The sequence below is a fragment of the Giraffa tippelskirchi genome, chromosome 4, assembly GCF_054371585.1.
Source record: "Giraffa tippelskirchi isolate mGirTip1 chromosome 4, T2T-mGirTip1v1.2.pri, whole genome shotgun sequence".
NCBI lineage: Eukaryota > Metazoa > Chordata > Mammalia > Artiodactyla > Giraffidae > Giraffa > Giraffa tippelskirchi.
This window is the reverse complement of record NC_137278.1, coordinates 70,777,384-70,849,472: the sequence shown is the minus strand read 5'-3', so window position 1 is coordinate 70,849,472 and position 72,089 is coordinate 70,777,384. Positions and strand designations below refer to the sequence as shown.

The window sequence follows — 72,089 nt, the reverse complement described above, 5'->3', positions numbered from 1 at the left end:
ATTACAAAACAGGCAGCAAAATTGCTTTCCGCAAGAAACATACAATGTAAATATTGATACATTGGTCGCCTTCGCATGGGGTAGGATAATTATAATAGTTATCGTGAAAATGTCCTGTTTGTTCTAACCAGTGAAAGTACTGTTGGTCAGAGTTCACTGCACGGCATTTCTGGTTCTAGTGTCCCTGTGATATGTTGGCAAGAGGATAGACAAATCTGCCAGTGGAATAGAACAGAGAGTCCAAAGATATACCCACATATCTATAGTTATCTGATTTAAAGCAAAGTTGTGCCTACATTCAAAGGAGAAAAGGACGATATTTTCAATAAATAATGCTGTTACATGGATATTCATATGAGAAATAAATGTAATGCGATGCCTTCCTCACACCATACAAAAAATTATTTGAGATGAACCATTGACCTAAGTGTGAAAGGCAAAGCAATAGAATATCTAGATGATACAAGAGAATATCTTCATGTTTTTGGAGTAGGCAACTATTTTAAAAATATAACTCAAAAACATTAAACATAAAAAAGATTGCTAAAAAGGTCTTTATTATTATGTAGTTATAAAAAGCACTAAATAAACATATCCTAGTATAAACCACAGAGAGCAGATGAGTTAAAATGGATGTCATTTAATTCAATACAGAAGATAGTAACTTGGCATTCAACTTAGATATTTCAAATATTCACTCCACATGTACAAAAATGTCAAGTCTAATAAAAAAACAAATTATAAAATTAAAAACAATGAATAAATAAATACATATTTGTTAAAATTTGGAACTTTTATTCACCAAAAGGATCATTAAAAGAGTAAAATAGTGGTGAGAAATACATTGCAATGAATATATCTGACAAATACCTATTTTCACAACATCTACAAATTATTAAAGGACATCTTATACAGGACATATATAATGGACATCTACAAATTTTATTTTTAAAAAGCCATATGACTGAACTAACATAAAATGGACAAAAGACTTGAAGACAATATACAAATATTCAATTAGCATGAGAAAAGGTGCTCCACATCATTAGTCCTCAAGAAATTACACATTAAATCACAGTGAGACACCACTGTAACCCTACCTGAAGCCCCCAAATCAAGAGGTCTGATGATGATATTTGTCACTGAGGATACAGAGCAACTGAAATTCTTATTACTGCTGGTAGGAGTGTAAATTGTTAAAACCACTTTGAAAATTCTTCAGCTATATTTACTAAAGCTGAACAATATATGTATATACAAACCAACAGACTTGCAAAAGAAAGTTCATCATATCTTTATCCACAATAGCCCTAAACTATAAATGCCTAACAGTGGGAGAATGAATAAACATGGTTTATGCACACAATAGGATAGTACCCAGAAAAACAAAAGATAAATTATTGTTATAGTTGTATGAACACAAATTAATCTCATAAAATATTGAGAAAAAGAAACCCAACACAAAAGTAGTACATATTGCTTGATTCTATTTACATGAACTTTCAAAACAGGCAAAAGTAATCAATGGTGATATAGGTCAAAGAGTGTTTGTCTTTGGATGACAGGGAGGGGTCACCAAGAATTTCTAGGAAATGATAGGGTTTAAAATGTGCTATATCTTTTCCTAGTGATGGTTATAAGGGTATAGAAACATAAAAATTCTTCAAGTTGTATATTTAAGATTTGTTCAACTTACTGTAAGTTTTACATTGTGTAGTAAAGAGAACAATAATCCTCCAAAATGTCCACAACTTAATCCCTCATATTTGTGAGTTTTTTCCTTATTGGGCAAAAGAGATTTTGCACGTATATTTAAGAGTAGGCTTCCCAGGTGGCGCTAGTGGTAAAGACACTTGGCGCTTGCACATTAGCAAGACACCTGCTTGCCAATGCCCAAGACATAAGAGATGCAGATTCAATTCCTGGGTTGGGAAGATCCCCTGGAAAAGGGCATGGCAACCCACTTCCAGTATTCTTGCCTGGAGAATCCCATGGACAGAGGAGCCTGGTGGGCTACAGTTCACAGGGTCCAAAGAGTTGGACACAACTGAAGTGACTCGGCATGCAGTTAAGATTAAGGAAGCTGAGGTGGGGAGATTATCCAGGACTACTTGAGTGGACTTGATCAGTCTTTAAAAATGAAAAAGGATAACAGTGGGTTAGAATGCTGAAGCATAAGAAGAACTCAGTCCACCACTCTGAATTTGAAAATGGAAAAAAGGGGCCATGAGCCAAAAAATGGGCAGCTTAGAATCTGGAGAAGACAAGGAAACAGATTTGCCCCTTGAACTTCCAGAAAGGAACATAGCCCTGGTGGTGGCTTTAGTTTAATCCAGTGAGACCCATGTTACCTTCCTGACTTACAGAACTATACAGTGATACATTTGTTTGTGGTAATTAGTTACAATAGCCATAGAAAACTAACATAACAGAGAAGTTAAAGGATGTTGAAAACAAAAACTCCCATTTCTCCTTTTTTGAAGGGTCTTAAAAATGACGTCCTCTCCACTTGCTAAACCTGGTTACTCTATCCCTGGAATGCTCACAGATTGCCTTCTACCATTCACTCTATTTTATCTTTCATCCCCACGGGATTATGAATTCTATGAGGGCATCTTCATATCATCCACAACACCAGGGATTGTGCATACATGCATTGTATAGAATCAATGCTCCGTAAGTATTTGGTAAATTAAATTATATGAACCACTTATCTGTATGAGAGGCAGAGACCAAGACAGATAGAATCACACTAATGTGGTCTTGGAGTCAACTTAGCAAGCTCTCCAGTATAAAGACACATTAAAGCTAGGAGTCCTAAATAATGAGGCTGAGGTTGTTTAAAACAGCAGGCTGGCATCAGATGAAACATTTCCGAATCATTCTAGATTAAATAAAACATTCACCATTTCATGCTTTCTTTCCTAGTAATTTTTTCTTGTCTTTCACGTTAGTGATTTGTTCCACATGGCCACTCATTTAGGATGATAGCAAGCCAATAGGCGTGACGAAAAGAGACAGGTCCATACCTGATCACCAATATTCCATTACGCTTCCTTGAGCTGCAGGCCTGGTGAAACTGACAGTGCCTTAAAGGAACTGGGCTTGAGTCTACATATTAGGAATTCAGTGGCTACAGTAGCAGTAATCAAATTATATAATAAGTGGAGTGACATGGCTATATTGGGAGGCTGCTGTTGCAAGGAGCTGTTTTCCTTGTGTCCAAACAACAAATATTTTTTAGAATGCATTATATGTGTGGCCCTGTGATAAATACTGTGGGGGATATGAGAGAGAGAATCTATATTCTTTATACTCAGAGTGTATAATACAGTTGGGGAAATAAAACATTTAAGAAAAATAACACAGGAATGGGGCCAATTGTTTGTTGTTTAGTCACTCAGTCATGTCTACCTCTTTGCGACTCCATGGACTGTAGCCCACCAGGCCCCTCTGTCCATGGGATTTCCCAGGCAAGAACACTAGTGGGTTGCCATTTCCAACTCCAGGGGATCTTCCCAACCCAGGGATTGAATCTGTATCTCCTACATTGTATTGTATTGCATTGTATTGGGGCTAAAATATAGTATGAAACTGCAGAAAAGAGAGGGAGGATTTGGAAAAGCCTCAGGGAGTTGGAGCAGTCAAGGGAGGAATTATACTTTGGAATTAAAGGTGGAAAACTGAGGTTGAATGGTAGGCAGTAGTGCACAGAATATATCAGGAACAGATTCCAGTCCTGTTTATCTAGAGCAGGGTTTCCCAATCTCAGCGCTATTGATGTTTGAAACTGTAATTTTTTAAGGGGGATTGTCTTGGGTATTACAGGATGTTTAGCAGCATCCCTAATCTCTACCAACTAAATGCCAATAACTTCCTCCCCTTCAAAGCCATGAGAACTGAATATGCATTCTGAGGGCAAAATGACCCCCACTGAGAATCACTATGCTGAAGTAAACATTCCCAGAGGGAACTCATAGGAGTTACATGGCACGGCAAGGAGTTTGATAGGGAACCACTGAAAACATTTGTGAGGGCTGACAGGCTGCAAATTGTAGTTTGAAGATAATTTATCAGATTGAGATCCTCACTCAAAATTGCAGCGAGGTACTGGGGGGGAAAGGAAGAACAACCCAAATCCTACCACAATAGTCCAAGCACAAACAGAGGAAGATTGGCTGGCCACAGGATTAAAGAGCTCTCCATGCCTGCAGGTGTTCTTAATACTCTACAGTTTTAAAGTTTTTTATATTTAGATCATCATTTCAACATCGCATTGCACATTTCATCTGAATACCAAGTACTCAGAGATACATCTCTTTTTAGAAGCCCCTACTCATGGGCTTCCCTGGAGAGGGGAACAGCCATCAGAAGCAATGTGTAGCTTGAGGAGCTTGGCTGGGAATGTTCCACCACCTGATGGCTAGGGATAGCAGTGTAGGCAGCACAGGACCAAATATGTGGTGCCAATCCTCTGGGACAATCCTCCACGCCTGTGGAGAGAAGAGAGCAGTAACGTAGAAGCCTCTATAAGCCTCTAAGGTAATAACTTTCTTGAATTCCACTCTCTCTGTAAATTTCAAGTTTATTCCTAATTATGGTTTAAAAAATACTTTAACAAGTGTTGTGTTTTTCTTTCTTTTTCTCCCCTAGTGAAAGGCAAAAGAGAAATAAGTGTATCTTGGGCTCTTCATTCTGGTGGCTGTTTGCTAAGCTCATGGAATCAGGCTGAGATATTGGTACACCCATCAGCATGGCTGAGTCACGTGGGGGGCCACTTTTTTCATGATCTAAAAATAACACTGTGATGGGGTTCAGTTCAGTTCAGTCGCTCAGTCGAGTCCGACTCTTTGTGACCCCATGAACCGCAGCACACCAGGCCTTCCTTTCCATCACCAACTCCCCGAGTCCACCCAAACCCATGTCCATTGAGTCGGTGATGCCATCCAACCATCTCATCTTCTGTTATCCCCTTCTCCTCCTACCCTCAATCTTTCCCAGCATCAGGGTCTTTTCCAATGAGTCAGCTCTTAGCATCAGGTGGCCAAAGTATTGGAGTTTCAGCTTCAACATCAGTCCTTCCAATGAACACCCAGGACTGATCTCCTTTGGGATGGACTGGTTGGATCTCCTTGCTCTCCAAGGGACTCTCAAGAGTCTCCTCCAACACCACAGTTCCAAAGCATCAATTCTTTGGCGCTCAGCTTTCTTTATAGTCCAACTCTCACATCCATACATGACCACTGGAAAAACCATAGCCTTGACTATATTTAAAAACATATGTAATAAAGATGTTTATGGGAAAAAAAACACAAAGTCGTAAAATGAAAGATTACTAAAAATTTAGAAAATTTTGTGAAATATAGCATAATAGTATAAAATGAGTAATTTCAAAAACATAAATACTTTAATAACTATTTCAGTTTTCATGCTTGAAAAAATTTATCTCAGTAATATTTTAATGAGAAATTTCATAGAAGAAAACTTCAAGTGTTATTGATGATTTAAAAAATAAATGAATGGACATAAGAACATATACCTAAGTGGGAAGGTTAAACAAACATGGAAGGTGTAATTTCTTCTCCATTCAGTTTATGTAATTTTAAATATTTAGGGGGACACAGCAACATGCTTTCAAAGTTGATTTAGAATCCTGTACAACTGAGATTACCCCTCCTCAGAAGTTCTAGAAAGGTGTGAAATAAAACAGGAATATTGTACATTTCCCAAATGTTAAAACTTGAAAGAAAAAGACAAAAGAAGCTAAACTAGTTAAAATAGAAGTTTTGACTGCAAAAAACAGAATTCTGGCATATATGCTGGTGGTTGGTCATGGTTTAGTTGCTAAGTCATGTCTGACTCTTGTGATCCCATGGATTGTAACCTGCCAGGCTTCTCTGTCCATGGGATTTCACAGGCAAGAATACTGGAATGGGTTGCCATTTTCTTCTCTCGAGGATCTTTCTGACCCAGGTATCAAACTCGGATCTCCTGCATTGCCAGCTGATTCTTTATCGCTGAGCTACCAGGAAAGGCTGAAAAATATATGAACCATTGCAAAGTGGTATTTCAAATGAAACATTTTCTCAGTAATGGGGGAAAAACACTGAAATTCGATAGATAGGTGTCCAGATTTGACACACTGATAGAATTGAAAAGATCTACACAAATAGATTAAAATTTCCACAAGGACACAGACTACATATATTCTGCTATTCTCTACATCTGAACCTAGTAAAGTGATGGGCAGATGACAACTCTCAATCAACACCTGTCTGAAATTAAATTCACCATGACCCATCAGTAAAATGATTTGTTAAAAGAATGAAGTTCATGCTATCATATCATAGATTGAGGAAATGTTCTGCCCAATAGAGATATAGTGTATTGCCTTGGAGCATGAGCTCAGGACTCAGACAACTGGCGTTTAAATCCTACCTTCACATCTTCAAGGTATATGACATTATAAGATTTATGTATTTTCTGTGATTGTAAAATGGGACTAAAACAGAATCCACATTACAAGGAAATTATGCAGAATTAATGCATCATATATAAATATATTTAAATACTTCATATATTTATATATACTTGATAAATAAAAATATTATTGGAATAGTGAATTCAAATTCAATATAAATAGTTTAACATTTTAATATTAATATTTAAAATATTAGAATTTTCAATGTGCTCACTATCTAAAGGGACCTCTTAGGAAATCCTTTGGCACTAGGAAGACACCTAATTTACTTAGCGACCAGGGGTTTTAATATATTGATTTACTGACAGCAGGGAGTTTCCCTCAGTCATGGATAACTTAGGAGTCAGCAATAGTAGGAAAAGCAAGGTCTGGGATCAGACCTCACCTGTGACACTGATTCTCTCTGGGATCTTGCTTTTCTGAGCCTCATGCCTTTGACCATAACAAAAAGATGATATCTACCTCCCTTATTAAGAAAATTAACACATGTCATCTACTGCAGAGTCTGGGCCACAAAGAAGTTTAATGTCCCATTTATCTATCTCAAGAAAAGAGACATTGTGTTACCACGTGAGATCCTTCCTCATCCTAGAAAATATCAAAAATCTAAGAACTTCTGATAGAAAAGTTTTCATTCTTCATCTAAATGCAAAAATATTTCCATATCAATGACAGTCAATCCCAAATGCATGTCTCTCAATCACCTTTACTTTTCCCATCATATTCATCAAGTAAATGGGCTTGATTCAAGTGGGCTACAAAGCTAGCTAGGGAAGGAGCAGCCAAAACATTACAGAACAAGGTCCTGTGTGATGATTTTTAAGGATAAGGCACATCTACTTCATAGCAATCACTTCCTTGTCCCATGAAGCTCTTTTTTTTTTTTAATTGACTACAGAATGTAGACATATTGTCAAAGGATTTAAATCAATTTTATGCAATAGCTTTCTTGAACTACCATTACTCCAACAAGATTCATATCTGCAGCTGATTTGGAGACAATTGTGACTAAAATATCAGAGCTGCAGCTCTTATTGAAAAATTCCTCTCTGTAGATTGTTATTTTTCTGGCACTTAAAAGCCTAATACCAGAAAGGAATGAAATCCCATTTTGCATCTGCCTTTTTAAATGTAGGCTTTTAACTATCATAATTCCTAAGCTGCGGTTCTCACATATCACCTTACTCCAAACAGAACATTGGGATAAATGGTCTGGTATTAAAAGCAGAAACAAAAATACAATTGCTTTGGGAGGCACTTAAGTACGATGATACCTAGCAGAAGAAAAGGGTTTGATGCCCAGCGGAAGAGCTAGGTTTGCATTAGTTATCAATGCAATAATGTTGGAAAGTAATAGATCATTCTTCCGTTTACTGGCATTCTGAAACTATGGATGTAATTCATGTGTTTAACCCTTGATAAATTGGGTTTATTTATTGCACCACTAAGAATCAATAAAAAAGACTCATATAAATTTCTCTTGCTCTTCACCTCTGCTAAACACTAAGCTTCCTAACAGCAGGGATTCCAGGTCATTAGCCTTCATAAATTCCTTGGAGAAGGAAATGGCTACCCACTCCAGTATTCTTGCCTGGAGAATCCCATGGACAGAGGAGCCTGGCAGGCTATAGTCCATGGGGTCACAAAGAGTTGGACACGACTAAGCATACACACACACACAGTGCCTTAATAAAAGCCATAACATTCATTCCATTTCAGGTCCTCAGTGTCTGTCCAATACTGTCCAGGCCCTGGGGACACACAAAAGAAATGACTCTTTCTCTCAAATACTAGAAGGAAAAGGAGATGTAACCAATTAATAGGAAACAAAGATGTCTTAAAATACAAGTAATAGAAATTTGACATCCTCTTCTAGACCAGTTGGAAAACAAGTAGAGACTTCCTTCCCTCCCTAGAAATTTCCATAAAAGGGAAAAGAAGGTTAGTGTGCTTCAAAGCAAGTTTACCAAATAAAATCAAAACATCATGAAACACTTTCAGAAAGGATGACTTGGCCTCTGGACATATGTCTGTGGAAGGAGGGATGCTGAAGACCAAGAGAAGGATTTGAGAATAAAAAGTAGACTACAATTCGAGAGGACTAACGGGACATTGGAAATTGCTAGAAATAGTTTTCTAGTCATGACCTTTTCTCTCTAGTAGGTAATCTGCATAATAGCTGTCATGGAAGAGAGAAATAACAATCCCAGCCCAATCCCCGCCATGGGCAACAAGCTCATATCAGCATGCAAACTGAATGGCAGTGGATAGATGCTCACATCATGAACTGCAGACACGCTGATCTGTCCCAGAGCATTCTTCTCCCTAATTCCTATTCCTTCCATCTACTAGCAGAGGACCAATTAAATATAAAAGAGAGTGGAAGACCCCAGAAAAGTCAAATTCTAGTCAAACAGGTCAAATTTCTATTACTTGTATTTTAAGACATCTTTGTTTCCTATTAATTGATTACATCTCCTTTTCCTTCTAGTATTTGAGAGAAAGAGTCATTTCTTTTTTGTGTCCCCACGGCCTGGACAGTGTTGGACAGATACTGAGGACCTGAAAAAGTACTTTTTGAGACTGAGCTGTTAGGAGATTCCCTGGGGTCAGGAGATGCTTATGAGCAAGGTAAGGGAGATATAAAAAGGAAAAGCTAAGCTATAATATGAACTAATATACTGAAAGATTAAATTGAGAAACTATCTCAGAAGACATCAAGACAAGGTAGGTCAGGAATTTCACTACTAGAATGGATGTTCTAGGATCTCTGAGAATATGCTCCACAGAGAAATAAGCATAACTGGCAAGTATTGTGTATCTATCTATTATGTATCTATGTATCTATGTATGTATGTATCTATCTATCTATATCTAAAAGATATATGTGAAGCATATAGAATAGAATAGGCCTTCCCTGGTGGCTCAGTCAGTAAAGAGTCTGCCTGCAATGTGGGAGACCCAGATTCAATCCCTGGGTTTTGCCTGGAGAGTTCCATGGACAGAGGAGCTTGATGGGCTATAGTCCACGGGGTCACAAAAGAGTCAGACTTGACTGAGTGACTAACACGTTCACTTCAGTTTCATAGAATATAAATATATTATGATATAATATGGGGCTTCCCAGGTGGCGCTAGTGGTAAAGAACCCACCTGCCCATGCAAGAGACATAAGAGACACAGGTTTGATCCCTGGGTAGGGAAGATCCCCTGGAGAAGGGCATGACAACCCACACCAGTATTATTGCCCAGAGAATCCCATGGACAGAGGAACCTGGTGGCCTACAGTCCATAGGATCACAAAGAGTTGAACACGACTGAAGTGACTTGGAACAGCACACCACATGATGTACTCTGCATATAAGTTTAATAAGCAGGGCGACAATATACAGCCTTGACATACTTCTTTCCTGATATGGAACCAATCTGTGGTTCCAAGTCCAGTTCTAACTGTTGCTTCTTGACCTGCATACAGATTTCTCAGGAGGCAGGGCAGGTGGTCTGCTATTCCCATCTCTTTTTTTTTTTTTTTTTTTAATAAATTTATTTATTTTAGTTGGGGGCTAATTACTTTACAATATTGTAATAGTTTTTGCCATACATTGACATGAATCAGCCATGGGTTTACAGGTGTTCCCCTTCCTGGACTTTAAGAATTTTCCACAGATTGTTGTGACCCACACAGAAAAAGGCTTTGGCATAGTTAATTAAGCAAAAGTAGATATTTTTCTGAAACTCTCTTGCTTTTTTGATGATCCAACAAATGTTGGTAATTTGATCTCTGGCTCCTCTGCCTTTTCTAAATCCAGCTTGAATATCTGGAAGTTCACGGTTCTCATACTGTTGAAGCCTGGCTTGGAGGATCTTGAGCACTACTTTGCTAGCGTGTGAGATGAGTGCAATTGTGCAGTAGTTTAAACATTCTTTGGCATTCCCTTTCTTTGGGTTTGGAATGAAAACTGACTTTTTCCAGTCCTGTGGCCACTGCTGAGTTTTTCAAATTTGCTGACATATTCAGTGCAGCACTTTCACAACATCATCTTTTAGGATTTGAAATAGCTCAACTGGAATTCCATCACCTCCACTAGCTTTGTTCATAGTGATGCTTCCTAAGGTCCACTTGACTTCACATTCCAGGATGTCTGGTTCTAGGTGAGTGATCACACCATCATGATTATCTGGGTCATGAAGATATTTTTTGTATAGTTCTCCTGTGTATTCTTGCCACCTCTTAATATCTTCTGTTTCTCTTAGGTCCATACCATTTCTGTCCTTTATCGAGCCCATCTTTGCATGAAACGTTCCTTTGGTATCTCTCATTTTCTTGTTTCTTTTTTTTTAAATAAATTTATTTATTTTAGTTGGGGGCCAATTACTTTACAATATTGTAGTAGTTTTTGCCATACAAGAGATCTCTAGTCTTTCCCATTCTATTGTTTTCCTCTATGTCTTTGCATTGATCACTGAGGAAGGCTTTCTTATCTCTCCTTGCTATTCTTTGGAACTCTGCATTCAATTGGGCATATCTTTCCTTTTCTCCCTTGCCTTTCACTTCTCTTCTTTGCTCAGCTATGTGTAAGACCTCCTCAGACAAACATTTTGCCTTTTTTTACATTTCTTTTTCTTGGGGAGGGTCTTGATCTCTGCCTCCTGTACAATGTCACAAACCTCTGTCCATAGTTCTTCAGGCACTCTATCAGATGTAATCCCTTGAATTGTCATTTTCACTGTATAACCATAAGGGATTTGATTTTGGTCATACCTGAATGATCTAGTGGTTTTCCCTACTTTCTTCAATTTAAGTCTGAATTTGACAATAAGGAGTTCATGATCTGAGCCACAGTCAGCTCCCAGTCTTTTTTTTGCTGACTATGTAGAGCCTCTCCATCTTTGGCTGCAAAGAATCTATTCAATCTGATTTCGGTATTGACCATCTGGTGACGTCCATGTGTAGTCTTCTCTTGTGTTTTTGGAAGAGTGTGTTTGCTATGACCAGGGTGTTCTCTTGGCAAAACTCTGTTAGCCTTTGCTTCATTCTGTACTCCAAGGCCAAATTTGTCTGTTACTCCATGCATCTCTTGGGTTCCTACTTTTGCATTTACAGTCCCCTGTAATGAAAAGGACATCTTTTTTGGGTGTTAGTTCTAGAGCTCATTAACCAATGCTTCAGTGCTCTGTTAGTCAGTAAAAATGGTAGCAAGCATTCTTGTCATATTCTTGCCCTTAAAGGGAATATGTCCAGACTATATGAATAGACACAAGTAAAGCAACTGAAAGTTCAACACTTATTATTGTTAAAAAATTAAAGTAAAAAAAGTCTTAGAAACCCAGAAATAGAAGGTAAAGCTTGATAAAGGTTATCCAACAAAGGTCTCAGGAAATAAATGAAGAAACTCTGAACATATTCCCTTTAAGGGCAGGAATATGACAAGAATGCTTGCTACCATTTTTACTGATAAACAGAGCACTGAATTAATGAGCTCTTTCTCTCTCTCTCTCTCCTCCTGCATCGCTGTATATGTACATATGATGCATATATGTGACTTACAAGGTGTGGTAAACATAGAGATGGGCTGCTCAGATTCCCCTTTATGAAAGGACCTGCACCCAGCTGCATGGGCTGCAGTTGGCTTATGGTCCCCTGTCCTCTGCTCTTCAGAGTCCAGTTCTTTGGCAGAGAAATTTCTCCCCCAATGTCATATCCTTCTGAGAGCTCCTGTTATCTGGTCATTCAACAAAGCAGTGTATAAAGGCCTGGCTATTTTGACCCAATATAACAGGACATGGGGACAGTTCTGGTCAGCATTCATTTCAGAACTCCCACTGAGATGGCTGAGGCTCTGTTTGGTGTGCAGTTCAACTTCTCTCTCCTCTCTCTGCTGATCCCTTTTCTTTCCATTCATTGTTATTGATTCTCCAGTAAACATCTTGAACACTCACCCTTATCTCCCACAGGAGAACCCAGTAGGGGACAGAAGGGAGTAAAGATGACCATTGACATGAAGACATAATGGAATGAATAAGAGAATTCAGAAATATTGCTGATGAAAGGATCTATAATTTTTTTAAATCAATTTTTTGGGGTATGCTAGATGAGCAACTACAGGTCAAATTTCTCACAGTAACAACTAAGAAGACTAGTTCTTCTAGACTAATTCCTCTTCTAATTCTTCAAACAATGGGAAACATGTTTGAAAGAACTGAAGAGCTGAGATGATAGTCAGGACTTGAGGAAATAGGAAAGCCAACTTTCCCTTTGGTGCATTTGCTAATTTTTATTGATAACAGGGAGGCTAAGAAGCAAAGCATAAGGTAACCATTAAGACTTAAAAAATCTCAACAGAAAGTTTAGCGTTCTCACTTTTAGGAAGAAAGAAAAGAGCAGCTTTGAAGAAAGCAGATATGAAAATCTAGTACAAAGGCATAGTTAAACTGTGTTGCTAACCCAAGAACCAACTAATATGGAATAAAATAGAAAACCTAGGATTAGACCCACAAATGAATAAGAGGCATCAGACATTATCAGGGCAAAGAATGGATGTTTGAAGAAATGATATTGGAAAAATAGGCCCACTATTTTGAAAACCATAAAAACAAAATTCTACCTCCATCTTGATCCTGAATTCCAATTGGATTAGAGGCCCAAATGATTAATTATAAAGCCAATAAGAAAAACATAGAAAATATTTGTCATCTTGGGATAATGAGAGAATTCTTTAGTAACACTTAAAATGAAAAATACTTGCAAGAAGAAAAATTGATGAACTTGCCTGCATTCAAATTACACAAATTACACAATTCTGAGCTACTCCATAGGCAAAGTAACCAGCTTTGTGACAAGTTTTAAAAGTGATATTTTGAACATTTAAACAGGCAAAGGATAGATATCTATAATATAAAAGAATATTTGGAGTAAGTAAACAACAGGAAAGTAATAAAATTTTAGGGAAAATGTACAAACAGTTCACAGAAAGAGATTAAATAGCTAATATATAATAATCATGAAAACATTGATTATAAGAGTGATAGCTAATACTATACTACCAAAAATTATGTTTTATATATATTGATTTTTAAAATACTAATGACAATTCCCTAAAGTAGGTATTATCTTAAATATATAAATGAGTATACACCTTGATAAATGCCCTCAGAATTACAAATTAAACTAATCAGATATCATGTTACAAGGATCATGTTACAAAAATTAAGAAAGATAAAACGTAGCAAGTGTTATTGAGGATACAATTAAATAGAAATACTCATGAACTGCTGTGGAAATTATGATGGAGGGGTCAACTCTGGAGGAAAAAATAGGTCAGTGCTCACTTAAAGTAAGTATGTAAATATCCTATGAGTTAGTGTCACAACCTCTCCATGTATATCACAGGTTGATAGTGAGACATAAACAATGGTGCCCATTTAAGAATTAAGGTAAAAATTAGGGTAAGGAAAACGTAAGTGGTCTTCACTATAAAATGGAATAAGAAAATCTAATATGCTCATGTGGTAGGATGTCATATAAGGAAATATATATATGTGTATATACATAAGCATATATATATACACACACACACACATACATATATACACACACATACATGTACCATCATGGAACAAAGTTGAAAAAGAAGGAAATCAGCACACACATATCACCAATTTTAAGTTTACTTGTATATCTAAGTAAATCTGTAAAGATGGATTTGGTGATTATATATTTAAAACACTGGAGTGAGTGCCTAAGTAGAAGGAGAATGAGAAAAATGGTAGGAAATGAAGGGGTGCTTCATTTAAGGGAGTGAAAATATTGCCAACATTTTGAGAGTGTAACCCAGTTTTATAAACTAAGTGGAAGGAGGGAGGGAGGGAGGGAGAGGGGAAGGAAGGGAGGGAGAAATGGAAGGGAAGAAATCCCATTATAAACTAATTTAAGCTGTTAGCAAATTCCTTCTCTCATATACCCAGAAGACTTAATCCAGTGGCTCTGTCTGCTTTTCTGCAGGAGACTACTGGGAAACTCTGCTGTTCTACCATATGTATTTTTAAAATTATAATGCACTATAGTTGATTTACAATGTTTTGTTAGTTTCAGGTGTACAGCAAAGTGATTACTATATACATGTACATATGCTCTTTTTTTTTTCAGATTCTTTTCTCATATAGGATATCACAGAATATTGAGTAGAGTTCCCTGTGCTATACAGTAGGTTCTTATTGGTTATCTATCTTATATACAGTGGTGTGCATATTTCAATCCCAGGCTCCTACTTATCCCCCTCCCTCATGTTTCTTCTTTGGTAACCATAAGTTTGTTTTTGATATCTGTAGGTAGGTTTCTGTTTTGCAAATAAATTCATTTGTATCACTTTTTAAAATTAGATTCCAAATATGAGTGATGTTAAATGATATTTGTCTTTGTTTTTGACTTCACTTGGTATAGTAATCTCTGGGTTCATCCATGTTGCTGTAAATAGCATTATTTTATTCTTTTTATGACTGAAGAATATTCCATGGTATATATATATATGCATACCGCATCTTCTTTATCCATTTCTCTGTCATGGACATTTAGGTTGCTTTCATGTTCTGGCTACTGGAAGTAGTGCCGCAATGAATGTTGGGGTGCTTGTATCTTTTCTAATTATGGTTTTCTCTGGATATCTGCCCTAGAGTGAGATTGCTAGATCATATGGTAGTTCTATTATATATTATATATTATTATATGTTAATTTTTTAAAGACCCTCCATACTGTTCTTCATAGTGGTTGTACCAATTTACATTCCCAGCAACAGTGTAGGAGGGTTTCCCTTTTTCCACACTCTCTCTGGCATTTACTATTCATAGACATATTGATGATGGCCATTCTGATCAGTCTGATGTAATACGCCATTATATTGGGTTGGTCAAAAAGTTCTTTTGGGTTTTTCCATAGCATCTTACAAAAAACCCAACAAACTTTTTGGCCAACTCAATAGTTTTAATTTTAATTTCTCTGATAATTAGTGATGTTGAGCATATTTTCATATGCCTATTGGCTATCTGTATGTCTTCTTTGGAGGAATGTCTGTTGAGATTTTCTGCTCATTTTTTGGATTGAATTGTTTACTTTTTTTGAGGTTGAGTTATATGAGCTGTTCATATATATTGGCGATTAATCTCTTTTTCTCCAGGCAAGAACACTGAAGTGGGTTGCCATTTCCGTCTCAAAGGTATTGGCTCCATTGTAAATGTTTTCTCGGTGGGTTGTTTTTTCAATGTGTTTGTAGTTTTCTTTGCTGTATAGGAGCTTTTAAGTTTATTTAGGTCCCATTTACTTATTTTTTTTTTATTTTCATTACTCTAGGAAGTAAATCATAAAAGATATTGCTGTGATTTGTGTCAAAGAGTGTTCTGCCCATTTTTCCTTCTGTTTTATAGTGTCCAGCCTTACTTTTATGTTTGTGATTCATCTTGAGTTTATTTTTGTGTATAGTGTTGGCAAGCATTCTAATTTTATTCTTTTTACATGTAGCTGTCCATTTTCCCCAGCACCACTTATTGAAGAGACTATCTTTTCTCTACTGTATATTCTTGCCTCCTTCATCATATCGTAATTGACCATAGGTGCATAAGTTTACTTCTGGGCTTTCTATTCTGTTCCATTGATGTATATTTTTGTTTTGGTACCAGTACCATATTATTTTGATGACTGTAACTTTGTAGTATAGTCTGAAGTCAGGGAGTCTGATTTTTCCAGCTCAGTTTTTCTTTCTCAGGATTGCTTTGGCTACTTGAGGGTCTTTGTGTTTTCATGTAAATTATAATTTTTTTGTTCTAATTTTGTAAAAAATGCCATTGGTAATTTGACAGAGATTGCATTGGCTTTGTAGATTGCTTTGGGTAGTATAGTCATTTTGACAATATTGATTCTTCCAATCCAAGAACACGGTATATCTTTCCGTCTGTTTGTGTCATCTTCAATTTCTTTCATCAGTGTCTTATAGTTTGAAGAGTACATGTCTTTTGTCTCCTCACATAGCTTTATTCCTAGGTATTTTATTATTTTGGATGTAGTGCTGAGGAACATTCCAAAGCTCATTTTATGAGGTCACCATCACCCTGATATCAAAATCAGACAATGAACACAAAAGAAGAAAATTACAGGATACTATCATTGATGAACATAAACACAAAAATACTCAACAAAATACTGGCAAACTGAATCCAACAATACATGAAAAGGATCATACACCATGATTTATTCTATGGACACAAGGATTCTTTAATATCCACAAATCAATCAGTGTGGTATACCACATTAACAAACTGAAAAATAAAAACCTTATGATCACCTCAATAGACGCAGAAAAAGCCTTTGACAAGATTCAACACCCATTTATGATAAAAGCTTTCTAGAAAGTGGGCATAGAAGGAACTTACCTCAACATAATAAAGGCCATATGTGACCAACTTACAGCCAACATCATTCTTGATAGTGAAAAGCTAAAAGTATTCCCTCTAAGATTGGGAGTAAGGCAAGGATGTCCATTGTAGCCACTTTTATACCATGTAGTTTTGGAAGTCCTAGCCATAGCAATCAGAGAAAAAAAAAGAAATAAAAGGAATCCAAATTGGAAAAGAAGAATTAAAGCTGTCACTGTAGATGACTTGTTACTATACATAGAAAATCCTAAAAATGCCAGCAGAAAACTACTAGAGCTCATCAATGAATTTGATAAAGTTGCAGGATAAAAAATTAATACATAGACTCTCTCACATTACTATACATTAACCCCCAAAGGTCAGGAATAGAAATTAATGAAACAACTCATTTACCATCACATCAAAAAGAATAAAATACCCTGTGTACTATATGTATCCTCAGGCTGGTATACAAGATGGCTGTAGCAGCTCCAGACCCACCTGTATCTAAGAAGCTCAGAGGAGAGAGAGAGAGAGATGATAGTCTTTGAACTCTTTAAAAAAAAAAAAAAAAAAAAACTTTCCCAGAAAAACCACAGTAGACCTCAACTCTGGTCTCATTAGCCCAAATTTGGTCACATGTTCTTTCCTGAAATAATCACTGGCAAGGTGGTAGGATTATCTTAGAAATACTCCCACCAATGGATTTAGAAGGAAGATTGGATTCCCTTCTGACAGTGGTTCTGAACAAGGACAGTTTTGTTCCCTGGGGAACACTTGCCAAGGTCTGGTGACTTCTTTTTTTTTTTTTTTTTTTTACCTGTCACAACAATGGGTCAGTTGCTACGTCTACATCTAGTGAGATGCTGTAAAACATGCTATGTCCACATGAGAGGCCATGAGTTTTCCAGCCATGAGTTTTCCAGCTCAAACATGAATATTCTTGCTCTATGGCATATGAAATCTCTCTGGAAGTGGTGAATTTCTGAAGAATATAGATAGGACCTCTAGATAGTGAGAAGGAAGAGGGAAACATATAAATCATTGTTACCAAGTAGAATGTTATGGAATGCCAAACAGAAAGGGAAAGAATTTGTGGGACAGTAAGGTATTACTCTATCTGGTAGAGGATTTGAATAGATGAATGTTTTCATGAATGGCTTGGGAAAGCTATTTGGGGCAATAGACATTGGTTTGATCCCAACCTTGCAATTTACTCACTATGTAAACTTGGTGAATTATTTAATCCCTCTGTAAGTTTGGTAAATACAGTATCAATGTATAGAGATTTATTGCATTTCTCTCTATACAAATAAACATCTCAAGTATTAAATTTAATAAAAATATAATTTATAATAGCATTCAAAAAACACATATAATCAAATCTAGAGAAGTATTTTACGATTTTCATCTAGAAAGTTAAAAATTACTGAGAGGAAATTTTAAAAACCTACATACTAGAAGAATATACTAATTTCATGTTATACTTTTCCCTCTTAGGTCTATAGTTTTGTTTTTTTTTTTTAGGTCTATAGTGTTAATTCTTGATTTCTTCTGGGATTGGTCATCTGAAAGTAGGAATAACAATATCTATTAATATCTCATGGTAGTGATATTAACTTTAAATGAGGTAATCATATAAATAGTTCACCATAACATTAATATTCAACACATGCTAGACATTATCATTACCAGCTCCATGAGACACTGGTGCTTACAATGATTCTTGAAGGCAGGAGAAATTTTCCAAGAATAAAATGCAGAGTTAGGCAGCATAAAAACATTCCAGATCATAGGCAATCCTGAGCAAAATCTTGAGCCATGAAGCAATATTCATTAAGGGAATTTTGTTGGGTTGGGGCCAAGGTTACACACAGGGTAAAGGTGTCAAAAGGGACTCAAGGGATTATTAGAGGCCAGATTGGCTGTTTTCTCATACTCTTACTATAACTTTATATTTGCTTTATTCCAGTTGTAAATCAAATGGCCTTCTTTCTTTTCAAAATGTAATTCTAAGTCATCGCCAGTATCATTGAATGTTTAGGACTGACAGAAGATGCATTTAGTTTAATTTGAGGCTGACATGATGTTTGTAAGGAAAACCACAGATTTCTTTAAAAACATCATGCCTCATCCTTCACAATCAGTGATAGAAGATGTTCCTTGTTGTATCAGAAGTCCTTTTCAAGAGATCCCACAGGGAAGTCAAATCTTGGGATGATTTATGGCTTCCAAGCCCATTGCCTCCTTCCCACACAAAGATTCTCCAAGGCATGAAGAGGTGCTGTCTGGTACAGCTGGAAAGAAGGATGAGAAATAATCCTATGAGACTGAATTCAGCTCAGTGACCTGTTTAGTTTGAAAAGGCCTGAGAAGGATGTAGATTTTTGAAAGAAATGCAGGGTCACTTATACTAATATGCTTTTTAAAGGATTTAAACAGGGGAGAAATAAATTGCTAGATAAAGATTAATGCATTTCATCTTTCTTCAAAATTCTACCTTGCCAGGATAAACAAAATGAGGGAAAAGGCAGCAGAATGGACATTAGCCTGCATTTTGTTCTCAGATAGTAGAGAATACAAATTTCAGAGCTGAAGGCAAAGACATTCATCCTGCCAGCTCTGTGGGGGAGGACAGAAAAAAAAAGCAATATGCTCTATACTTCATTTCTATTCTAACCATCAGATCTCCCACGGTTTCCCCTTAAAATATAAAAATGAAAACAAATTGCATTCAAATGCTCAAGGAAAGATAAGAAGGATGTGGTTTGTTTTGTTGTTATTTCTTTATAGATCAAATATGTCTGTGCCCCCCCCCCTTTTTTTTTAAAGAATGACAAGTTTTCTCACTCGAGATGCATTAAGTCTATGTTCCCTAGGGGAGTCAGCAATCAGCACGATTCTGTGCTGTATTTGGAGGCTATGATGAGGTCAGACAGGGCCAGGGGCCTGTCAGTGTTCTTGTACAGACGATGGAGGGGATGAAACACACAGCTGATTGGCAGTGAGCTCCACAACGTCACTCACTGGCACGACGAAATGGCAGACCTCCTCTAGGGCTCTCCTTGAAGCAGCCCCCCCACCCCCCCAGGATTTGCACAGTTCTGCTCTACTGTCACCATTTTCTAAAAACATCCATTGCCACCTAACAGAAGAGACTGTCAAGAGTTTAAATTTTTTTTTTTCCTTTTAATAATTTATTCTCTTTTCCTGTAACCTTCCCAGTACCTGACTGGCACTCAGGGGCTATCCCAGAGCATCTGTTTGGAGGAATTCCACACAGTGTGTGTGTTCAACCCAGAATCCTGGGCTGCTACTGCTAGCAGATATTAGTATCCAGAGTACATACCTACCGCATTCTCCCAGGGATAGAATGTATGTATTCACAAGGAAATGTGCTTCCAAAATACTAATAATTGCTATACCATCTTTATCATTATTTTCCAAAATCTATGCACCACCTAAGCTGTTTCTATTCATCCATCAATCAATCCATCTTTTTTCTCTTTCCTTCTCTTTTATTCTCCCTTCCTCTCTGTCTTTCCCTCCTTCCTTCTTTTTCCATTCCTTCCTCCCCCTTTTTCTTTCTTTTTTTCTTCTCTTCTTTTCACAAATGAAAATTTTAAAAAAAGAAATTTTATCATTGGATTACCTGGCAATAAAAATTAAAAAGCAATGAAAACAATTTAGATTGCAATTAAAACAATTTTAATTGCAGATCTAAGCCTGAGGCTTGACAAGCGTCTTATTTTTGATGTAATCAGAAGAAATGGAAAGAGGGTAGATTTTTTTTCTAGTATCATTTAATATTGGTCAATGTCCTGTCCATTTGACACTTAAAAGCTCACATTTGTTAGCACCAGAAGAGATAAAACACTAAATTAAGTTCCATTGTTGTTGTTTTAAACATAATCATGGTTGCAGGGTCACTCATAGCATACTTATTTGTTTGTTTATTCAAAAAATTCTTATTGAGCGTGTGATCTGTGCTCAGCACTGTTCAAGTTGTTGGTAAGAAAAAGCAATAAAGCAAACTGACAGAACCCCTCCCAGCATTCTCTGAGTTGAGATTGAAAATACACAAATAAGCTTAAGTAAAATACACAGTGAGTGTGCAAGAGACATAGGTTTGATCCCTGAGTCAGGAAGATCCCTTGGAGTAGGAAATGCCAACTTGCTCCAGTATTCTTGCCTGGGAAATTCCATGGACAGAAGAACCTGGCAAGCTACAGACCATGGGGTTGCAAAGAGTCAGACACAACAGAGTCTAAACACACACACACACAAACACGGTGAGTTAGAGGGAAACCCTATAATAGAAAATACTAAAGCAAGGATGGAGGTTAGAGAGCACTGGGGTGAGATCTGGGCACAGTTGGTAAAGAAAGCCTCAGGCAGCAGGAACAGCACATGTAAAGGGCATGTCCTGTCTTCTGGAGGACTGGGGAGTGAACCCTGGCAGGAGCAGAGTGGGCAAGAAGAAGTGTGAGACAGAAGGGGACAGATAGGTAACTGGAAGAATGGGTGGCTCCTATTAGGCCTTGCAGGCCACTTTGGCTTTTACTCTGCAGAGTATAATAACAGGCACACACAATTAGCCTTGATTGCACCCTATCTTCTTGTAGAATCTTCTCTCCCCATTGGTGGCTTTCCTACTCCTGTTGCCTCTCAGGTGGCCTGCAGCATTTACTCTTGATTTTCTGTGGGGTCCTATTCTTAGGAATCGATCTAGAAAACATACTCAGAGTTGGGGGGCTGCTATCTCTGGAAAGTTGAAGGGGGTGGGTGCATTCCTTTAAAAACATTCTCTCCTGAGTGGGTTCATGTCAGGGGACTAGTTATGTCAGTGCCCTGATTTTATATCCTATTACAGAGTCAAGGAGAACCAAACCCTTTACAATTTCCAATTTTCCACACTTGGGTGTGTGGATTAGTTATTTAACCAAAAGGACAAGGGAAAAACTGTAGAAAGAGCACATTAAAACAGCTTCAAATTTATGCAGAAATATAAATGAGGTGAAACTATATATGATGACTCAGAATACAGCCATCAACTTTGTGATTTCTGGGTTGGAAGGAATAAGATTCTTGCAGATACTAATTTTCCATGGATTTAAGGAATGAGGAGCTGGCTGCATATTATAGTGGTTTGAGAAGACTTGAAAGTCTCCTTGGGTGCCAGATGCTTCCCATATCTTATCATGGTGCAGGAAATTCAGATACAAGAAATTGATTATTAAATGTAGGTTATCTGGGAGTAGTGACTTAGTACTTCATACCAAGTAATTGATGCCATAACTGAGATTAATCCATTTGGTTGGCTTATTTTCCAGTGAGAGATAAGATCCATCATTTATTAGTTCAGATATAGAAGAAAGGGGAGAATTCAAGAAAGGTATAGAAAATGGAACTCTATCTATGTGGGACTTCTTACTGAGAAGCCATGGCTAAAGCTCGCGTGTGTGTGTGTGTGCGCGCGCGCACGCGTGCATGTGCACATGCATGCACCATAACATTGTAGAGTTAGGGATATCTCCCCAACTCCTAAAATAGCACCTGGAACATAATAGTATTCAAAGTATATTTTTGATTTACTCAATAAATGGATCATGAAAAGATGAGAGTAAGTGAAAGTTAAGTTATAAATACCTCTCAGGTAGGGTGTATTTTTGACTAAGGAAAAAAAAAAAAATGACTGCTTGAAGTGACTTTCCTGAGGACAGGGATATAATGATATGTGTGCTGGTTGTTAGGTGAGTGGCAGTGGATGGAGTAGGGTAAAGAGATCACCACCAAGCAAGCCTTGTAACCTTTATAATCTATCTCAGATTAAAAAAAATCTGTAAGCAGTCTATAGACATGGCACTGATATCAAGGGCCTGAGGGCAAGGCCCTCCTCTGCATCTCCATTGCTCAGAGTAAGGGACTCAGATCTTGTTTGAAGAGAGAATGTTCTTGTCACTCAAGGTACAGATGAGTTTTGGAAGTCCATGTTTGCAAAGACAGAGAGAGAGAAAGAGAAGTGGGAAGGGGAGAGAGAGATATTTCCAGTATTTTATTTCTTTTTACTTATCTATATTTTTTGGAAGTACCGCACTGCTTGTAGGATCTTAGTTCCCAAACCTAGGGATCAAAACTGGGCCTCAACAGTGAAAGCACCAAGTCCTAACCATTGGACTATCATGGAATTCCCTCCAGTACTTTAAAATAGGCTACTCAGTTGAGGAAACAACACTGGCCTAGAGTTGTACTAGTATAAATGAGGCCGACCTCACTATCAGGCAGATCCGAATTTGTCTGATGCTTATATACTTGGGAATATATCACCTGGGGAACCTTTTAAAAACGTAGGTCTCTAGGCCCACAGTGATTCAGCTCTAGTGAATTCCAACTTGTTTGTTTGTTTGTTGTTTGTTTCAAATAAATTTTTCCAAGTTGAAAACTTGGGAATAAGAAGTTACATGGGTAGGGATCAGGGCCACATTTGACAAACCTCTTAGACTTATCAATTTCATCTTCCTCCTTTGAAAGATAGAAGTACTAATAGTAACTTCCCTTACGGTATATAACATTAGAGGATCCAGTACTCCCTGCACAGTTAATGTACAGTTTTGCTTTACCATTCACCAGCTCTGTAACTTTGGTTCCATGCTCTTCTTAGTTCACACTTTTTATGTAAATCATCCCCTATCTCACTGTACAAAAGCTGGGATTTTAGAGTCAGGTATTCAGAAAGCTGCACTGCTACCTACTTGCTGGACAATTTGCAAAAGGTCTCTGAAGCTAGTCTGCACATGGGTTATGTGTGTTTGTAGTTTCTTTCATCTGTAAAAGGAAGATCATATCTATAATATATCACAGGGTTGGTAGGAGGACTAGGATAGTATGATGCCTTTAAAGCACTCAGCATTATGCCTGGCAGACTGAGAGTGCAACGTTGCTTTTGGGTTAGTTGCATTCCAACCAGAGTTCACTGTGTAAAATGAAATTCTATTTTAATTATGAGAGGAACATGCAACAAGAGGCATCAGTAGCAAAGGTATGATTTGAGACTGTTTTAAGGGTAGGGACAGCAAACTGTTTCTGCAAATAATTTAGGGGCAGGAGCAGGAAAGAGGGACTTTGACTATGAATTTGAAAATAAGTAACATATAGTCATGTCCATCTTGAGAAGACATTCTCAACACCTGCTCAGAACAATGGAATTTTAAACCTTAAGTGAACAGTCAAACCAAGGCTGGGCATAATTAAATAATTGGCCTGAGATCATAGAATGGCAGACTTAAGATGAGCTCAATTCTATTATGTTGTACAGATGTTTAATATATTCCAAATGAGTGAAAAGTAACTATAATAGCAAATGTAGTTACTGAAAATATCCACATCACATTTATGCTCTATATCCCCAATTTTTAGGCCTGCTGAACTTCACCACCACATAGTAATCTCTGAGTGGTTTGTAGTACTAGTGCAGTGATTGAAATATAGGTGAGTTTCTTCATTTTTGAATAAGAGTTAAAAATGGCATCTTCCAAGGAAGATCACAGTGAGACTTATGTTCAAAGGACTCAGCACAATTCCTGAAGCACAGCTATTGTTAAAATTTTGGTAGCTGTTAATATTATTGCTGTTCGTTGTTCCCTTAGAAAATGGATCAGTGTTTTCCTCTTCCAAACATGCATTTAAGCTGAAATCCTCACTATAAATACAATACTCAGACCCTCTAGAAGGAACTTCAGGGATCAGATGGACAAGGAAGTGATTTTCATGATGAGGTACTTCTTGGAACCCCTGATGTGGACTTTGATGACTCTAGAAATCTCCAAGAATGGAAAGGAACTAATGTTGAGAATATAATTACTACTCAGAATTCATGTTCTTCCAGACAACTTATGTACATTTTCTCATATTTCCTTACAACAATTCTTTTAGGTTATCAATAACCCTATGATACAGATGAAGAAACTGAGTTTCTGAGACATTAAATAACTTAGCACAAATCATAATTAGTGGTAGAGCATGGATTCAAACTCTATTTTGTCTTCTCCTCCTCTCCTTCTCTCTTCCTCCTTCCCCCTTTTCTTTGTCTCCTCTCTTAAGCAGCTGAAAGTTTTATAATTAAATTCTTTTGTTCTTGCAACCAGACAACAATTGCTTGTTAGTCACTTACTCTACAGTAGGAATGGTGTTAACATACGGTAAGAATGATGATAAAAATTTAATCTTGGAGGGTGAGAGATAAAGATACTGACCTAAGTAGCTTTGGGAATTAATGGAGTCTGTAAGACTGAAAGCAACAGAAAGTGCACATAAGCACTGTACTCTAGTATGGGTTAAAAAGTCTGATAATTCTATCTAGGTATAGTGGAATGAACAATTGAGTACTAAATGGATGATAGCTAGTGGCAGCCGGGGTTTTCACTGTCGCAGTGGGAGTGGATTACAGATAAGCATAGGGGGAATACCATAATGATCCCTGTGGCCATGGATGAGAGTTGGAGACATGAGTATGAACTCATGTTTAGCCTACTATTGATATAGATGGTTACATAAAAAAATGTTTATATATATGTACATAAGCACTAGTTAGGATACATACATATATGCCCTTGCTCTGTCAGAGGAAAAAGCCTGGAAGTAAGGACATTTCAGTCATCATGAGCACATCAGACTCTTAGATCTTTGTTTCTAATGCCATTCTATGATACAAGAAATCAGGGCTTCTTGGAGAAATAGCTGATTCTAGGACTGCAGCAGAAATATACAGAATAAGTTACATCTTAGAGTGTCAGGAAGTACGAAAGTGCTCAAAGAGAAAGGAAACAAAATACAGTGATGGGAATATATCTAAGGGGCACAGAAGTCAACTTGAAACAGTTCCCAATGGCCAAAGTTGGAAACATTGAACAACAATAAAGTAGTATTGGATTATAACCTAAAGTGTAAAGTGTCTGTGAGTTTGTACTAATATGATAAAAGAAAGGGAGAGAGAAGAAAAGAAAGAAAGAAAGTTATGTCTCCTGAACTGAAGAATTCCAAGTAGTTTATGTAGCTACCCCACCCTCAGAGATGGAGTACAACTTTGTACCCTTTAATTGTGGACTATACATTGTGACTTCTTTCCAAAGAATACAGCATGGAAAAGGGAAACAATCACTTTACAGTTCAGAAATTTGATACAAACGCCTCAGTCAGGATAATCAACATCAACTATATTAAGTCATATGTAAGTCTCATTGATAGTATGTACTCTTGATTTGATGGGATGCAAATGACTCTACCATTGTGGTCTTCCTCCCCTCATCCAAAAAATCTGTTAACCCAATGTAATCATATTAGGACATCAAATAAATCCAAATAGAAGAATATTTCACAAACTACCTGACAACCCTCAAAACTTGTTAAGATCACTTAAGTAAGGAAAGTCTGAAAAATTGTCACAGATGAAAAAAAGTTGTCACAGTCTAAGGGGACATGATGACTAAATGAAATGTGATATCCAGGAAGGCATACTGGAATGGAAAACAATGTTAGTAAAAACAAGGAAATATGAACAAATTATGGGCTTTAGTTAGTAATAATATATCAATATTGGCTCATTAATTCTAACAAATGTATCATCTAAAGTAAGTTGTTAATAATGGAAACTGAGTGCAGAGTTTATGGGAACTCTGTCTTATCTTTGCAACTTTTCTATTAATTTCAACTGTTTTAAAATATAAAGTTTGTCTAATGAAACAATGTAAGCATGGTGCCTGGCCTCACAGTGATTGCAGTCTACTGGGGAAAGTATACTGGATTGGTTAGAGAGAGTAGAATGGTTGAACCAGTTAATAGGCTATTAAATAATATAGCAAGAGATTATGAAAGTTTGGACTAGAGTGGCAGTTATGATAGATGTTGAAGAGGACAGGTTTCAGATTTATTTAGGAGATAAGTGAGCAATGTAGAATGTTTAGAAATAGCATTGGTTCAGACTTGCACAGACTGATGAACAGTGGTGGCACTGAAAAAATAGGAAAGATGTGTGATTCTTAGGGGATGACCATGATTTGGGAGTATATTTGGTTTGTGGTATTAGAATAAAAGAAGAGCATTTTATTCATTGCATATCTCAAAATCAGAGTAAAGATCTGATTTGGTGCTATCAGAGCTTCCCTGGTAGCTCAGATGGTAAAGAATCTGCCTGCAATGCAGGAGACCTGGATTCAATCCCACGGGTTGGGAAGATCCCCTGGAGAAGGGAATGGCTACCCACTCCAGTATTCTTGTCTGGAGAATCCCCATGGGCAGAGGAGCATGGTGGGCTACAGTCCATGGGGTCACAAGTCGGATACGACTGAGCAACTTTCACTTCACCTCACTTTGGTGATATCAACATTTAAAACATCTGCCTATGAGAGAGAATTAAATCCATGGAATGAGACCAAAGAGAGAACAAGTATAGAGAAGGAAAAGAACCTAGAACAGCCTTGAGGAACTCTAAGATAGATTGTCAGAGCCGAGTTAGGTGAGCTTGCAAAATGAATTGGGCAAGAGCATTGAAAAGATCAAGAGACAACAATGTCACAGAAATCAAAGGAAAAGACTGTTTCAAGAAAGGAGTGGCCTACCACATCTCTCTGTTTGACCTCTCAAATTTTATGCAATTATTTTATATTGTTAGGTTAATCATGTTCTCATTATGGCTTGCAATTGTAATTATCTCTTTTTTTGTCAGGCTATTGATTGTGAAAATTGATAAGCATCTTTTACTATTGTGATTATGTAAAAACCCAGGTCTCCCACATATCTGCCACACTGCATGCAGATTCTTTACCAGCTGAGCCACAAGGGAAGCCCAAGAATACTGGAGTGGATATCCAGTATCCAGTATTCTATCCCTTCTCCAGTGGATCTTCCTGACCCAGGAATCCAACTAGGGTCTCCTGCATTGCAGGCGGATTCTTTACCAACTGAGCTATCATGGAAGTCCAGCTATTACTTAGTACCATTAAGTATTAATGTATTACTTAATACCATTGAATCATGATTAGTCAACAGAAAAACAACAGAATTCTGTATCAGCAAAACTACCATTTAATAGAAAAATGTGTAATCACTTTTTAAAATCCAGCTGCATGTAAGAATTATATTGGAATTTTTTTAAAAATACAATTGCCCAAGTATTGCTTTTCTTCTCCAAGGCTCCAGATAAACTTCCAATGAGCAGCCATGTTTAAAAACAATTGAACTATATGATGACATTTTACTTTTATCTAGTTTATTTTACTTTTTCTATTTCATATTCAGTGCTCCCATCACATTTAGTTTATGTTTTCTAATTTCTCCATCTCTTTTTTTTGATGTTCTTTTTCAAGCCTTTATCAAGGGTAGTAGAAAAGCATTTGTATACATATATATAAATAATATGCATTATATATATATATTTTAGAAAGCTTATGAATTTTTGACTAAAAAAATGTATATTTTGATTCTACTTGTTTGACTCAGTATGAATAGAATGCCAGATTTATAATTAAAAAAATAGGTACAACAAGCAACAAAGATTTCCTGCATAGCACAGGGAACTATAGTCAATATCTTAAAACAACCTATAAAGGAAAATAATCTGAAAAATAATAGATGTGTATGTGAAGGCAGTGGCACCCCACTTCACTACTCTTGCCTGGAAAGTCCCATGGACGGAGGAGCCTGGTAGGCTGCAGCCCATGGGGTCGCTGGGAGTCAGACACGACTGAGCAACTTCACTTTCACTTTTCCCTTTCATGCACTGGAGAAGGGAATGGCAACCCACTCCAGTGTTCTTGCCTGGAGAATCCCAGGGACGGGGGAGCCTGGTGGGTTTCTGTCTATGGGGTCGCACAGAGTCGGACACGACTGAAGCGACTTAGCAGCAGCAGCAGCAGTATAACTAAATCACCTTGCTGTATACCTGAAACATTGTAAGTCCACTATACTATATAAAGAAAATAAAGGAAAAAGAAAGTTAACAAAAAAAGAAAGGAGTGGTCATTGGGAATATTTCTGAGAAAAAAGTGAAGTGAAGACTAGACACGTCTTGGGATTTAGCAAGAGGAAGCCTGTAATGGATCCATGGCTGCTGTGCCCAGACCCTTTGGGTCCCTTTTTATCATCCATGCACTCTTCCTTGCTTTGTTGTTGTTAAGTCACTAAGTCCTGTCCGACTCTTTGTGACCCTGTGGACTGCAGCTTGCCAGGTTTCCCTGTCTTTCACTATCTCTTTGACTCCTGTCCATTGAGTCAGTGATACCATCCAACCATCTCATCCTCTGTTGCCTGCTTCTCCTCCTGCCCTCAGTCTTTCCCAGCACCTAGGTCTTTTCCAATGAGTTGGCTCTTTGCATCAGGTGGACAAAGTATTGGAGCTTCATTTTCAGCATCAGATCTTCCTTGCTAGAGGGCTCCTATTCTATTAATAACAACTCATACCTATGGCTGTCTTTGAAGGACTTGTATCAAGCTGGAGCAACTTTGCCTGCAGTTGCTGCTGCTAAGTCGCTTCAGTTGTGTCCGACTCTGTGCAACCCCATAGACGGCAGCCCACCAGGCTTCCCCGTCCCTGGGATTCTCCAGGCAAGAACACTGGAGTGGGTTGCCATTTCCTTCTCCAGTGCATCAAAGTGAAAAGCGAAAGTGAAGTCGCTCAGTCACGTCCAACTCTCAGCGACCTCATGGACTGCAGCCTACCAGGCTCCTCCGTCCATGGGATTGTCCAGGCAAGAGCACTGGAGTGGGGTGCCATTGCCTTCTCCTGCCTGCAATTGCAGACCACTTTAAAAAAATATATTATTGCAGTATAATTGATTTACAATGCTTTGTGAGTTTCAGGTGTATAGCAAAGTGAATCGTATATATATATGTGTGTGTGTGTGTGTGTGTATGTAAATATATTCTTTTCAGATTCTTTTCCCATATAGGTTATTACAGAGCATTGAGTGCCCTGTGCTATACAGTAGGTCCTTGTTAGTTACTTACTTTATATATAGTAGTGTGTATATTGGAGAAGGAAATGACACTTACATAAGCACACCTATTTGTCCACACACTGTGTGATATGTTGGAATGCCACTTCTAAGGGGGGAAGCTTTAAACAATCAGAACAATATCATTTCAGAGAGAAATGAGTCATCGGTCAGCATTTGAGAGGATAAACTCTCCATTTGTCAATCTAGCAAAATCAGATGTTTTGATCTAATTTCTCAAAATATTATATCATTCATCAAGATAAAGATGCAATCTTTAGCATTTTAGATTTGTGGTATTCATTAGATTATAAGAGAGGGTTTACTTCTCACAGCAAAACAAATCAAAGACAGCTTTCAGGCAAAGACTATACAAGCATATTGGTTTAAGCAATGACACCCTATGGCAACAGAGAAATCAATAAAGAGTTTTTTAGGATTAATTCTTATATATTATGCTGAATTAGCTCATACATAAGAAATACACCTTTATGTTATGGATAGGGCAAATGTGTTTTAAGTACATAGATGATTTAAAGGGATCTGGGATGAGGAAAAAGCAGAATACAGCAAAGGCAAAAGGTGTGAGGTCATCCATTAACCTACTTACATAACCAGGCTGTCTGGAAGCACTCATGGAGATGGCTAGATGGGCACATGTGTGATGTCAGGGGAAACAGGGGCATCAGATGCCCTGTCTTTCTCTAGCTAATTTCTCACATCTCTAACAAAGTTTTAGGGTACACTGGCATGGCATTCATTGCTGTCTGTATCCAGTATGTGTTTTTGCCTGAGACAGTTCCACACACATCCCTTCCTCAATGAAAGAAATTTTGCTTAGAAGCTCTCACTGATTGGACTTGGACCAAGAGTGGATACTTTCTCAAGGGCAGGCCAACCAAAGGCTAATCAGTAAGTCAATATGTGCAAAAGTCATTGTAAGAATCAGAGTTTGGGTTATTAGCCAGTTAATTTTGTCAGTTGTCTATAAGATTCTGATGGGAACATTTTAGAAGATTTTCTAGATAGGAGGAGACACACATGGATAGGAAGAAGACATGCAATGAAGGAGATCATGAGTTCTATGAGAGATGTGGAGACTAAGTTCCCAAACTATTTTTGATCCTAAATTCTAATTCCTTAATTAGAGTCTCATCTTTTAAAGATTTCTTGAGTCTCTACTCTTTGCAAATGAAAGCCCCAACAGTATAGGGAGACATTTGGATCCAGAAGGAAATATGGACTTGCAGTTAGAATACATGGGTTTGCACCTTAGTTCATTTATTTAATAAGAGAATTTGGGCAAGTAATTTAGTTTCACTTGGATTTAGTTTCCTATGATATTACTTTTCAGAGATGCTGTGAAGATTAAATGAGCTAATGTATATCGTAGTGTGTGGTAGATGAATGGTAACATTTTTTACCCATTTTCTGGTTTTAAAACTGTATCTATGTAAGTGTACCCTTGGAGAGGATAACGCTGAATGTTTAGTAATAAAATGAAGAAAGGTCTGTCCCAGTTACCATGTCCCAGAGGGGCTGGGCAAGATTAAAGATCAGGATGGATTATGAGTCTTGATACCTGGTAGACAAATTTAGTTGATATACTTACTTTCCGTGGACTTGAGACATGTTTATTTTAGATTTTCTGAAATACTGACTTAACTAAAGTTCCTAGGCTAATATATGAGGGAAGAGAGGGTCTGAGTTTCTCAGAAGACAAAGCAATGTCCATTGAAGTCAAAGTTATTGTTTATAGCAGTGTGACCTGTACAAACCCAAGCTGGATAGAATTTTGAGTCAGCCATTTAAGTACATTCTTCTTTTTAACCTTTGGAGAAGCCAAGAGATGTAAATAAGTTTGCCTGATTCTTTACACAGTTATGGAAAAGTTCAGAACCTTTTTTTTTTTGCTCTGCTAGAGGAACTGTTACAAAGTTTTCTTTCTGATTGGCTGGTACCTACCTAACATTTTTCCTTTCATTACACCTCTGAAGCATGAAACATTTGATTTGGAGGTTGAGGCTTGAGCTGAAAGCTGGAAGATAGAGAAGCAGATCTAGTTCTAAATCTGGAGATTCAAATCAAAGAGCCAAGTGAGAAAAGCACAGATTAGTGGTCATCCTTCTGTACTCTGCACTTCAACCAAACTGCTTTGGCTCATCTAAGCTATGGATTTAATATAGGATTCTTAAATTGAGAGGTTTCTATTGCTTTTTTCCTTTTTGGGCTCATCATAGGCAGTTTGAATTCTAGGTGTGTACTGTATAAGGTTACTACTGTTTGTTTTTTCCAAAATTGAGATTATAATCATTGCTGAAGAGGTAGAAGTGCTGTTCTTCTAGGGGGAAAAAGAGGGGAAAAAAATGAGGATTCATTATAATCCAGTAACACAGTGATGTTGAATATGAAATTTAGCCCTCAGGCAAGCTTTTGCAAAGGTTCAGATCTTTTTGGCATAAATTTTTTCTCTATTCTGTGAGTCTTTTCTGTACTCTTTACATATCTTGTACTTCCAAATAATAGAATTTTAGAGTTAAAAGAATTTTTAAATTCTTAGATAATTTGTATCCTTGTTGAGGTGAGACAAGGCACAAAGAAAATACTATGACATCACACAGATATTCGGAGTCATAGGCAGAATTACATTCCAGAGTTCTTAACTCTCTCCCGGGTGACGGTCTTTCATACACCACACGATCTCTTATGCTGGCTCTGTCAGTTCTACAAAACACCGTGCTTCTCCTCCATTCCACCCATCTCTTTGTGCCTGCAGAAGTTATTCCTGCCTTAGCTCAAGCTCCTCACTCAAATAAGGCACATTGATGTAGAAATCATCCCAGGCTTTCCCAACTCAGCCAAATACGACATTCTTAATCTGGGTCACTTGTTTAGCCTCAGGGGGTATGAACTTTCTTAAATTTAATGCAAACGTTTGGGCCCAAATGCTTCCTGTTAAACGGTCCTTGGATTTCATCAAAGAGATTAAGAACCATGGCTTTAAAACATAAATTGTAAGCCAAATACTTGGCCTTCTTGAATTTGATGAATGGCATTCCTCCTACTACATTCTATTAAGATTCTGTGCATCAATTAGATATGATACAAGCTTAACAGGGAAATATAGATATTATTACATGGTTCATCAGTTGTCATTGAAATGTCTAGCCCTAAATATTTTTTTGCAAATATGTCCCACTTCTTGAATCTCAAGGTAGTTACACCTTGTTTCTTGATGATGATGACAGATAGCCAGCATAGGAGGTAACACAGAAAGCAGCACCAGATGCTTTGGCCCCCACAAACTTTGAGTCAGACTTGTCAAATGAGCCCTGCTTCCATAAAGTCTTTCTTGATGATACTTAGAAACCAGTAAATCTAATCCATTTCCTCTAAAAAAAAAAAAAAGAAAGAAAAACTCTGATGTTATTTACTTTTTCATGGCACAAAACACAGCTAAGTTTTATTCTTGAGCAAGAGTTTTTCTGCACAGTCAACTGGTTAACCATGTAAAATTGTACAATTTAAGAAATGCAAGGAAAATCTCCAGTTTTCTCATTTGGCAGATGAGATAACTGGGGTCCAAGTCACTTTCTGTTTTGTTCCTGCATACTTCATCCTACTTTGGAAAAATCAGAGGGCCAAATAAGACTACTTATCAATTCAGATTTGAGTTCAATACAAATCCTCATATTGTTCACTTTTGCTAAATCATAAGGCATAGGCAGTAAATGGGCAGCTTGCTTGGATAAGAGGGAATGCACAGAATGAATTTGTGCAGGTTGAGGTCAGTCTGCAAAATTCCTAGGTTCTGACACCTGTTGTATCTTTGTTTTCAATGTAGAAACAGTGTCTATATCACATTTAGGAGGACAAGTGTTACAATCATTCATTTGTTCATTAACTTATTCAATAAATATCACATTGGACAGGCCACGCATCCTGCAGAATGTTAAGAAGCATACATATAAAATGAAACCAAAATTTAAAAAAAAATGAGGTCCCTGCATTAAGTAACTCATAATCTATCAATGATATTTACTCCTGATATATTTATTGAGCATTTAATGTGTGCTGGAAACTTCCCTAAGCATTTCAGTTTTTCATTTCATTTAATTTTCTTAACTTTATGAAATATTTTTAAAGTGAACTTGGTTAGGCAAATTGATCTCAGGAACATGTTAAAGTTTTATTAAGTGTGATTACATGGAAACTATGAAGAAGCATATTGAGATAGCTGAAATTGAGTTAAGGGTGATGGATGGTGGGGAGAACTTACATACTCTACAGAAATGTTGTTCAGTGTGTTCTAGAAATTAGGGTCAGTCTGAAAACCGTTTGTTACCTGTCCGAGACCAGGTATGCTCAAAAATTGAGAGAAAGCATTTAGACACTTCTATAGGAATTTGCTCTTGCTGCAACATTCAATGATTCATTGGTGCTCTCATCCCGCTGAATAGGATATAGATCATTTTATGGGTTTTTAGACTTACATGGTGAATTATTTGTAGTGGTGTAAGGTAAATGGGTTCTCTAGAAAAAAACAAGCTAACAACAACAACAAACCTCACTTTGATTTGTAGTGTTTTCTCATTTCTGGTATAAATACTCCCGTCATGGCTGATTTCAAGCCACCAATGTAATGTCAAGCACTGAAACTTTAACAATTGGCTCTTCCAAGTTAACACTAGCCAGCTCCAGCACGTCAGCATGTCCGTGTGATCTGCATATTAGTCGTGTAAGATAGGACCACATGTTCACCCATGACAGATTAGGTGATGAAAACTCGTTCTGAAGTCACAAGGTCCAGATTACTGACTAGTTGCACATTATTGTAAATCCTTCCTGTTTTTAATAAGTTGATCTAGGTTAACCCTAGGACATAGTGGTTCAGAGCCATCTTCCCCAAAATGCTAGCTGTAGAGAGAATTTACCCTTACCAAGACCCATTCTTTTACTTTCTCCTTCTCCATTTTCCTGGTAGTTAACTTTGTTTATGTCATTTTCATTGTTTATCTTATTGTCACTCAGCAGGTAGGTTTCACTGCTGAATCAGGAAGTAGACCAATTGGTATTCAGTGGCCTTTTTCAATTGGGAGACACTCAACTTTCAATTCTGCTAATATTTATTTTCTTACTTACTTGGTGATTTTCTCTCCTCCATTTTTCTCTCTACAGTTCTTCTGGAACACCTTAGATTTCTTGTTGTTTTTTCCTCTACTTTTAAAAAAAGCATTTTAATGAGGTATAATTGATGTACAAATTCTATAGATAGTTGATGTATACAAATGTGTTTAGATAAAAGTATACATGTGTGAAATTATCACAGTCAATTATATAAACTTATCAATCACCTCCAAAAATTTCCTTCCACCCACTTTGTTTCTATTTTTATTTTCCTTTTGTGGTAAGAGTTTTTAACATAAGACCTGCCCTCTTAGCAAAATTTAAAATATAATATTGTTAGCCATAGGCCCTGTTTTACAGAGTAGATCTCCAGAACTTCTTTATCTTGAGTAACAGAAACTTCATATTCTTTGATCCTCCCTCTTCCCTCCCACCTCACAGCCCATAGCAATTACAATTCTATCTTCTGTTTCTAATGAGTTTTACTATTTTAGGTTCCAAATAAAAGTGAAATCAGGCAGTATTTTTCTTTCTGTGACTGGCTTATTTCCTTTAGCATAATGTCTTCTAGGGAGAAGAAAATGGCAACCCACTCCAGTATTCTTGCCTAGAGAATTCCTTAGACAGAAGAGCCTGGTGGGCTGCTGTCCACGGGGTTGCACAGAGTTGGACACGACTGAAGCGACTTAGCAGCAGCAGCAGCAGCAATATCTTCTAGAGCCATCATGTTGTCACAAATGGCAGGATTTCCTTCTTTTATAAGGCTGAATAATATTCCCTTGTACGTATGTGCCGCATTCATCCACTGATGAGAATTTAGGTTGTTTCTGTATCTTGGCTGATGTGAATAATTCTGCAGTGAGCCTGGGAGTGCAGATACCTCTTCAAGATCCAGATGACTTCCTGGAGTTTGTGTTTCTCAAGATTCAGCTGCTAAGAGCTACTTAATACTCTGTGTGGAACACCAGTTATGCAGTCATTATTTTGGTTGGGCAGGCTCAGTTGTACCTCTCTGAATTTTTACTCTAGAGAGGGAAAAAGAGGAACAACTTTTGACTCTCCTCTTTCTGTAGTTTCTTCTTTGCCTCTGACCAAGACAAAAATCAAATAAAAAATGAGCAAAAGCACACTTTACCAAAGCAGAGATGAGAATAGCAAACATACAAAAATTTTGGTCATTAAAGAAGTACAAATAATACCCATAGTGAGTACCACTGCATCCTCAACAAAATGGCTGAGATGAAAAAAACAGTGGTAACATCAAATGACAATACTAAGGGCTGGCCAGGCATTGGAACACTGGATCCCTAATACATCACTGGTGGGAATGCAAAATGGTACAGCCACTTTGGAAAATGATTTGGCAGTTTTTTATGAAGTTAAATCTATACTTACCATATAACACAACAGCAAACTTATTCCTAGGTATTTACCTGAGAAAATTGAAATTATCCATACAAAGATCTTCACATGGACATCTAGACAGCTTTAGTCGTAATTGCCCAAAACTGAAGCCATCCCAAGTGTTCATCAACCTGTAAATGAAGTCCCCTATAATGGGATACTACTATATAATAAAAAAAAAATGAAAGGAACCCAAGGCAAAGATTGTATTAACACTGTATACTTTCACTTATACTTACAGATGAATATCTAATTTATATGTAGTTTAAGGCAAAACTATAGAGACATGATGGAGAACATGTCAGTGGTTGTCAGTGATTAGGAGTAGGACAAGGAACTGACTTGAAAAACATATGAGCTTCCAGTTAGACTGGCTGAGGGAGCTTCCTTGTAGCTCAGATGGCAGTGTCTGCTTAGCACAGAAGAGAGCCTGAAACTAGGAGCAGTGGTAGACAGATTGACACCAGAGGCCTCTGTGAGAGCTAGTGGGAAGCCCTGGGATCAGTAACCAGAGTTGCGGCTCCTGGAAGGTTGCCTGAATCTGGTGAGTGGAGGCCCAGGAGGGGAGTACGGGCCCAGAAGCCAAACCATGGCAATACCAGTGGCTTCAGTGGTGGCAGCAAACGTCAGCCCAGCTCCCTGTTTCTTGGTTCCCTCACTGAGGACACATTTATACCATCAGAATATTCCTGAAATAATACACTGAGATCAAGCCCTGAGCCTTTGGAGTGGGAGCACTGACTCCAAGACCCTAGACTACTAGAGAACTAACTCTAGGGGGTATCAAATAGTGAGAACTCACACAAAGGAAACCACTTGAATACAAGACCCAGCATCACCCAAGCACCAGTAGCACCCTGTGCAGGACCCTCATCTAAACAGCAAACAAAACAAAAATACAAACCCAATCATCACAGAAGGACTACCACCTCACTCAGCCTTGCCCATCAGAGGAAAAACATATAAACAAACAAAAAATTCAGCACAAACCTCACCCTATGTGAAGCTTATACAAACCACTGGACCAACCTTAGGAGGGCAGAAACCAAAAGGAAGAAAGAATTCAACCTTGAAGCCTGGGAAAAGGAGACCTCAAACACAGTAAGTTTGGGGAAAAAAAAAAAAAAATGAAAAGGCAGAGAAATACTACGCAAATAAAGGAGCAAACTGGAAACACAGAAGTCCAAATAAATGAAGAATAAATAGGCAAACTACCTGAAAAAGAACTCAGAATAATGACAGTAAAGGTGATCAAAAACCTTGAAAACAAAATATAGAAAATGCAAGAATCAATTAACAAAGACCTTGAAGAATTAAAGAATAAACATACAGAGACAAATAGCACAATTACTGAAATTAAAAATAGAAGGAATCAATAGCAGAACATCTGAAGCAGAAGAACGAATCAGTGAGCTGGAAGATAAGATGGTGGAAATAACTTCTGAAGAGCAGAATAAAATAAAAAGAAAGAAAAGAAATGAGGATAGTCTCAGAGACTTCTGGGATGATATCAAACACACCAACATTCGAATTATAGGGGTCCCAGAAGAAGCAGAAAAAAAGAAAGGGTATGAGAAAATTTTTGAAGAGATTATAGTTGAAAATTTCCCCAACATGGAAAAGGAAATAGTCAATCAAGTCCAAGAGGCACAAAGAGTCCCATAAAGGATAAACTCAAGGAGAAACACGCCAAGACACATACTAATCAAACTAACAAAGACTAAAAACACAAAGAAAGAATATTAAAAGCAGCAAGGGAGAAGCAACAACTAAACATACAAGGGAAACCCCATACATTTAATAGCCAATCTTTGAGCAGAAACTCGGCAGGCCAGAAAGGGATGGCAGAACTGAAAGGGAAAAATCTACAACCAACATTATTCTTCCCCACAAGAGTCTCATTGAAAATTAATGGAGAAATCAAAAGCTTTTCAGACAAGCAGAAGTTAAAGAGAATTCAGTACCACCAAACCAGCTTTACAACAAATGTTAAAGGGACTTATATAGTCAAGAAATACAAGAGGAGAAAAAGATCTACAACATTGAACTCCAAACAATTAATAAAATGGCCGTAGGAACATGTATATCAATGATTTCTTTAAATGTAAATGGATTAAATACTCCAACTATATGACACAGACTGATTGGATACAAAAACAAGACCCATATATATGCCGTCTACAAGAAACCCACTTCAGACCTAAAGACACACATAGACTTAAAGTGAGAGGATGGAAAATTATATTCCATGCAAATGGGAAGCAACAGAAAGCTGGAGTAGCAATCCTCATATCAGACAAAATAGACCTTAAAATAAAGAATATTACGAGATAAGAAAGGACGCTATATAATGATCAAGGAATCAATCCAAGAGGAAGACATAACAATTGTAAATGTCTATGCACCCAACATGGGAGCATCTCAGTAAGAAAAACACTAACAGACATAAAAGAGAAATTGACAGTAACACAAATATAGTAGGAGATTTTTTTTCAGTGGTGAAAAACTGAAAGCATTCCTGCTAAGATCAGGAACAAGACAAGGGTGTCCGCTTTAATCACTATTATTCAACGTAGTTCTGGAAGTCCTCACTACAGCAAACAGAGAAGAAAAAGAAATAAAAGGAATCCAGATCAGAAAAGAAGAAGTAAAGCTCTCACTGTTTGCAGATGACATGATACTGTACATAGAAAACCCTAAAGATAGTATCAGAAAATTACTAGAGCTAATCAGTGAATTTAGCAAAGTTGCAGGATACAAAATCAATACACAGAAATTACTCACATTTCTATATACTAACAATGAAAAATTAGAAAGAAAGATTAAGGAATCAATCCCATTCTCCACTGCAACAAAAAGAATTAAATATCTAGGAATAAATTTACCTAAGGAGACAAAAGAACTGTACACAGAAAATTATAAGACACTAATGAAAGAAATCAAAGATGACATAAAGAGATGGAGAGATATTCCATTTTCCTGGGTAGGAAGAATCAACATTGTGAAAATGACTGTACTACCAAATGCAATCTACTGATTCAATGCAATCCTTATCAAATTACCAATGGCATTTTTCACAGAACTAGAACAAAAAATATCACAATTCATATGGAAACACAAAAGACCCTGAATAGCCAAAGCAGTCCAAAGAAAGAATAGAGCTGGAGGAATCAACCTTCCTGACTTTGGATTATACTACAAAGTTACAGTCATCAAGACTGTATGGTACTGACACAAAAACGGAAATATAGACCAATGAAATAAGATTGAAAGCCCAGAAATAAACCCATGCACTATGGGTACCTTATTTTTGACAAAGGAGGCAAGAATATACAATAGGGCAAATACAGCCTCTTCAATAAATGGTGCTGGCAAAACCAGACAGCTACATGTAAAAGAATGAAATCAGGACACTTCCTAACACCATACACAAAGATAAACTCAAAATAGATTAAAGACCTAAATGTAAGACCAGCAACTATAAAACTCTTAGAGGAAAACATAGGCAGAACACTCAATGAAATAAATCAAAGCAAGATTCTCTATGACCCACCTCCTAGAGTAATGGAACTAAAAGCAAAAGTAAACAAGTGGGACCTGATTAAACTTAAAAGGTTTTGTACAGCAAAGGAAACTATAAGCAAGGTGAAAAAACAACCCTCAGAATGGGAGAAAATAATAGCAAATGAAACAACTGACAAAGGGTTAATTTCCAAAATATACAAGCAGCTCATACAACTCAATGCCAGAAAAACAAACAACCCAATCAAATAGTGGGAAAAAGACATTACTCCAAAGAGGACATACAGATGGGTAACAAACACATGAAAAGATGCTCAGCATTGCTCATTGTTAGAGAAATGCAAATCAAAACTACAATGAGATATCACCTCACACTAGTCAGAGTGGCCATCATCAAAAAGTCTACAAACAATAAATGCTGGAGAGGATGTGGAGAAAAGGGAATGCTCTTGCACTGTTGGTGGGAATGTAAATTGATACAGCTACTATGGAACACAGTATGCAGATTCCTTAAAAAGCTGGTAATAAAACCACCATATGACCTAGCAATCCCACTTCAGGCATATACCCTGAGGAAACCAAAATTGAAAAAGACACATGTATCCGATTGTTCATTGCAGCACTATTTACAATAGCTAGAACATGGAAGCCACCTAGATGTCCATCGACAGATGAATGGATAAAGGAATTGTGGTACATATGCACAATGGAATATTACTCAGCCATAAAAATGAGTGTCTTTGAGTCAGTTCTAATGAAATGGATGAACCTAGAACCTATTATACAGAGTGTAGTGAGTCAGAAACAGAAAGATAAATATTGTATTCTAACGCATATATATGGAATCTAGAAAAATGATACTGAGGAATTTATTTGCAGGACAGCAAATGGAGAAACAGACAGAGAATAAACTTATGGACATAGGGAGAGGGAAGGAGAGGGTGAGATGTATGGAAAGAGTAAATTGGAAACTTACATTACCAATTGTAAAATAGATAGCCAATGGGAATTTGCTATATGTCTCAGGAAACTCAAACAGGGGCTCTGTATCAACCTAGAGGGGTGGGATGGGGACAGAGATTCAAAAGGTAGGGACATATGTATACCTATGACTGATTCATGTTGAGGTTTGACAGAAAACAACAAAATTCTGTAAAGCTATTATCCTTCATTTAAAAAATAAATTAATTAAAAAAACACACATTAGAAAATTTCATTATTCATTAGTTCCTGTCTATAAAACATATTCAGTGATTTCCCTGGTGATCCAGCAGTTAAGACTCTGGTCTTCCAGTTGCAAAGGTCATGAGTTTGATCCCTGATTGGGGAACTAAAATCCCAAATACCATGTGGCCAAAAAAAATCATGTTTATAATTGTGGGCATTTTGAAAAACAAAGTGTTAATTGTAGAAAAAAATGAAACACTCAACAAGATTTAGAAAACAAATAAAAATTATGTGAAATTGCTTTGTGCCCTTTTGAATACCTCTCCATGGAGGCGGTCCTCCCTTTCTTGTCGTGGAAGGAACTGGAGCTGTGAACTGACCTCGCATATGAGATTCCTCCTAAGCACCAGCTGCTGCATCGCGACCTACATCTTGCCCACACCTTGAGTCAGCCGAATTAGATATGTTGATGCTTCTGTTTGCAGCCACAAGGGTCTGCTAACAGCAGCCAGCAACCATTCTGAGGGACCCTGAATGGCCTTGAAGTCGTTTATGGGGTTGGTCTGAGCTGGTGCAGGATGGTGAGAAATCATGGGGGCGGTTGCCCTGGGACTGAGCTGCTGTTGTCTAGGCAACTTTATTAAGAACCTTCTGTTCCTCGGAAAATGAAACTTAAATTAACTCTTGAGTTCTTAGAATCATGGCTTTTCATTCTTAACTAGTCTTTGGCATTTGTAAACTTCTAGGTCTCTTCAATTCAGTTGCTCAGTCATGTCTGACTCTTTGCGACCCCATGGACTGAAGCACGCCAGGCCTCCCTGTCCATCACCAACTCCCAGAGCCTGCTCAGACTCATGTCCATTGAGTCGGTGATGCCATCCAACCATCTCATCCTCTGTCGTCCCCTTCTCCTCCCACCTTCAATCTTTCCCAGCATCAGGATCTTTTCCAATGAGTCAGTTCTTTGCATCAGGTGGCCAAAGTATTGGAGTTTCAGCTTCAGCATCAGTCCTTCCAATGAATATTCAGGACTGATTTCCTTTAGGATGGATTGGTTGGATCTCCTTGCAGTCCAAGGGGCTCTCAAGAGTCTTCTCCAACACCACAGTTCAAAAGCATCCTGGTTGGGGTCCTAAAATACCTATCAAATGGAATTGCTCATAAAAGTCTCTTCATTCTTAAATTCCAATTAAAACAATTTCTTTCACCCTCCAAGGTGGTAATCAGTATATTTCTAGAATGAGATCTATCCCCAGATTCAGCACTCATATTCTGATTTGGTCTCCAATTCTAAGTCGCCAAAGACAAAAACCCAGAGGGTGTGATTTTTTATAAGCATGTTTCTTCACCCAAGTGTAGTGTGAAAAAAAATTGCATTTCCTGAGTTTTAGCTGCAGCAGCCTCACACCCCTAATACACACCATAAAATGAATAATGTGCTACAATGGGGATCAATGTAGTTTCTTTCAATATTTCCAACATGAAGACTTTCTTCTTCAATGTTAGAACAGACAGTTTTTTGTTCTGTTGAACAGGAAACAATAATACTTGATTCCTTTATAAATACTTAGAGTGTACCAGGGACTATTTTAGACACTGTTTTGATGTTAACTCATGTAATCCTCACAACAATCTTATGAGACAAATAGGTTTATATATAGATAAAGAAATTGAGGCACAGAGGTGAAGTAAGTTGCCCAAGATCACGAATCAGTAAAATTCAAAGCCAGGATTTGAACTTGGGTAATCAGGGTTCAGAGTCTATGCTCTTAATTACTGCTATAGCACTTCTGAAGAAGTCAGGTTGAGCTCTGCAGTTATAATACAGGAAACATAACCATTTTAAAACGGGAATTACACTTGGCACAACAAAACACTCACACTGATAGAGGTACACAGGAACTAAGACTAAATTAAAAAATTATAGGTTATAAATTCACACATCCCAGATAGTGAATTTAGGCTCACATTATTAAATTTCACTCTATCTCTCTCTCCTTCTCTTGATCTCAAACTTTCTGTCTTTCTGCTTGAAAAAGCATTGGCTTTGAATTCCAGTTTGAATTCCTTTTGGCTTCATTGTGCCTGTCGTTTGTCCTTGTATGCTATTCCGTAAGTCTTTTGTTTTCCTCATTGTATGCTCAGGCCACCAAAGATGGCTGCTCTCTTGCTCTCTGTACATGCCCTGCTAGACTGCACAGTGCCTGCTTCACCTGAACCCTACTCCCGTGACTGACCTTCCTAAACACTTTCCCCCCGCCCCTGCTGATGATTACTCTAACCTTTAGATCAGAACACCTCCACCTGGAGAGCTTATCAAAGGGGAGGTGAGGGGCATGCCCCTCTGCGTGTTTCCCTGGTAAGTGATGAGCCAGCCTGATACTGGTAACCTCATCCTCCCCCCAGAAGCGAGAGGAGACTGCTGCCATGCCCTGCCTGCTTTCTGCCATATGATGGCGTGTCACTCTAGGACCTTCTTTCAGACAAGTAAGACTCCCCCATCCATTAAACCATTGATGTCTTTGTTGTTGAGTATGGGCTCTTTCCTCCGTCTCCAGGATGGGCAAGTACAGGGTTTGTAGGCCCACAGGGTGAGGCCCGACATTCATGTATTAAAATTGGTCCAGTATTTCCACTGCAGAGTTCAAAGGAGGTAGAGTATATGAATACCATGTGAAATATAAAGCAGAAGGAATTTCAGGGATTGATTTTTATTATCTATATGTGGATAAGATGGCCACTTATCTGGTGTAATCTGAAATTGTCCAAGGAGTTCTTTCTTTCTTCACATATCTCTCATTCTATTTTTTATCAGTGCTTGAAATCCCACCATTAAAAAGCAAATCCTTTAAGTTTTGAAGTTTTGTACCTTAAAGAAATGACTGTTTAGATGTAAATACCAATGAGAGGCATAACTCTTCAAACTTTCCTACTAATGCACTGGGGATGATCTAACTGATATTTGACTACCTGCCCCTGTGGGAATGTGACAGGCAGGCACTAGACTGGGCAAAAGGTGATAGGAAGTAAACACTTGGCAGATAGTAGATTGTTTCTAAATCTCAACCTTAGGCTATTCAGAAGCCAGATATCTGTGCCCTTTCTTCAATGATGATGTCACCAACTCTGATAATCTTTGTATTTCTCTTAGAGTAGTGTGAGTGCAATACTTTCCTTATCCAAATTATATTTTTGTTCATTTATTATGCTATATATATTGAATACCCGCTCTGTGCTATACATTGTTTAAAGTGGATTCCATACAAAGTTGAGGAAGACAGTGTCTAGAATTGCAATTTAAAAGGTAAATAAAGATAAGGTCAAGGAAGGCCTTGGAACTCATGTTAGGGAATTTGAATTTTATTGGTGTTTATATACTATTAAGCTGGGGAACTGAATCATTGTTGTAGTTCCAGACCCTTTCTGGCTTCTGTAACTTTCCCCTCACCCACTGTGCTCCATCCAGGTACGTTCCCACCTTGTCTCCAAGCACAGACATTCAACTTAAATCAGTCTTGCCCCCAGATCCCAATCCCCTCATTTCTTTTAAGCCTTTGCTGAAAGGTCAACTTCTCAGTCAGAACTTCTTTGTTCACCCTATATTTATAAGATTAATCCTCCTTCCTAACACTTTCTATCTGCTGCCTCCAGCTCCCCAGCTCCCTCCCTCTCTCATAGTATTTGCCAAAATCTAATATACTATGTAATCTATCTATCTATCAGGAATTAATCTATCTATCAGGCATCGATCTTTCTATATCATCCATTTACCCATGACCTCACTAAAATGTAACCTCCCTGAGGATAGGGATTTGAGTTGAAAATAGTTCTTGGCACATAGTAGGAGGCAGAACATATGTACTTGCTAAATGAAAAAATGGAAGGTTTTAAGTGGTGACTCTGGCTCCAATATGGGGATAGGATTGGTGGCAGGCCTGAGGCCAGGAAGGGCAACTGGAAGCTGTTGTGGAAATCCAGGCAAGGGCATAATAGTGACCTGTGCCACTGATTCTAGAAATTTTTAGAGAGTGAATGAACATGGCTTAGTAGTTGATTGAGAGTGATAGTGGTAGAGATGGAGGTAGGATATCCATAAGGGGAAAGAATAGTTTAAAATAATGCCTGGGTCTGGTAGATTGAATTATTTGGAGAGAAAATATTACTTGCATCCTCACTAATGTTGGATTTGGTCATGAACTCCCTTTGGCTAATAGACCATTAGCAGAGCAATGGGAGCAAGAACTTAAAATGTCCTTGCGTGGTTGGTTGGCCCTTTCAACTCTATGAATGCAGTATCTCAAGAAAATGTTCAAGATAACCATTTACCTTTTTCTCCTAAACCTCAGAGTCAACACATGCGCCGAAGACCTAGACCCATCTTATTAACTTGAACTAAGCTACGTGATCTGCAGAGGAAGCAGAGTTGCCCAGCCAGGCTCACACAATCATATAAAATGATAGTTAGTTTTCATACCCACACTCACAAGAATGGATGTATGAACTGGAAGCCACTGAGTCTTGAGGTAGTTTGTTACACATTGTTATTATAGCAATAGCTGGCTTAGATGCCAAGATACTAGCCTGGTGTACTTGAAACATAGTTGGTACCTTCTATAAACACAGGGAATCTAGAGAAAGAGCCTATTTGAAGGCAGCAAGGTACTGAGTTCAGATTTGGACATGTCGAGTGTGAGGTGCCCGTATGACATTCAAGCACTTTAGTCTATTTGGTAGAGAGAAAATTGTGTCTGTAGCCCAGGAGGGACAACTGAACCCATAGGGACAGCTATGATTTTAGAACAATTACCACACAGAAAATGATGGAAGCAATGAAGGAGTGCACAGAATGAGAAAAGACCCTAGGACAGAAACCTAAGAGGCATTCCATGTTACAGGACAGCAACTGAAAAACCCTCAGAAAAGCTGGACTTCATCAGCAAGCTGAAGACTGCAGGGCATAGGTGAGAGCAGTGTGTTTTCCAGCCCTGGTTTGGAACTAGGTTCAGTATATATCTCCCAGACCCAGAGAGGGGAGCCCTGACTAACAGCTTCTTTGAGTCTGCTTCCATTCCCTTGTCCACATCCTCCACAGCTCTCAACAGAAGCAACGAAAGCTCCAGAGGACTCAGGAGACCATTTTCTATTGCTCCTACTCGGGCTATGTGTGACAGCCATTTCTGAACCCCTTGTTATGGAAACACATAACAAGTCACAAGTTCCCTCTGATTATTACGAAGGGCAAGGAAGGGCAGAAGTGTTCTTCTCTGCTCAATGATCCATGCAGCTTGAGCATTATCCATCGTAGACAAATTCAAAGCAGAGATAAGTAGAGATGTACAGCCCAGCAGTTCTCATAAATGAATTTAGTTCAAGTTGAATTAAGGTGATCTGTGAAAATGTCTTCCAAAATGATTCTCTTCAATATCGAGGACACCAAATCATTCTGAAAAATGGCCTAGCACTTTTGGTAAATGTTTCTATTATAGCCTTATAATTCTATAGAAGGTAGACTAGGGACCTCTAATGAGCTTATTGAAATGGTGAACACTACATGCTATTTAATATTTGCTGTCACTTTTCTAAAGGCAAAAAGACCTCTTCATTCTGTTTTCGCTGACTGCTCTCAGCTGAATTGTGAATGGGTAAAAAGACCATGTTTGCCAGGCATGGAAAAAACGATTTGTTGAAGATGGAAATTACACATCATTGTTCTTGGTGAAGAAGGGTGATGGCATTTGAAAGAGATGGGGACTTTTTCTGCTGGAGAATTCTTCCAGCAGCATTTTCAGATTTTAGGGGAATAGTTAGCCTTCTGACTTCTCTCATTGCTTACTGATCAGTCTCACCCAGACTTGACTTAGAACTTTCTGAATCCCACTTCATAAAGTCCTGCAGGGGTGGGGAATGTCAAAGGAGCCAGGGAAGGTTTCCCAGAGGAGCCATATCTGGGGGAGATCTGAAGGAATATAACTTAACTGGCTACTGAAGGAGGGATTGGGTCTCTGTATTCAGTACAGTGTGGAGCCATTAAATATTTCAAGCATTAGGGGAGATTTATTTTGGGAAAAGATCACTTTGATAGCTTATTGAAAAGAAGCAAGAGTTGGTAAAGGTGAATCGGTTGGGAGGCTATTGCAGTGGAGTTGTCCATGTAAGAGATACTTGCAGGTTGGATTAGGGTGAATATAGTAGCTATAGACCTGAGAACATGCATTTGAGGAATAATTAGAAGGTACCTAGGCAAAAGTTGCGGAGAAGGCATTGGCGACTCACTCCAGTACTCTTGCCTGGAAAATCCCATGGACAGAGGAGCCTGGTAGGCTGCAGTCCATGGGGTTGCGAAGAGTCGGACACCACTGAGCGACTTCACTTTCACTTTTCACTTTCATGCATTCATTGGAGAAGGAAATGGCAACCCACTCCAGTGTGCTTGCCTGGAGAATCCCAGGGATGGAGGAGCCTGGTGGGCTGCCATCTATGGGGTCACACAGAGTTGGACACGACTGAAGCGACTTAGCGTGCATGCATGCATTCAGGCAAAAGTTGGAAATGGATCTGAAATGATGATGATGAAGACTGTAAGAATCAATTTAGGGGACTGATCACATTTTAGAAGAGAACCAGTTTCTACTCTTGATTTAGTTGAAATGCAAATTGAAGGAAATTGGTGCTGGAAGATAATTAATTTGGCTTGGGACATTTTAAGAATGAAATATCATTGAGACAGTGGAGATGTCAGGAAAGCAGGTGGATATATTGATCTAGACACAGAGGGAAGCCTAAAGATTGGTTTGTAAATTGCATTGATGGTAATAAAAGCTGAAGGCGAGTATAAATTCTTGAAGGGAGAGGATACCAATGAGTAAAATAGAGGGTCTTGAATAGCTCGAGATAACTACAGAATTTAACACTGCAGGGAAGGAAGGTAGGGTGTCAGAGAAGACAAGACAGGGAGCAGTGAGGAAGAGGAGAAGCAGGATGATGATATGGAGCAGAGGAAGAGAATGTTGTAAGAATAGGGAAGTGGTCAATAGCAACAGACAGATGTGATGAGATTGACAAACACCTACTGAGTTCATTGGTTTGGAGGCATTTGGTCAGTAATATGGAGAGGAAACCACATTAGAGTGGAGTGTGGCTACTGAGTGTATGTACCTCATGTTACGTTTGACTTTGATCATGAACTCCTTATTGTCAAATTCAGACTTAAATTGAATAAAGTAGGGAAAACCACTAGACCATTCAGGTATGACCTAAATCAAATCCCTAACTATTATACAGTGGAAGTGAGAAATAGATTTAAGGGACTAGGTCTGATAGAGTGCCTAATGAACTATGGGCAGAGGTTCATGACATTGTACAGGAGACAGGGAGCAAGACCATCCCCAAGAAAAAGAAATGCAAAAAACCAAAGTGGCTGTCTGAGGAGGCCTTACAAATAGCTGTGAAAAGAAGAGAAGCCAAAAGCAAAGGACAAAAGGAAAGATATACCCATATGAATGCAGAGTTCCAAAGAATAGCAAGGAGAGATAAGAAAACCTTCCTCAGTGATCAATGCAAAGAAATAGAGGAAAACAATAGAATGGGAAAGACTAGCAATCTTGTCAAGAAAATTAGAGATACCAGGGGAATATTTCATGCAAAGATGGGTTCAATAAAGGACAGAAATGGTATGGACCTGACAGAAGCAGAAAATATTAAGAAAAGGTGGCAAGAATACACAGAAGAACTGTACAAAAAAGATCTTGATGACTCAGATAATCACAAGGGTGTGATCACTCACCTAGAGCCATACATCCTGGAATGTGAAGTCAAGTGGACCTTAGGAAGCATCACTACGAACAAAGCTAGTGGAGGTGATGGAATTCCAGTTGAGCTACTTCAAATCCTGAAAGATGATGCTGTGAAAGTGCTGCACTCAATATGTCAGCAAATTTGGAAAACTCAGCAGTGGCCACAGGACTGGAAAAGGTCAGTTTTCATTACAATCCCAAAGAAAGACAATGCCAAAGAATGCTCAAACCACCACACAATTGCACTCATCTCACACGCTAGCAAGGTAATACTCAAAATTCTCCAAGACAGGCTTCAACAATAATTGAACTGTGAACTTCCAGGTGTTCAAGCTGGTTTTAGAAAAGACAGAGGAACCAGAGATCAAATGGCCAACATCTGCTGGATCATTGAAAAAGCAAGAGAGTTCCAGAAAATCATCTATTTCTGCTTTATTGACTATGCCAAAACCTTTGACTGTGTGGATCACAATAAACTGTGGAAAATTCTAAAAGAGATGGGAATACCAGACCACCTGACCTGCCTCTTGAGAAACCTGTATGCAGGTCAAGAAGCAACAGTTAGAACTGGACATGGAACAACAGACTGATTACAAATAGGGAAAGGAGTACGTCAAGGCTGTATCTTGTCACCCTGCTTATTTAACTTATATGCAGAGTACATCATGAGAAATGCTGGGCTGGATGAAGCACAAACCTGAATCAAGATTGCCAGGAGAAATATCAATAACCTCAGATATACAGATGACATCACCCTTATGGCAGAAAGTGAAGAGGAACTAAAAAGCCTCTTGATGAAAGTGAAAGTGGAGAGTGAAAAAGTTGGCTTAAAGCTCAACATTCAGAAAACTAACATCATGGCATCCGGTCCCATCACTTCATGGCAGATAGATGGGGAAACAGTGGAAACAGTGTCAGACTTTATTTTTTTGGGCTCCAAAATCACTGCAGATGGTGACTTCAGCCATGAAATAAAAGATGCTTACTCCTTGGAAGAAAAGTTATGACCAAACTAAACAGGATATTAAAAAACAGAGACGTTACTTTGCCAACAAAGGTCTGTCTAGTCAAGGCTATTGTTTTTCCAGGAGTCATGTATGGATGTGAGAGTTGGACTATAAAGAAGCTGAGTGCCGAAGAATTGATGCTGTTGAGCTGTGGTGTTGGAGAAGACTCTTGAGAGTCCCTTGGACTGCAAGGAGATCCAACCAGGCCATCCTAAAAGAAATCAGTCCTGAGTGTTCATTGGAAGGACTGATGTTGAAGCTGAAACTCCAATACTTTGGCCACCTGATGCGAAAAACTGACTCATTTGAAAAGACCCTGATGCTGGGAAGGATTGAAGCAGGAGGAGAAGGGGACGACAGCGAATGAGATGGTTGGATGGCATCACCGACTCAATGGACATGAGTCTGAGCAGGCTCTGGGAGTTGGTGATGGACAGGGAGGCCTGGTGTGCTTCAGTCCATGGGTCACAAAGAGTCAGACACGACTGAGCGACTGAACTGAACTGACTGAGAGAAACAGGGCGTTAGATGAATCAAGAGGGAAATGACCAGTCAAAAGAAGTTTTTGTTTATTTGTTCTTTTATGGAAGACAGTTGATCATGTTTATAAGTATATAAGATGATGAAGATGATGGTAGTATAATGGGAGAGAGAAATTATTTTGAAAGTGATGTTGTTAAAGGGTAGAGCAAGGACTAAGTCACAGTAGGGCAGGTGTGTGCATGGAAGATGGTGAGGCAGTGTAGGTCACTGGAGGAGGGGAGGCCAAGGAAATAAACAGCCAGGGTGTTGGATAGGAAATCCATGTGGATGAATAGCAGGGCTTGGAATGGAGAAAAAGGTTATATTCCAAGTGCAAAAATCTGTAGTCAATAAGAGGGCATAATCAAGTGTGAGACTGATGACAACAAAGAAGGGGAGGGAGGGAAGAATTGCTGTAAAGCCCAGACACCCAAGCAGCAGAAATTTTTGTGGTAGAGAGCAAGGAGGACATCGACTCTGCCTGTGGTCTCTAAGGTCCCAATCTGACAGGATTAGAAGTGGGTCCTGAAGGGGTAGAGCATGCTCAGTTAAAGTCATACATTCTGGGAGTTTTTGGGGTGTATCTGGGATTTGAGAGGTTTTTATTGGATATAGAGTAGCAGATTCAATGTCGACAAGGAAAGGCTAAGCATTACCAAAAATCATAATTGATTTTCTTATAAAATGTCTTCACTAAGTATATAATTTTAAATACTAAAAAAGGACAAATCAAATTTTTAAAAAATGAAATATCTCAAAGCTTATCTAAGTCTAGTTTTGGTTAGGATTTTCCTGGTGGTCCAGTGCTTAAGACTCTGAGCTTCCACTGCAAAGGGTTCAGTTCCTTGTGGGGGAACTAAGATCCCACATGCTGCCTGGCATGGCAAAAAAGATGAAAATAAATAAATCCACTTTTGGTCAATTCAATTGGAGCTTTTAAATAATAAATTTTATGTCTTTTTTAGACTATAATTAGGAAGCAAATAGCTTCTGACTAGAATATTAGTGATTTCACTGTTTTTTAATATAAAAAATAACCATAATTACATTTCCCCTGAACATTATATGTCAAAAAGTCCATTAAATAGCCAGGGAACTTCACCTAAGAGCCACTCTAACAAAGAAAACAAATCTTTCACTTGAATGGGGATTTTTCAGTGCACACAATTGCAATGGGCACATAGGCTGTGCTGTAAAAATATATCAGTTGTAAGAGTGTGCTTCACCCTGAGTGCAGTGGACCTTCTAGGTGGATAAAATTAAGTGTCCAACAGCTCCCAAGAGCCACACACAGTAACCAGAGCCTCAAGAGCTCTTATCAGCTCAACCAGGAAGGGAGATTTAGGTTAAGTGTTGTGAAAGGAAAGTCAAAATGGATATAGTATTGCTAAAAGAACCCTCTAAAATGGAGCTGGGAGGGCACTGAGAAAGTATGACTCAGCATGTCCCGGCAGGATGGAATCTGACCTTTGGACCACTTAACATCAATGCAAGCATCCAACTCAGTGTTCCAGAAAGTCAAGATACTCATGGGACCCTTACCCTAAAATAACTCATGACAGTCTATCTACTTATTGGACCCTCACCCTACATAATTTGTGACAGCCTGTTCCTTAAGGACAAATATTTCCTTTCCTCTGTCAGTTCAGTTCAGTTCAGTTCAGTCGCTCAGTCGTGTCCAACTCTTTGCGACCCCATGAATTGCAGCACGCCAGGCCTCCCTGTCCATCACCAACTCCCGGAGTCCACCCAAACCCACGTCCATCGAGTCGGTGATGCCATCCAACCATCTCATCCTCTGTTGTCCCCTTCTCCTGCCTGCAATCCTTCCCAGCATTAGGGTATTTTCCAATGAGTCAACTCTTCGCATGAGGTGGCCAAAGTATTGGAGTTTCAGATTCAACATCAGTCCTTCCCATGAACACCCAGGACTGATCTCCTTTAGGATGGACTGGTTGGATCTTCTTGCAGTCCAAGGGACTCTCAAGAGTCTTCTCCAACACCACAGTTCAAAAGCATCAATTCTTCGATGCTCAGCTTTCTTCACCGTCCAACTCTCACATCCATACATGACCACTGGAAAAACCATAGCCTTGAGTAGACAGACCTTTGTTGGCAAAGTAATGTCTCTGCTTTTAAATATGCTGTCTAGGTTGGTCATAACCTTCCTTCCAAGGAGTAAGCATCTTTTAATTTCAGGGCTGCAATCACCATCAGCAGTGATTTTGGAGCCCAAAAAATAAAGTCTGACACTGTTTCTACTGTTTCCCCATCTATTTCCCATGAAGTGATGGGACCAGATGCCATGATCTTAGTTTTCTGAACGTTGAGCTTTAAGCCAACTTTTTCACTCGCCTCTTTCCTGTGTCAGAGTCATTCATAATTCCTGCCAAAACAACCTTGTGGTATTTGCCTTTTTAAGTCCCTCTTTCTCTTCCCTGGAACACTCTTTCAGTTTTACCAGAATGTGTGTCTACAAAATTGCAATTCTGAAAACCCCAAATAAACTATTTGCAACGTTCTGCATTTGATGGGCTTCCCTCATAGCTCAGTCGGTAAAGAATCTGCCTGTAGTACAGGAGACCCAGGTTCAATCCGTGGGTGGGAAAGATCCCTTGGGAAGGAAATGGCTACCCACTCCAGTATTCTTGCCTGGAAAATCCCATAGACAGAGGAGCCTGGTGAGCTGCAGTCCATGGGGGTCGCAAAGAGTTGAGCATAACTGGGCGACTAACACTTCACTTCAGTGTTAGCACACAGACAAAACGGATTTTCTGTTACTATTACATACTTATCAATACTTTTTCTGCTCCTTAGAATATACTCAGCTCTATTTGGGGGGAGCTTAAAGAATCTTCTTTTCTGTTTAGAAAGTTGATGAAGGAATGAGAGACACTGTGTAGTGGGCAATTTTAGTTAGAGACATTTTAATAACATGGAAACAGAAGACAGAGTTTATAAAATGAATTATTAGTTGAAGCAGGAATGGAACCCAAGATTTCTGATTCTCAATTTGCAATTTAGCTTTGGGCCTTAGCGCATCACGTAGTGTCATTTTATTTCCATTTTAAATGCCCAGAAGTGCTTTATTCATAGACACCTCTGTTGCCAACTATCTTTTTAGAACCTGGCTCCGATTTTTTCCCCTTTCTCCAATACATAGCAAGCATGAATGCTATAAATTGCCGAAAAAGAAATGGGCACCCAGCCTTACAAGATTAGCTCTAAGAAGACACAATCATCACAGCCAGTGATAAGAATTTGTATTCCTAATTGGCTCTGATGGGGAGTAGCGATATGGTTCTTGAGACCTAAGTCACACAGAAGTTGGAAAAGTGGAGAGAATGGTAATTTTCCAATGTCCCTGATTAAAGCCATCTGTGCTTCCCTAGTGCTATTCCCCTAATGCATTCTAATGCAAAATAGCCTCTTCTCTCGTTTATTTTGAAACACAGCTGTTGTCTTAATTAATAACAGATAATGGAAGCACTGTTGCACCCCCCTCCCCTCCTCCAAACAAGCAGTTTGTGGGATTGGAGGAAGAGATGGGAGGGGACCATCTTTGCTGTTGGGAATCTATCTGTATGTCTGTTCTAGTTCTCCAAATGTACTTATTTTTTTCTGTTGTAAAAAATGGGAGGTAGAAAATATATATGTGTATATGTGTGTGCACACATGTGTGTCCTATTTCTTTTGGAATTTGAAGTTGATTTGTTTTTACTTGTATTGTTTGATAAATTTCTCTCCATCTTGTTATCACATGATACATCCAGTGATTCAAGTTAAAGTTTCAAAGAAAATTTTTTTCTTGTACTTACCTTTTCCAAACGGAAGGAGTACAAATAACAGCAGTAAAATATATGCAATAATAGCAAAAATGTTGGGAGTGAGTGATAAAGAAATTACAGTATCATAAGGTTCTTGTATTTGTCAAATGTGAAGATGAGTTGAAAACAGTGAAATATGAACTGATTCAATATTGATTCTATCTGGACTGTGGTAAATTAAAAATGCAACTACTGAAAAATAATTTTAAAAAAGTCTTTTAGATAAAAAAGCAATACAGGAAGTAAAATAGAATGCAAAAGATATTCAATTAACCTAAAGATAACAGGATAAAAGGGGGAAATCATTAAAAAAGTTAAAATACATGGGATAAATAAAAAACAATAGCAAATTGGTACATAAATATAATAAACTAAACACTCCAATTAAAGTTAGATATTGTCAGACTAGACAAAATAGGCTCAAACATAAAAGGGAAACACTTTAAACACAAAGACACAGATGGTTTGAAAGAAAAAGTTTGGGAAATGATATGCCATGTTAATAGCATAAGAAAGAAAAAAGAGTGCTTCACATGAAGATAGTCATTTCATAATGATAAAAGTACTAATTTAGTGGAATGACATAATTTTAAGCTTGTATATAACTAAAAACAGAACATCAAAATTTATAAAGCAAAAATTGACAGAGCTAAAGAAAGAAATAGATAAATCCATAATCATAGTTGGAGATTTTAAATATTTTGTTCTCAGTAACTGTCAGACAGAGTTGACAAAAGCATACACAAGGATGTATTGCTGTTCAGTCGCTAAGTCATGTCTGACTCTTTTGCAACCCTTTGGACTGTAGCCCACCAGGCTCCTCTGTCTATGGGATTTCCCAGGCAAGAATAGTGGAGTAGGTTGCCATTTCCTTCACCAAGGGGATCTTCCTGACCCAAGGATCAAACCCGTCTCCTGCCTTGGCAGGCAGATTCTTTACCACTGAGCCACCAGGAAAGTTACATAAGGATACAGAGATTGTTAATAACACAGTCAACTCAGTAGACCTAATTAACATTTCAGAGCACATATACTTTTAAAATTGGTTTCAAATTTGAAGACACTTAAATCTTATAGACTAACACATCGTGATCTATCAGGTGGGATTTTTTAGTAGTATAAGAATTTCAACATATGTAAGTCATTCAAAATAATGAACTACAGTAAAATAATAAAGGAGAAAAAATTATGTAATTGTCTTAATAGAAGCAGAAAGATGTTTGAGTAAACCCCCTCATGATTATAAACTCCCAGGAAACTAAGAATAAAAATATAAGTCCATTTAATAAAAGGCATCTGTGAATATATTGAGTGCTCACTCCTATGAGTGTGCACCAAGAAAGTGCTCACTGGACACTCTTTATTTTTTTAGTATTATTTTCAAGGTTCCCACTAGTGTAACAGTAAGAAAAATTGTAAAGATTGGATATTTTTCATTTATAAAATATTAAAGAATCTGCAAAATTACAAAAATTAATAGGTGAACTTATGTCAAAGGGTAAATAGGTAAATGTCCATAAATAATCAAACAACTGAAAAATAAAGTTAAAGATAAAATTCTACTTATAAAGCATCAAAAATATCAAATGTTTAACAAATACTTAAAATATGTGTAAAAACCTTCATCCTGAAAACTATAAAATATTGCTGAATATAGAAGATGAAAAGTAGTAGGAAAGGCCATAACTATGGATTAGAAGATGTATCAATTATTTTAAAATTTATCTATCTATTCAATTCCTGCCAATATCCAAGCAGTTTTTTTTTAAAAAATGGGAGTTGATTAAAAAATGAATTAATCTGCCGAAATAAGGCAACATAATATAATTTTTCTGTGTTTTAAGAAAAAAAGCCATGAAAGTCTGGTGAAAAAATGACAGTTGAGAATGGGTCTTGTTTTCTGGGAGACAGTAGAGAGTGGTGGGGTCTGTGTCACAGTGGAGAGCACGCTTGTCTCAGAAAGGCAGCACCTACTGAACCATAGGGATTGTTGCTATGTAGCAATGGTGATAGCCAGAATTGCCAGGGTTTCTGAATTTTCAAATGAAGCTAGAAATCAGGATATTTATGTGAAAGCTTCTAAGACTTCTGTTAATTTTTGAAACAATTCCATTCATTTTTTTTAACTGTAAGAATGAGAAAAATAGAATGTCTGAGGATCTGAGGTTCATGTTTCATGCCTATGTGCTCTGGTAAAGACTTTAAGACATGGTAGTTCTGTAAAGAAGCTACTCAGTGAGGGGATAGAATTGAGTGTGCGTTTGGAGACTTAGATCCATAAATTTTCATATTTGTTGAATACTCTATATATGTCAAGCAGTAACTTTAGCAGCTACTTAGATCCTACATGAGGAAACATTTGAGCCTTGGAAAACTTAAATAGCATACACATGGAGGAGCTGACATTCAATCTCAGGTTTGTGTGATTCCAGAAGTCAAATTCTCATATTTCTCCCAAGTATGGAGAAGATGAGGAATGAGAGAATGAGAGAAGTCCACGTCAGGAAGCAGTGAAAGTAAGGGGTGAGTCACAACCCTGCACAAAGCATGCGGTCTTCTAGTTCATGTCATCTCCTCCAACTTGCCACCCGGAGGAACAGCAACGTTTTTGTTTGTTTTTATTGTTGTTTAAATACTGTATCTGGATTTAGAAAAACACATACAAAATACTGTGTCTGCACTTTGACAATCAGCACATTTACTCTTTACATACAAACTTCTCTTGGAATGTCATTGTTTAGGACTTACCTCTTTCTCTGCAAACGAGGCTTATATTCTTGGCTCATCTCAGTGAGCATACTAATTTCAAGAACTAATAATTTCCTTGAGCATCATGAGCTAATAATCTCCTTGAGCATCTGGAGTCTGACAAATGAGCTGCGGAATCCCTCCTCACGTGTGATTAACAGCGGAATGAGAAGGCAAGCTTAGGAAAGATGGTTAAGCACAGAGATAAAACAGAAAACAAACAAAACACAGCTGCAGGGGCGCACAGAGGAATTCTGGGTAATCTTCCAGCCTGCCTGCCCAGTGGGGTTGCTGAAGCAAGCTTTCCCCTCCCATTACTTCCTGAGAAACTCGGCCTTGTCAGCACAATCCTTTTGTGGATTAAGAGAAGGCCCAAGGACATGGGATGTTGTTCCAAATAAGGGTGGGTCCTTTCCCTCAGAGGCTGGCGCAGGAATGCTTCCAGAGGGCTGTAAGCAGGTAAACTGAGTTGAGTTGGTTCTTATTAGCACAACATATAGGGAGGCAATCCTTACCACATATAGATGCTAAGCCATCTCCTATTGGTGTAGGCTCTTGGGCTCCCAGGTTATAGTATTTGTGACTTCCCTTCTTCCCCTTCACTTGCCCGGGTCACCTACTCGTTCATTTCCCTCAGGAAGTCTTACATGGCAAATACCAGGAATAAAGGCAAAGCAAAAGTAGCCAGAAAGAGTTTGAAAAATGTCACTAAGGGGAAGACCATTGAGTGTATTTGTTAAAGGCAGTGAAAAGTGAAAGTGAAGTCACCCAGTCGTGTCCGACTCTTTGCGACCCCATGGACTGTAGCCTGCCAAACTCCTCCACCCATGGGATTTTCCAGACAAGAATACTGGAGTGGGTCGCCATTTCCTTCTCCAGGGGATCTTCCCGACCCAGGGATCAAACCCTGGTCTCCTGCACCGCAGGCAGACTCTTTACTGTCTGAGCCACCAGGGAAGCCCTAAAGGCAGTGTTACTCGTTTTTTTTTTTTTTAATAATTTAATTCAGTGGACATGCCCTCAGAACACTCACAGCTGGTGGGTAAGACCCACCCTTACTCTCACATAATAAATGCCACACTTATTATATGCCCAGTACTTGTAGATCACAGAGGAGGGTGTGAATGATTTTGCCTGAAGCCAGTTGGGAGTAGGGAAGGGAAAGGCTCAGGCATTTAAGTGAGTGGTTGGGTCCACACAGCTTGAGCACTGCACAAGAGTGTCCAGCCCCTTCCGCCAGGCAGTTGTGGAGGGCAACACTTTCTATAATCTCCCACCCAAGTTGGAACACTTTCAGTGGTAGGACTTCTCTGCAGTTTTTAGCATTCTTTGACCTCCATTCCTGTGAGATGCTTTCACTTGATTGGTCTCACCCTTGATAACTGCCATGAGCCTTCACAGGAGAGCTGCAAACATTCTGGATTCAGCAAAGGATTGATGCATGACTTGCACAGGTCCCACCCTGATGAAGGGACTGACCCTTTGCTGCTCTGCACCTCACCTGAATCCTGGCCCCCCCTTTTTTTTGCCTATTTCTTTGCCTCATCCTCTCTTCCCTTATGGCCTTACCTGCACATTCTTGCTCTGTTTTCCCCTGCTTCCGCCCCAATTACTTTCTTTACTTACAACCCAGATACTGGACTCACTTCTTTTTAGTATTTTCCCCCTGGATTTTCCTTAGGGCTTGACCTGACTTTTCTGTTTTCATGTGCTTTGCTGTGAAATGATTGACATTTTGCTAATCTACATAATAGGTATTTACATGTGTTTATTCCTCAAGTCTATGCTCTAGCACTTCTCATGTTTTATAGAATAGGAGCCATGCTTCACAGTCATACAGGACTGAGTTTGAATCACGTTTAATCACTGTATGTCTTTGGGCAAGTTACTCAAACTCTGAGTCTTAGTTCTCTCACAAACTTGGTATAATGATCACACCTGCCTTGCTTGAGTCATAGAGGAGTTGGAAGTAGTTAATGAAACAATGCCCATAAACTAGCACAGTGACTAAAACATAGCAAATTTTCAACAAATGTTACTTATGGTGCCAAATGGTACCTAGTCATGTCTAAATAGATGTTCAATAAACACTGCAAAATCAATAGGGAAAATAACCAAAAGATCCAAAATAAGAACACATACACAAATATCCTTCAGAGCTGAAGTTATATTTGTAAATCAGGCTCATGACATATTTTATGTTCAAAGCCACATTTTCTAGGATAGGAAGGCTGTAACAGTGTACAGAGCAGGGGACTAAGGAATCAACTCTCAAGGCGCTAATTCCTTCTCTGTTAAAGGATGGAAGGTTGGCCTCAGTCGTGCTGTCTGGCTGTGTAGGAATGAGATCCTGAATTTGTGCGCTCTGCCACTTCCGGATACACAAATACAAAACACAGCTCCATAATGCAGTGTGGAAATTAAGTGTGACATGCTATATCAGTTCTAGGCACATTAGCAGAAATTGAAAATGGTTTCACACTTACACATTTTCAATGGATGATAAATAAGGTTAATGGATTGTGACTGAAATACTCCTGCCCTCTTAAATCTTCTAGGAAGCTTTTAAAACTGGTAAATACATATTCTTCACGACGGTTTGGAAAAATCTGCCTTAATTCAATTTTGAGCTGCTTAGGACTGTGAAAAAAAATGAAAAAACCTGCCTGCAGAAATATCCAAGCTTTGGCCCTTAAAAAAAAAAGACATTGAAAATGACACTTTAAATCATCAGCTTCTTAGAGTCTTTTGAAGTCTTACACATTCGGGTTGGCCTGGTGTTAATCTTCTTTTAAGAATAAAATCCAAGGTCAGTATTTTATCTTGCATGTTTTGCTTAGGAAGCTTTGGAATGCTCAGGGCAATTCTCTGAATTGCTTTCTGTATTGTTCACATATATGAGAAACAGAAGAGGGAATGAGGGGGCCACGCATCTTGCCATCTAGTTGGATGCAGTGTCCTCCACTTTGCCAGATGTAGTCTTAAGGGAACTAAGCTCACTTGAGCCAAAGGAAGAACATGAAAGAAGAGCTGGGACTGTGACACTGCATGGAGTTAGCCAGTCTTGCTTCCCTAATAACTCCAAAGGCTTGACAGACGCATTCCATGAAGAGCCTTGGCATCCAATTGTCTTCACCGAAAAGCTCAGCTGGACTATGGCAGAGTAGAATTAGCAGGAGGTCCCTTGCTGTGGCATCTCAGAGCACAGCTCAGACAGCAAGAAGAAGCAAGAAATCTGAGACAGCAGCGGTTTTCTCAAGGAAATCTGGGCTGAACTCAGGGCACAGAGACTATTAGAAAAGAAGAGGGAAAGATGGATGATGACAGACATGAAGAACAATTCCAACTGGGACTAAATAGGTGGGTCTTACGTTGCAGTTTCTAAATGTTATCACCTTTGAGGGGGAAAAGGGAAATAGATCTTCTTTTAACCCATGTCTGAGGCATAGGAGGAATTGTTCCACTGGACAACCGACACAGCTCTGCTATAGAGAAGAGTGTTTGAATTTGGGTAGAGAATCTAGATTCAAGCCACTTATTAGCTAGATAATTTCAGGTTTTTAATTTTGTTTTTCTGTTTTGACATTTTAATTACTTCCTTTGGAAAGTGGGGTAGTCAAATCTACCTCAAAGGATTATTTTCAATATTAAATGAGATAGAAATATTAAGACACTTTAGTGAAGTGAAAGCGAAAGTCACTCAGTCGTGTCCGACTCTTTGTGACCCCAACGGACTTTACAGTCCATGGAATTCTCCAGGCCAGAATACTGGAGTGGGTAGCCTTTCCCTTCTCCAGGGGATCTTCACAACCCAGGGATCCAACCCAGGCCTCCCACATTGCAGGCGGATTCTTTACCAGCTGAGCCACAAGGGAAGCCCAAGAATAATGGAGTGGGTAGCCTTTCCCTTCTCCAGGGGATCTTCCCAACCCAGGAATCGAACCTGGGTCTCCTGCATTGCAGGTGGATTCTTCACCAACTGAGCTATTAGGGAAACCCATATACTTTAGAGTCCCACATAAATATTATCTTCATTTGCACTACCATTAATTTCTCAGGAAGTAAGATGGAGTTTCCAGCAAGATGAGTTTCTTTCTCCTTAGGAGGATCTCAAGTCCAGAGACCTTAAAATAACATGACTACTAGTGGATGGACTAGGGAAGCAAGTTCGTCTAATTCACATTTACATCTTACTTTGATATAGCTTCCATAGCATTGACATCAGTCAGTTCAGTCACTCAGTCATATCCGACTCTTTGTGACCCATGGACCACAGCGTGCCAGGTCCCCCTGTCAATCAGCAACTCCCGTAGCTTACTGAAACTCATGTCCGTTGAGTTGGTGATGCCATCCAACCATTCCATCCCCTGTTGTCCCCTTCTCCTCCCACATTCAATCGTTCTCAACATCAGGGTTTTTTCAAATTAGTCTGTTCTTCGCATCAGGTGGCCAAAGAATTGGAGTTTCAGCTTCAATATCAGTCCTTCCAATGAATATTCAGGGTTGATTTCCTTTAGGATGGACTGGTTGGATCTCCTTGCAGTCCAAGGGACTCTCAAGAGTCTTCTCCAACACCACAGTTCAAAAGCATCAATTCTTTGGTGCTCTGCTTTCTTTATAGTGCAACTCTCACATCCATACATGATTACTGGAAAAATCAGAGCTTTGACTAGACAGAACTTCATTGGTAAAATAATATCTTTGCTTTTTAATTTGCTGTCTAGGCTGGTCATAGCTTTTCTTCCAAGGAGCAAGCATCTTTTAATTTCATGGCTGCAGTCACCATCTGCAGTGATTTTGGAGTCCCCCAAAATAAACTCTCTCACTGTTTCCATTGTTTCCCCATCTATTTACCATGAAGTGATGGGACCAGATGCCACAATCTTAGTTTTTTGAATATTGAGTTTTAAGCCAACTTTTTGACTCTCCTCTTTCACTTTCATCAAGAATTGACATAGTAAGTTAAATAAGTTAAATAAAATGAATATTTCTTTTTTAGTAAGTGATGGTGAATCAAATATTGGTTTGTCTTAGATTTAGTGCTAAGAATTTAGAAGAATTAACTCCTGGGTGAAGGAAGGAACCACAGCCAGGATCAAGTATTACATAGTTCTATAGATAAGTGGTTCTCACTATTTTTGGGGGGTGTGGGACTTTTAGCACTTCGACCAACCTGATAAAGATTTGTCAAGTGCTTTGTTTGACCAAGTAAGGACACTAACACAGAACAAAACATAAAACTACAACCTGCTCTCACTCTCATTTCATAAAGGAAGCCCCCTTCTTTCCAATGTTACAAAGACATAATCACAGGGATTTTTTAATAGCATTAAGAAATCATACTTTAAAATCCTTTTCATGTTCTCAATAAGCCAAAAATTTGTCAAGTCCAGTGGGATCTGCATACCTGCATTTGGAAATCGTTTGCACGAATGTCTCTGGATATATCAGTCTTTTAAGATTTCTCCTAAATTCAGTTTCTCCCTGCCTTCTTCTCTCCTATGTCTGAGTAGCTATGCCATGTTAAGAAGAAACAGGGCCAAATGAAACTCTAAAATTCAGATTCTCAGAAGCTAGTAACCTTTGTTGTGGCACTTCCTGGGATAATTGCTTTCTCATTGCAATGGGCATTTGACAGACACATATTTTCCTTTGTATGTCTTTCATCGTGAACACAGAAGGCAAACCACTCAGGATAATGGAATAAAGTACCACATTAGGATCTGTAAGCATATGTGCGTTTATTCATAACAATGCTGAAAGGATTTATGGCATTTAAATCAATTGCACATGTATTTACGATATAATTAAATTAGCACTTATGGAAGGTACCATAAGGGCTCCTATTACCCTGTTTCCATTACAAATAATTACCAAAAAAAAAAAATTACTTGTAGTATTAGGGACAGTGTTCTCTTTGTAATTACAGAAGGGCAATTTGTTTAAAAGCTTCACTGACGTCATGTATGCAATAATTATTTTATTTGTCATTTCAGCAAAATGCAACAGACAGATCTTTGCCAAAGGAGATAGTATGTGTCATTGTAACCTTTTACATTATTTAGACACACATAATGAAGCCAAATAGACTTAGGTAGTCCCTAGCTACTTGAATTGGCTGATTTTAAAATCAAATAGAAAGTTCTGGAAAAAAAGAGGAATAACAACCTCGAGATTTATATTGACAAAAACAATAACTACCACCATGGACTGAATCGTACTGGTTACTGGGAAGGGAACTGGATTTAAAACATGCAGTGCCTTCAAGTCTCACAAATAACTAATTCTTATGAATAATCTCCATTTTACTCATGAGGAAACTGAAGCTCAGAGAGTTCCTTAGGTAAATTGTACAGGGTCCAGTCAGAGTGGGCATTGATACAACTTTACCCCCCAATGCCCACTTATTCCCAGTATAGAACATTACTTTTTTAGTTAAACAATAGGTGAAAATCCACTGTGAGCTGTCTTAGCATTTCCTCTTAAGAAGAACCCAAACAGTTTAAACTATATGCTGATGTGCAGATGATTCTGTAAACAGTGACATAAATTCAGATCCACTCAATTGTTTCCAACTGTCTTTGTAAATATTTTTGACTATCTTAAAGAAAACAGAAATGAATTTTGTTTGTTTGTTTTTCATAAGACAAATACTTAGGACAAAAATCACAGAGCAAAAGACATTTCTTCTTCCACAATAGAGAACAAAACATAACCGAAAGACCTTCCGTAACACCACAGGGAACCTCATTTGTGCAGAGAAATACTGAGCTTGACATAGTCAGGATAGGACATTGGTTATATACTGTTTCCCCTTCCGGATAATTTTGATGACTTCCTTAAAACATGGCAGGGCTCACCTCTCAAGCTATTTCTTCAGAGTATAATCCATTGGGTAAACATGAGCAGTGAGCCCTTTAGAAATATACAGCTTTAAAAGACTCAACTGAAATTGCTAATTAGTAGAAAAATCCCATTTCAAAAGCCACCGTAAGAGTGACAGCTGCATCAAGAGCTTGCTCTTCTCTGTAACTTTGAAACCATTCTTTGTATTGTTGGATAGCAGTATATCCCTGACATATTTTGTTGTTGTTCAGTAGCTAAGATGTGTCCAATTCTTTGCCACCCCGTGGACTAGCATGCCAGGCTTCCCTGTCTGACACTGTCTCCTGGAGTTTGCTCAAACTCATGTCCATTGAGTTGGTGATGCCATCCAACTATCTCATCCTCTGTCTCCCCCTTCTCCTCTTGCCCTCAATCTTTCTCAGCATCAGGGTCTTTTCCAATGAGTCAGCTCTTCATATCAGGTGACCAAAATATTGGAGCTTCAGCTTCAGCATCAGTCCTTCCAATGAATATTCAGGATTGATTTCCTTTAGGACTGACTGGTTTGATCTCCTTGCAGTCCAAGAGACTCTCAAGAGTCTTCTCCAGCACCACAATTCAAAAGCATCAAATCTTCGGGACTCAGCCTTTTTTATGGTCCAACTCTCATACCCATACCTGGCTAATGGAAAAACCATAGGTTTGACTATATGCCCCTTTGTCAGTGAAGTGATGTCTCTGCTGTTTTTTAATATGCTGTCTAGGTTTGTCATAAGTTTTCTTCTAAGGAGCAAGCATCTTTTAATTTCATGCATTCAGTCACCATCTGCAGTGATTTTGAGCTCAAGAAAATAAAATCTGTCTGTCACTGTTTCTGCTTTTCCCCAACTATTTGCCATGAAGTGATGGGACCAGATGCCATGATCGTAGCTTTTTGAATGTTGAGTTTTAAGCCAGTTTTTTCACTTTCTTCTTTCACCCTTATCAAGAGGCTCTTTAGTTCCTCTTTGTTTTCTGCCGTTAGAGTGGTATCATTCTCATATCTGAGGTTGTTGATATTTCTGCCGGCAATGTTAATTCCCCCTGTGATTCATGTAGCCTGGCATTTTGCTTAATGTACTCGGCATATAAGTTAAATAAGCAGGGTGACAATATATAGCTTTGAGGTACTCCTTTCCCAATTTTGAACCAGTACATTGTTCTATGTCTGGTTCTAACTATTGCTTCTTGTTCTGCGTTCAGGTTTCTCAGGAGACAGGTAAGGTGGTCTGGTATTCCTGTCTCTTTAAAAATTTTCCACAGTTTATTGTGATCTACACAGTCAAAGGTTTAAATAAGGAGTTGATGATCTGAGCCACAGCCAGCTCCAGGTCTTGTTTTTGCTGACTGTATAGAGTTTCTCCATCTTTGGCTGCAAAGAATATAGTCAATCTTATTGACATATTTAATTGTGAATATGTTTTTCCCAAGAAGAGGACTTCATTGGGATTCTATCATCTAAAAAAAATACTATCATAATAGATCAATTTTTTTCAACTGATATAACTTGAATAGTGGCATATTAGAAATCTTTTTCTCTGTAGGGAATCACATTGTATGTTAGCCTTATAAAGTCTCTGAGTTCTGCAATAAAGAAATCTGTTTAAATTTCTTTAGCTGAACAGTTACATTTTGAGAGTGCATCACTTTTTCATCACTTCTAGAACATCCTTTAGGGCAACTGTAGTGGATTCTGTGATGTGGTATCCACATATATCTTTCAGGATTGCCCCAGCTGTCAGTTTCTTTAAGGTTTGCCTCAGTCACAGAGAAACTTACCCAATGATATTCCCTTCCCAGTGATCAGGAGGGAAGCTGGCCCACATTCAGTTGCATACTGAGGTAGGAGTGTAAAGGCCTAGCCATTTTGCCCAAATGTAAGATAGCACTGACTAGCACTAAGTACTTCAGAGCTCCTGGTAGCATTGAATGAGGTATGCATGCTATGCGTGCTAAGTCACTTCAGTCATGTCCAACTCTTTGCAACCCTATTGATCATATCCCAATGGGTTCCTCAGTCCATAGGATAGGAGTCTCCTGGAAAGAATACTGTAGTGGGTTTCCATTTCCTTCTCCAGTGTGAATGAGGTATTGTTTGGCCTAAATAACAGTTTGACTTTTCTGCTTAATGCTGCCTCCATTCCTTCCCAAGCTTAAACACCAAGCTCCGTCTCAGAACTATTTCTAAAAAACCCCATTTGTGAACTTATTACCAGAAGTAGTCTGAGAAACAAGGCAGTAAGATGGGATTTGGAAGCAAGATAACTCACTGCCCAGTGGGCAAGGAAGATCCCATTACTGGTAGTAAAGAAATCACAGAGGGCTCCTGGCATCAGATGGCGGTAGAATTGTTCAAATTCTCACTGATTGTGAATTGGGATGTTGTATGGATGGAAAGGATGCAATGGCTAGTGTGATTCATCAGGTGCTTGAGAATTTCAGAGAAAACAGCATCTATGTGGGTGATGGGAAGGGGTAACTATTGCTAAGCACCACTGGTGCTGCAGAATGAAAACAGAAAACTATGGTTTGTTACCCAGAAATTGAAAGCCAGTTGTGAAAGTCAGAGGGACTCCTCAATAGCCTATGAAGATGCTCCCATCTTCTGAAGTGGCTGAGAAGAGAAAGTGGAGTACCACTTCTAGGATTTAATAGTCACAGTGGCTGAGCCCCAGAGGATGTTCAAAGCTCAACCAACACAAGTCTGTTTGTTACTCCATGGTCAGAATGTAGGTTGGGAAATGTATGAATGATGAATATCACTTAACTGTGGTAACTGAGCCAGATGAACAAGAAGTAGCTAGCACACTGGAGGCTTTGGTGGAAGACATCGGCACTCCAAAAGATAGGAAGTAAACCCTATGAAGATTGAGGGGCTGCCACACCAGTAATATGTCTAGTTGTTAATGTGTGTTTGGAACATCTGATATGAGTAAAAGACAAGTTGTGAGACACCGAACATAACTTCGCACTGTGAGTGGGTCTGGCAAGTCATATGGTGAGGCAGGCCCATTCCTACCATGAGACAAAGTGGCGTTTGATATACCTGGGACGATGCACTTTTGTCATGATTGGGCACAAGCAAACTGGTAATTCAGTCTCCTGTGTCATTCCCAGTGGTCCTCAAAGCTCCTTTTTCAGCTCACACCTGTGATCATATGAGAGCTTCCTTCAAATGTGTCATCTTGGTATAAGACTGAAAGCTGAAAAGGAATGGCAGCTGCACAGGCCTTTAAAAAGGGGAAATAATCTCAGAGGGTAGAGTGGAGCACCAGGGTCTCAAACTGTATAGAAAGAAAAATGGCTTAAGGTTAGAGTATATAAGAATTCATGAGCAGTTGTATTAATGAAAAGTCTGGCTAGCTAGCCAAGAGCTTGAAAGAAGAAACATTGGAATTTGGGAATGAGGTCTGAGCTAGTGGTATGTGGAAGAACGTGTTTGGACAGAACATGAAATGGAGCCTTTGTGCAATGTGTTAATACCAGCAAGAGGCTGTCCTACCATGTCAAGAAGGGAAACGTTCCAAATGCATGTGTTGTGTATGAGTAGGAGAGGAGAAAGATAAAATCCATACATACTTCTCACTTTATTTTAGTTTGATATACCACTTATTTGATTATAAGCTATTTATAATTTTATAATACAGTGAGTATAAAATAAGCATGTTGGGTAAGAGACATAAGGGAAGAAAAATATTCTTTGAGCAAAGACCCTACAGAAAGTGTACAGCAGTTTGGAGGATGGGGGTAGTGTAGGATGAAAATCAATGATATAATCTTTTGATTTAAATAAGACAGAGTAAGTAAAATGAACAGAAGCCACTGCACCTAAATGCAGAACTTCATTTACATAGAAACAGGAACAATTTCATGTTCAAGAAATGTCAGTTTTCTATAAATACGGAGGTTCAGTCATTACCACCAGAATTATTCATTATACTATGATTCAAAACAAGATGAATATACTGGGCCAACATTAGAACTCCAATCCCCAAAGTGGCCTTTCAAGTTTTTTCAAAACTGGCTTTGTCCATCTAAAAATAGAAGTTTGCTGAGTATGTGATAAGGTCAGAAAATAAAAACGAAATGAACTCATTTCTTTCCCAATACAAGTGAGCAAGGACTAGTCATTATAAACATTTGGAATGTTTAACTGACTTGCATAGATTACCATTTCCTTAAATATTTTAAATTTTTAAATTTGGTAACGGGAGAATATCAGCATCTGAGTTTTCCTTCCAATTGTTTCTCTCTCTTCACCCTTATCTTCAGCCACTTCTCCTTTCTATTCTTTACCTACCTATATCACATCCATTCTTCAAGCCCTGTGTGAGACTTTAAAGTCTTTTCTGATGACTTGCTTTTAGGATTTTCTTGGAGACTGTGTGTGTGTGTGTGTGTGTGTTCAAATATACATATATACTCTTATCTTGCTCAAGGTTTAGTGGACCTTTTCAAATTGAAATCTCATCCCTAACTTCAATTTCAGGATATTTTTGTCTTTTGATCCTTTCATAATTTCTTTATCATCATAACCTCTATTCTCTCAATCTGGAACTTGTCCTATAAGAAACATTATATACATCTTGAATACCTGCTCCTAGTTTCTGAATTTTTTTTCATGTTTTGTCTCTTCTCTGTTTAACTCACGTTTTCTTCCAGATCACACATTTTTGTCTTCAACGGTGACCATTCTAGTGATTTAGTTCAGTTACAAATACATGGTTGTTGTTGTTTAGTCATGTCTGACTCTTTTGTGACCCCATGGACTATAGCCTGCCAGGCTCCTTTGTTCGAGGCAAGAATACTGGAGTGGTTTGCCATTTCCAGGGGATCTTCACAACTCAGGGGTAGAACCTGTTACTCCTGCATTGCAGACGATTCTTTACCGCTGAGCCACTATAAATATATGTTTATACTTAATTGCCAAACACTTTTTCTTGTTTTCTGTCATTCTGTCATAGCATGAAAAATTTTTGTATACACTGAAGTTCCATAGAATTGTTTCTAAAGTTTTTGAGATCTCAATTATCTCTGTTTCTTCCAGGACTAGTCTATCTGTGTGTTCTGTTCAGTTCAGTTCAGTAGCTCAGTCGTGTCCAACTCTTTGCGACCCCATGAATCGCAGCACGCCAGGCATCCCTGTCCATCACCAACTCCCGGAGTCTACCCAAACCCATGTCCATCGAGTTGGTGATGCCATCCAGCCATCTCATCCTCTGTTGTCCCCTTCTCCTCCTGCTTCCAATCCTTCCCATCATTAGGGTCTTTTCCAATGAGTCAACTCTTCGCAAGAGGTGGCCAAAGTATTGGAGTTTCAGCTTCAACATCAGTCCTTCCAATGGACATCCAGGACTGTCTATGTGTTCACTTTGCTCTTATTATTTCATGATGTTAGTTTTTCTCAAATGAGTGGTGGTCCTTATTGGTTTGTTCATGTTCATACATGAACTGGGTTAATGGAGTCAGGTGGCATAGTGTTTCTTTGAAGTTATTCCATTCTTTTTTTCCACTGACTACTACCTAAATGGAAGGACTCAATTAGATTATGGGTATGAAGACATCATGTTTCAACTAACAGTCTACTATTTAGCTGCACAGTCATGGAGTTTCTTCCATTTTAGATCTCCCCATTGCCAGATAAGAAATTTTTCTACTAGCATGGAAATTTACTATGTTTTTTCCTCCAGTAGAGCTGCCTGTCGCTTCCTCTTTTTTCTTTTCTCACTCTCATAGGAATTTTAAATAAGCCCACAGATTAAGTCTGAGCCCTCCTCAGACAGCATCGTTTGTTGCTTTACATTTTGCATTTTACCCTGGGTAAGATTTTTCTTCAGTCCATTCCTCAGTGTGTGTGTGTGTGTGTGTGTGTGTGTGTGTGTGTGTGTGTGTGTGTGTGTGTGTGTGTGTGTGTGTGTGTGTGTTGAGAGAGAGACAGAGAGACCAACTAGCACAGATATTTTAAATATAGCTCCTTAATAAATAGCTCTAACGCATTGCTCCAGGAATCTACTTTGTTTTGTTTTGTCTCGTTTTGTTTCATGTGTTCACTTTGAGCTTGATATTTCCCTGAGTCTGTGATTATCTTCATGGTGATTTTCATCTATTCATGCTTTATGCAATGGTTTACCCAGTTTCATTAGGCCCAGTCCATCTGCTTTTTATGTCTCAGGACTCTTTTACAATAGCTTAGATTTTCTTATTTTCCATCTGTTGTGAATCAAGTCTTTTCTTTAAGTTGGACTGAATTTACTGAATATAATTCTAATTGGTTAGCATATTTATACATTCAAATTCAGATTTGAAATATATTCAACCACATAGAATGAGAGATTATATTTAAAAACAAATGGTTGTTTTGAAGAGTAGCCTTTCATAATGAACTATTGTTAAATTGAACTAATATATCAGTAAATTTTATATATATAACTTATTTTTTTATAAATAAAATGTCAAGAAAGGCATAAAGACTCCATATCAAAGGATATCTAAAATTCATACTTTGAAAATCAGATTTGCTATGAAGAGAACTTTTTTTGACACAGGCTTCATCTTGATCTAATCTTAAAATGTGCATCCTGACTATTTATGTTACTTACTTTATTGACTAAAAAGAAAATAAATGCAAAAATTATACTTCTTTCTATCCACTAAAATGTTAATATCTATGTATATTTGAAAACAGTAACAAGGAGGCAACTTTTTAATCTTTTTTAATGCAGAATTTGATCTTGGCCATAGCTTAAAGCTACATGATTCCTCGGGTTGTTCATTACTGGTTAAGATGTTTCCTCTCCCAGGGGCACTTGCATGTTAATAGAGAACTCTTGTAGCACAAAAGCCTTCCAGACTAAAAGAAATTAATCTCTAAAAGTGAAACTTGAGATATTATGGGAACTCTTGGGGCAAAGAAGAGGAGGGAATTTTTAAATGGCAGTCCTTCCTACAACCTTCAAATTACATCATACCTATCATAAAACAAGGTTTAATAGGGAAAAGCAGGAAATCATATAATTCCATATTTTTCATAGGAAGTAAAATTTGTTTTCAACAGTCAAAAACCCTAAAGGACTATCAGAATGTACCAAATCATTTACATATTTTGAAAAACATGTACCATGACTCTTTTGATATAGTAAATCATTGTGTGAAGTGTTACCCAGTACAAATAATCTCCTTTCTCTTAATCCCTACCAAACAAAGGGTTGATTCAGATAATTTGTACAAAGTATACAGTATTAAGGGGCTTCCCAGGTGGCACTAGTGGTAAAGAACCACCTGCCAATGCAGGAGACAAGAAATGCAGGTTTGATCCCTGGGTTGGGAAGATCCCCTGGAGGAGGGCATGGCAACCCACTTGGTATTTTTGCCTAGAGATCCCATGGACAGAGGAGCCTGATGGGCTGTAGTCCACAGGGTTGTAAAGAGTCGGACACAACTGAAGCAACTAAGCATCCACTCATGCATACAGTATTAAAGGGCATCCATGCAGGGATACAAATAGAGTGCCTGGTAGAGTGTCAGAAATTTTTGGAGTAAATCATATTGATGATGATAATCCCTGAGTTGAATGAACTGCCAAAATTCTAGATGCCCATAAAAGAGACTGAGGCCATAATATACATCCAAAATGTATATTAAAATTGAACTCTCCAACTGAGACACAGTGGGTCAGATAAATGATATAGTTACGTGATAATTGACCCTGAGTGATCCAGTAATTTTTCTTTTCTCTCTTACTCCATCACCTATAAGAAGAATGAATCTTGGTTTTCTTTTCCTTCTAAATTTCTTGTACAATCAACTTCTGAACCTATAATTATGTAAATAGAAATGGTAGATAGCACCCTCAAATTCTAGAACTGACGGAGACCATAGAAAATGAGCTCCCTGCCCTCTGCCCACCATTTTGCTTAAAGAAATGAAAGAACAAGTTGATCAAGGAAAAGAAATAAGATTTCTGATTCCAGCCAGAAGAGATCTAAAATGAATTTTGACCTCCACACAATTAGAACAATTGTTTAATGACTATGTGGAGATGCTGTTTTGCAAGCCAGATTATATTTTCTTTCTTCTTCTTCTTTTTAATGATACAGTTATGTTTAAAAAGAAGCTAAAAACTGAGAAAGAGATTTTTAGTTCTCAACATATAGAAAATGTCAACTAGAGTGTTTCAATATTCTATTCATCAAATAGGAAGAATGCAACATATGAAATGTAGTGTACCTTCAAGTATTTAT

General features: G+C 38.3%; 1 long non-coding RNA gene across 1 annotated transcript; it reads right to left on the bottom strand.

The window, feature by feature from the left end:
- Positions 1-34,418: 34,418 nt before the first annotated feature.
- Positions 34,419-36,587, bottom strand: LOC145544631 (uncharacterized). The gene is made up of 2 exons (XR_014081497.1): positions 35,589-36,587; positions 34,419-35,362 (listed from the first exon to the last, which is right to left on the bottom strand). It is a non-coding gene; the product is annotated as an uncharacterized LOC145544631 (long non-coding RNA).
- Between the last annotated feature and the right edge of the window lie 35,502 nt (positions 36,588-72,089).